The sequence below is a fragment of the Cyprinus carpio genome, chromosome B7 (assembly GCF_018340385.1).
Source record: "Cyprinus carpio isolate SPL01 chromosome B7, ASM1834038v1, whole genome shotgun sequence".
Classification (NCBI taxonomy): Eukaryota; Metazoa; Chordata; class Actinopteri; order Cypriniformes; family Cyprinidae; genus Cyprinus; species Cyprinus carpio.
This window is the reverse complement of record NC_056603.1, coordinates 20,348,147-20,420,235: the sequence shown is the minus strand read 5'-3', so window position 1 is coordinate 20,420,235 and position 72,089 is coordinate 20,348,147. Positions and strand designations below refer to the sequence as shown.

The following is a 72,089-nucleotide window of genomic DNA, read 5'->3' as shown; positions in this document are numbered from 1 at the left end:
GTATCCAGCCCAGATAGTGGATCAGCACCTAGAAAGGACCTCTACAACCCTGAAAGACAGTGGAGACCAGGACAACTAGAGCCCCAGAGACAGATCCCCTGTAAAGACATTGTCTCAGATGACCACCGGGACAAGACCACAGGAAACAGATGATTCTTCTGCACAATCTGACTTTGCTGCAGCCTGGAATTGATCTGCTGGTTTCGACTGGTCAGAGGAGAACTGGTCCCCCGACTGAGCCTGGTTTCTCCCAAGGTTTTTTCTCCATTCTGTCATCGATGGAGTTTTGGTTCCTTGCTGCTGTCGCCTCTGGCTTGCTTAGTTGGGGACATTTCATTTACAGCGATATCGTTGACTTGCACAGATACTATTTAAACTGAACTGAGCTGCCTGATGACATCACTGAATTCAATGATGAATTGCCTTTAACTGTCATTTTGCATTATTGACACACTGTTTTCCTAATTAATGTTGTTCAGTTGCTTTGACGCAATCTTTTTTGTTTAAAGCGTTATAAAAAGGTAACTTGACTTGACTTGACTTGACTTGACAGTGTAGCGCTACTCTACACTGCTTAAAACTCACGTTTGAATCGAAAAATTCTTTAAATAAGTAAAAGTAATTACAGGTTGCAAGTTAGAAGCGCCAGACTGTCCTTGCAAAGTTGGAATTGCCCCACTTTATAGAAACAGACACTGGCATTGTAGGCTATTCTTCCAGGAAACAGTCCTCTGCCCACATCTGAATATTTGGGTTGAACTGTTCTGGAACGGTGGAACAACATAGATGTGGGGGCGTGTTAAAATGAGTCATTTTAGGAGGGCGTGGTTGACTTTTAACTTTTATAAAGAATAATGAATTTGAGACTTGAGTCTTTGCAACTTTACAGATCTTCATTATGCACCAAGAGCTTGTAACACTCCAAAGAGAAAGGAATAATTTAAATTGCATCATATGACCCCTTTAAGCAATTGATAGCAAAATTTTGAAAGAAATAGTACAGCACCTTAAATCAACATCAACCTGCTATCTTGACACACTTCCCACATCTTTTTTCAAAAGTGTGCTTAACTGTTTAGAAGCAGATCTCTTATAAGTGGTGAATGCCTCACTTCTTTCTGGGACTTTTCCAAACTCCCTGAAAACTGCAGTTGTTCAGCGCCTTCTGAAAAGAGAAATCTTGATAACACCATATTGAGCAACTATAGACCAATATCAAATCTTCCTTTTATAGGCAAGATTATTGAAAATGTAGTTTTTAATCAGCTGAACAACTACTTAAACTCAAATGGATACCTGGACAATTTTCAATTTGGTTTCCAACTGCATCACACCACAGAGACAGCGCTTATTAAGATAATAAATGATATTAGCTTTAAATCTGATTCTGATTCAAAATATCAGTGCTGGTATTAGATCTTAATGCTACGTTTGACACTGTCGATCACAACATACTTCTAGAGAGACTGGAAAACTGGGTCTGGCTTTCTGGGATGGTACTCTGTTGGTTCAGGTCATACTTAGAAGGGGGAGGTTATTAAGTGAGTATACGAGAGCATAAGTCTAAGTGGACGTCCATGACATGCGGAGTTCCACAAGTTTAGACTGTATATGCTCCCACTAAGTCAAATAATGAGAAAGAACCAAATTGTCTATCACAGCTATGCTGATGATACCCAGATTTACCTAGCTTTATCGCCAAATGACAACAGCCCTATAGACTGAATTTAACAGTTGATTTCTGAAATTAACAGTTGGATGTGCCAAAACTTTCTTCAGTTAAACAAGGAGAAAACTGAAGTCATTGCATTTGGAAACAAAGATGAAGTTCTCAAGGGGAATGCATACCTTGACTCGGTCAAACAACTAAAAATCAAGTCAAGAATCTTGTGATTCTGGAGACAGACCTTAGTTTCAGTAGTCATGACAAAGCAGTAACTAAATCAGCATACTATCATCTCAAAAACATAGCAAGAATTAGATGTTTTGTTTCCAGTCAAGACTTGGAGAAACTTGTTCATGCCTTTATCACCAGCAGGGTGGACTATTGTAGTGGTCTCCTCACCGGCCTTCCCGAGAAGACCATTAGACAGCTGCAGCTCATCCAGAACGCTGCTGACAGGATTCTGACTAGAACCAGAACATCTAAGCATATCACACTAGTCCTCAGGCCCTTACACTGGCTTCCAGTTATATTAAGGATTGATTTTAAAGTACTTCTACTCCTTTATAAATCACTAAATGGCCTAGGACCGAAATACATTGCAGATATGCTCACTGAATATAAACCTAACAGTCCACTCAAATCATTAGGGTTGAGTCAGTTAGAAATACCAAGGGTTCACACAAAACAAGGGGAGTCCACTTTTAGCTATTATGCTGTCCACAGAACCAGCTTCCATAAGAGATCAGATGTGCTAAAACATTAGCCACATTTAAAGGTGCTGTATGTAAGATTTTGACTCAACTAAAGCATAAAAATACCATAATATCTTTGCAGATGTTTAAGAAAAATGCCAAGTTTACATACTTGTTTATCTGAAAAACAATGGTAGTCAGTTATTATCCTTTGAAAATGTGCATTCTGGGCCGGAATGTCCAGCTTTGTTTTGGTTTGTGAAACCCGCCCACTGCTAGTTTACCCAATTGCACCCCGGGTTGCCAGTTGATGGAAAACACAGCATATTTAATTTCATTCACTGTCAAGTGCGCTCGTTCCTGTTTGTGTCTCGATCTGGCAACCTACATGTGTATCAAGTCTGAGGAGGAACCCTCTCCAATATTTTTAATTTGGACTGCAATACCTAGTTCAACCACTCGGTGTCAATCCTACATACAGCACCTTTAAATCTAGACGCATAACTCATCTGTTTAGCTGTACATTTATTGAATGAGTACTGTGCTACGTCCGAACTGATTGCACTGTATTTTATATTATATAAATTTTAAATTCATTATAAATCAATTTTTTAATAATTTAAAAAGTTTTTAAAGTTCTTGTTTTAATGATTATTTTACTTAATATAAGGTAATTATTTTACAACTTCTGTTATGGGAAAAATACCAAGGTCCGGACCTCGGGGACCTCAATGGTGGGTACAGCCCTGGCAATGAGAAGAATAACCTCATTGTCCCATAATTTAAACTCATACTCCCATAATTCAGGCAAAGCATCATGGGGCATAGGCAAAAGGTGTATAGTTGAGTGAACGAGCAAACAAATTTGGACACTATAGAGAGCTGCGGACGCCATCTTCCGGTGGGACCCGTGAATTTATTTGCCACAACACCTAGGCTGTGTTCCACTCCACTTTTAGACAAGCACTTGAAAACTTCCCAAAGCACTTCCCCTCGAGGGGAATCCCCACTGCCATTTTGAAGTGCGTTCCACTTCGCAAATTGAATGAGGGAAGTTTATGTGGACAGACCCTCTGCCCCTCAATTTTGACAGAGGAAGCAAATCTGTTTCATATGCACACTTCAAACCACTCCATATACCACAATGCAATACGATTATGACATCATCGCAGATCGCATTTAATTAATCCACACTCCAAACAACTCTATAATATATAAATGATTTTTTTTAACGTATATAACAGCCCAAACATACCTATACACATACAGAATATAGATGGTTTCATCGGGCGCACACACCTGGCCCGAAGTTAATTTCTGGTCTGTGTTTGTTTATTGGTCTGGCTAGTGGCGCCAGCTACAAACGCAGTTAAAGTGATGAGTAATGAAGTTGGGCTCAGGTTGTTGTGCTGTGGGATGTGTTTCCAATACATTTATTTATTTGTGGCCACGCGCCACAATATCAAAATTGACCAATTTTCCAAAAGGCTTAATTGAATAAACATGAGCACGTACGGCATGTTTAAAAATCAAAATGAGGCACGGGTGTTTTTATATCACTGTATTTCTGAAGGAAGACAGAACATTTTCATTTTAATTTCATCTTGCATGTTATATGCCTGGGCTTGTAAGCTCATCCAGACAGCAACATAGTGTTGGCCCAGTTCTGGGCCATATCTGGCCCCTGTGAAATCCATGCAGTCTAGATGTGGGCCGGATCTGGGCCGACACTTGTTGATGTCTGAGCAAGCACTGCTTTGTGTACAGCCGTTACCGGGGAAACCTCTGTTTCTCCCTCTTTAAAGCACCTCCTGCTGACAGAGAATGAATTTGCATTATTAATAAGTCTGTCTACACAGCAAACATATTTTGCTTGTTATCAAAAATAATCTACTCTAGAGGGACTTAGCTGTTGTTATTGGTTAGAAGTTGAAGTTGGGGCCACGAAAGCACACATGTGCAGTAACATTTGTTTATGTTGTTGCCGTTAAAACCGTCTATATACAGAATACTGCACCAAACAAGGGGAAAATTGTAAACAATAAACCAACTTTTGTGATCAGAAGCTTAGGATTTTCCAGTTCAGCCCATTGCAAGGGTTCTGCCAAAAGTGGGCACTCATGCAACATAATTAATGACGTACATCCGAGTAAACAAAACAGAGGGAAGTTTGCGAGTGAAGGGCATAAAAAAATGCCTGGAACGCAGCCTTACAGTGCTTGGACATTGCACATCGGTTGTATGGTTAATGGAATTGAATGAGTGCACTCGATAATGCCCACTATGGTTTTGGAGACCACTGCAGATGGATGCCCTCTCAGATAGTGCACTTAAGCATGCACAAAACTAGATTGAACCTATTCAGTATGACATCATGTATAGCTCATCACAGGTACTGCTTTAAAATAATTGACAAAATTCTGCTGGCAATATCATGTTGTTTGTGCTTAGATTAAAATCAAGGATGCCTGTGTAAAATGGGTGCTGTTTCGTTGATATTTTTTCATGCATTCTTTAACAACCATGCTGCCCACATGTGATTGGATCAACCGAGACCGATCTTAATAAACATGTGTAAACATGACCTTTGTGTCAGTAGCCTACTTTTCTCTCTTTTCCCGGAAGTATTATTTAAAAAGTAATATTAGAAGTAATAATTTGTAATGTTAACACACAGACCCTCTACACACATACACACACGACGTATGTTAATAATACAGCCTCTGAGAGACCCTAGTCCTCTTCAGTCCTTTATTTTAAGTACATTTTATTCCTGGACGGTTATTAAAGACACTCTTAAGACTCTTATTAGACAATGCTGGTCTGTAAGTCAGCTTGAAGGGGAACTCTAGCTAACAGATTTATTTAAGTTTTATTTGGCTTTCAGTAAAAAAAAAAAAAAAACACTTTGTCAGTGAAAGTGACAGCTTAGGAGGGAATCAATAGGGCTGAAAATTCCTGAAGGGACTTTTCCTGAAGGTGCAATTAAAAAGTCATTTTTTAACTTTGACTTATTTCAGAAATGTTTAAAACCTGTGGAACTTGGGGAAGAGAGGTTGAAACTTAATTTGAAGACTGCAAGTCACTCAGGTGACTGGGTGATAAAGGAATTGGATAAATAGGAAATGTTTTCCTCACTTTTGTAGGAGCACAGAACTACAGACCTCACACTTGCTTGGCCGAGCATGTATTTTTTGCCAGACATTTCTTCACTGTCAGATGAACAGGCAGTAACACAGACTACAGTCTGGAGCCCTCTGTACTTCCTGGGAGTCTGCACTTTATAAAATCAGCCTCAAAAATCTATTGAATTAGGTCCAGTAGGATATAGAATTTAAGATGTTTCTATAAAAAAATTATAAGAGATATGATTGTATCTATCATTATGTATTTAGGAGTGTGTCACACTTGATGTGCTTCAATGTTTACTGTACAGTAAGCAAGTACCGAGTAATCATCGCCTTCTTGTGGTTGCTAGAGGAAGTAGGCAATGTTTAACTGCTGACTTTATTAGAAGAACATTAGCGACATCTACAGTGCAATAGTTTAAATTGAACTTTGATCTATCTTTGAGAATAGATTTTAATATATATAATACATTATTAATATACAAGTATTATTAGCAATTATTTCTCTTCCCACTCAAAAACAATATTTCACTCTGTATACTAGTGTGATATTGTTGTGTTACTGAAGACTGTGAGAATGACAGTAACACATTTCGTAAGTTTGAAGGTGCACAAGTTTTAGCAGTTGTATGCTTAGACAGGAGCCCTGAAGCAACATACCACATTCAGCAGCTCTGTTTTTAAAGGGTGCAGTAACTAGGCTAACTGTAGCAATGTTGTGGAAAAATTCTTCAGAATTTATGAAGTCATTATGCATATAGACAGGACCCAATCTGAGATACCTGCTCTACTGGGACCTTATGGCTTGATTGAGTGCAACTGAAAATACTACAAAAAACGTTATATTGTAAATATAAAAACAACAAAATAATTAAATAAATAATTAAAAACCTGCTTAATAAATGTCAGTGTTAAAGGTGTTGGCTGATTTCATTTTGTACTGAAAGTCAACCTAACTCTGATTCTTCTCATGAAATTACATGCTAATGCAAGATATTAAAATGTACAAACCCCGACAAGATATTGTAAAGTGTCTAAACATGGTCCAGTAGCTTCTGTACAAAAAAAGGTAAATGTATACATCGAAACATAGACAAGAAGGGTTTGTTTTTTAACTAGTTGCTTCATATTATAATTGCATTTTATTTATTAATTTTGTCTTGTATATATACAAGAGACCATGTGTTAGCTGTATGGCTTGAGGCTAATGAGAGCTGCATTAAAACCTCTGGCATAAGAGGGCACCAGAGACACAACACATAGTTGTGAAGATATTAGCTGTCAGGTGAATGGGTAAAAAAAATAAGCTCTATTAAAAATACATTTACATTATACTTAAAAGCATTTATGACATTTGTGTTATAAGCCTATCTATGTACAAACCTGATTAAAAAAAAGTTGGGACACTGTACAAATTGTGAGTAAAAAAGTAATGAAATAATTTACAAATCTCATAAACTTAGATTTTATTCACAATAGAATATAGATAACATATACAATGTTGAAAGTGAGACATTTTGAAATGTCATGCCAAATATTGGCTCATTTTGGATTTCATGAGAGCTACACATTCCAAAAAAGTTGGGAAAGGTAGCAATAAGAGGCCAGAAAAGTTAAATGTACATATAAGGAACAGCTGGAGGACCATTTTGCAACTTATTAGGTCAATTGGCAACATGATTGGGTATAAAAAGAGCCTCTCAGAGTGCCCCAAGACAGCAATAAGTGTCGGCCCAGATCCGGCCCACATCTAGCCTGCATGGATTTCACATGGGCCAGATATGGCCCAGAACTGGGCCAACACTATGTTGCTGTCTGGGGCAGTGTCTCTCAAAAGTCAAGATGGCCAAAGGATCACCAATTCCCCCAATGCTGCAGCGAAAAATAGTGAAGCAATTTCAGAAAGGAGTTTCTCAGAGAAAAATTGCGAAGAGTTTGAAGTTATCATTATCTACAGTGCATAATATCATCCAAAGATTCAGAGAATCTGCAACAATCTCTGTGCGTAAAGGTCAAGGCCGGAAAACCATACTGGATGCATCACATACAGGAATGCTACTGTAATGGAAATCACAATATGGGCTCAGGAATACTTCCAGAAAACATTGTCGGGCAGCTTACACATCTGGAAAGGCACCATCAATGCTGAAAGGTATATCCAATTTCTAGAAACAACAAATGCTCCCATCCAGACGTCATCTCTTTCAGGGAAGACCTTGCATTTTCCAACATGACAATGCCAGACCACATACTGCATCAATTACAACATCATGGCTGCGTAGAAGAAGGATCCGGGTACTGAAATGGCCAGCCTGCAGTTCAGATCTTTCACCCATAGAAAACATTTGGCGCATCATAAAGAGGAAGATGCGACAAAGAAGACCTAAGACAGTTGAGCAACTATAAGCCTGTATTAGACAAGAATGGGACAACATTCCTATTCCTAAATTTGAGCAACTAGTCTCCTCAGTCCCCAGACGTTAAACATTTGATATGTCATCTATGTTGTATTCAAAATAAAATATTGAAATTTGAAACTTCCACATCATTGCGTTCTGTTTTTATTCACAATTTGTACAGTGTCCCAACCTTTTTGGAATCGGGTTTGTGGATAACACTAAGAACATCAGTATTTTAATTCTTATAAATGAATAAGCAGTCTGATTCTGTCTTGTCTCCTCAATTGTATTGGGTATCCATTATTCATGACCATGAGCTTTTGTTCAATGAATGTAACACTGGATGTCTGGCCCTGTTTTCTCTTTCAAACTGAGGTGGGTGGGATTGAACACACAGGTGGTCAACAGCTTTCAGAACTGTGTGTAACATACACAACACCCATGTGAGACCATTTGTGAAGTGTGTGAAGATTATGAAAACTTAAATACAAGGAGCTCTAAAACTGCAGTGATTTTAATGTAGTTGTTTTCAAAAAAGTGTACCATTTCAAACAGGCACATTTACTGTATAGTAAATGTAATACTTTACAATTTTATATGATGATATGAGCATAGCCGGTGCTCCACACAGAGATCTGATCTCATCATCATTCAGACTGTCTGAGATTACATGAAGAAACAGAACAAACTAACACAGACTAAATCCAGAAGAACTGTGGCAAAGTCTCCAAGATGCTACAAGAAACCTTCCTGTAAAGCTACCTGAAAAACTATGCTCAAGTGCACCTAGGACAAAAGCTGTTTTAAACACAAAGGATGGTCACACCAAACGTTGACTTAATTTATTTAAGTTATATTATATTTTCCTGACACATTACAGCAAAAGATTGACTTAAAACCATTAGCTGGTTAAAATGCTAGTGTTCTAATAATTTTGGCCACTCCTCTCCTTTCCTTTTTTTTTTTTTTTTTTTTTTGCATATGTCAAACTTGAATGATTCAGATCAAACAAATCTTAATATTACACAAAGATAACTCGAGTAAATACAAATTGCAGTTTTGAAATAATGATTTAATTTATTAAAGGGGTCCTATTATGCTCTTTTACAAACTCTTAATTTTGTTTTGGGGGTGTATTAGAACAGGCTCTCAGACTAGATTGTTCGAAAAACAAAGTATTTTTCTCATATTTTACATTATTACAATGCTTCTCTCCCAGTCTGGCATGAATGGCTCGAATACTTCTTGTATCAAATGAAGGCCCGCCTTCTGAAATAGTGGTGCAGCTCATCCAGGTCTCATCCCATTCGTCGATCTTTGTGATATCACAAATCCTCTGAAATTATGCATTGTAGTTCAAATGAGTCGTTCGTTGTAGTTTTTGAAAAGTGATTTTTGTTAAATAAAATATCTCCTTTTGAAGTGGACTATGAGCTTTGTAACTTTGCAGATCTTTTTTTATGCGCAAACAGCAACATTACAGACTAACTAAAGTTGAAAAAGAGTAAAAGCATAATAGGACCCAAGCTGTCCAAACCTGCCTGGCACTACATGGAAAAAGCAATTGCCCCCTAAAATCTAATAACTGGTTGTACCATCCTCTGCAGCAACAACTGCAATCAAGCATTTGCGATAACTGGCATTGAGTCTTTCACATCTCTGTGGAGAAATTTTGGACCATTCTTTGCAGAATTGTTTTAATTCACCTACATTGGAGGGTTTTCAAGCATGAATGGACTGTTTAAGGTCATGCCACAGCATCTCAATCAGATTTAAGCCCGGACTTTGACTTTAACTTCACAAAACTAAATTTTTTTTTTTTTTTTTTTTTTTTTTTGAGCCATTCAGAGGTGGACTTGCTGGTGTGTTTGGGATCATTGACCTGCTGCAGAACCCAAGTGCGCTTAAGCTTGAGGTCTTAAACTGACGGCCAGACATTCTCCTTCAGGATTTTTTGATAGAGTGCAGAATTCATGGTTCCAACAATTATAGCAAGTCGTCCAGGTCCCGAAGCTTTAAAACAGCCCCAGACCATCACACTACCACCACCACCATGTTTGACTGTTGGTATGATGTTCTTTTTATGAAATACTGTGTTGGTTTTATGCCAAATTTAACGGGACACACACCTTCCAAAAAGTTCAACTTTTGTTGCATCAGTCCACAGAATTTGCCCAAAAGTCTTGGGGATAATCAAGATATATTTTGGCAAATGTGAGACGAGCCTTAGTGTTCTTTTTGGTCAGCAGTGGCTTTTGCCTTGGAACTCTCCCATTGATGCTGTTTTTGCCCAGTCTCTTTCTTATTGTTGAATCATGAACGCTGACCTTAATTGAGGCAAGTGAGGCCTGCAGTTCTTTAGATGTTGTTCTGGATTCTTTTATGACCTCTTTCATGATTTAACGGGGGGGCAATTACTTTTTCACGTAGCGCCAGGTAGGTTTGGAAAGGTTTTTTCCCTTAATAAATGAAATCATCATTTAAAAGCTGCATTTTGTATTTACTTGCATTATCTTTGTGTAATATTAAAATTTGTTTGATGATCTGTGTGTGACAAATATCCAAAAAAAAAAGCCTTTTCATGGCTATTTTTATTTGTGTGTGTGTGTGTGTGTGTGTGTGTGTGTGTGTGTGTGTGTGTGTGTGTGTGTGTGTGTGTGTGAATATTTAATCAAATTAATGCAGCCTTGGCAAATATAAGAGATCAATATCTGGAAGCCCTAACCAGTAAAGATATGTTTATGTTTTTTTTTATACATTTTTGAGCAAAAGTTTGGAAACATTACTATTTTTAATGTTTTTGAAAGAAGTTTCTTCTGCTCATCAAGCCTGCATTTATTTGATCAAAAATACAGGGAAAAAAATGTAATATTGTGATATATTATTACAATTTAAAATAATTGTTTTTAAATTTATTATACTTTAAATTATCATTTATTTCTGTGATGCAAAGCTGAATTTTTAGGATCATTATCACATGATCCTTTAGAAATCATTCTAATATGATGATTCATTATCAAAGTTGGAAACAGTTCTGCTGCTTAATATTTTTTCAGAACATGTGATTCTTTTTTAGGATACTTTGATGAATAAAAAGTAAAAATAAATAAATAAAAAAATAAGCTATGTTTTTAAAATATAAATATTTTGTAATAACAATATACACTACTGGTCAGTAATTTGGGGTCAGTAATTTTTTTTTCTTTCTTTTTTTTAAATAAAATCAATACTTTTATTCAGCAAGGATGTGTTAAATTGATAAAAAGTGATAGTAAAGAAAATATATTATTAGAATATATATTATTAGAATTTTTTTTTTTTTTTTTTTTTTTTTTTATAAATGCAGTTCTTTTTAACCTTTTATTCATCAAACATATTAGACAGCAGAACTGTTTCCAGCACTCATAATAAATCAGAATATTAGAATGATTTCTAAATGATCATGTGATAGACTGGATGTTACATGTGACACTGAAGGCTGGAGTAATGATGCTGAAAATTCAGCTTTGCATCACAGGAATAAATTATTTTTTTAAAGTATATTCAAATAGAAAACTATTATTTTAAGTTGTAATAATATTTCACAATATTACTGTTTTTTCTGTATTTTTGATCAAATAAATGCAGGCTTGATGAGCAGAAGAGACTTCTTTCAAAAACATTTAAAAATAGTAATGTTTCCAAACTTTTGACCTGTACTGTATATATATATATATATATATATATATATATATATATATATATATATACTGCCATTATTAAGAAGCACAACTGCAATAAACCTTGATAATAATAAGTGTTTCTTGAGAACCAAATCAGTATAACTTTGAATGATTAAAGACTGTAATGTCTGCTGAATTTTCAGCAGTCATCACAGGAATAAACTACATTTTAAAACAGTAAACAATAGTTTTACTTTATTATTTATTTATTTATTTTTAATTAATTATTGTACAAACACAAAATGCAAAGAGGTCCACAGCAATTTTTTTTTATTTCAGTATTTCAAAATCTATCTTTTACTGATTTTTATCAAATAAATGCAGCCTTGGTGAGAATAAGAGACTCCTTCCAAAATCATTTAAAAATTATCGATCCCAAGCTTTGTAAGGTAGTGCATAATTTAAATGTAAAATACACCTAATAAGAGTTTGAAGACTTTAAACACAAAAAAAAATCTTGCAAATACATTTTATAGTATCTTAAAAATGCAAATGTATGTATTGCTTTGGGCAGGAAGATAGAAGGACCTGGTCTTAGGCAAGCAAAAATGGAAACCTTAATTACAGACTACTACAACCATCCCACATCTTTTGTGGTCTTGTTGCATGCAGTTCCTTGAAAGGAAATGTTTAAACTAACAGACACCAACACCCTTGTGTATCACTTAAAGACAAGAATCTTGCAAGAAAAGACAATCACAAAGTTACATACCCTAATAATCAGCAGATATGCTGCTAATGCTTAAAATAGGATGTCTACATTTGGTCTAGGTTAAAACTATTACTATTACGTGAATGTGTATGACTGAGCTGTTACCTATTAACTTGGAATAGACTGCTGTGTGTACACTCATGCCTTGCCAATGTATTTACCATTTCCTTTTGACATGCAGACAAAATCCAATGAAGTTTTTCCCTGAGAGATTTTAGCTTATAAATGGTATAATATTACACTAAGCAATCTTCATTCAAAGAATGTAATGGATCTGGGTTTTCACAGCTGAAATATGAAACAACCCATCACACATACTGGTTCTTTTCCTCATCAAGATTGTGATTCACATTTTAAGCCGGGAAACATGAGTGAGAGCGAGACTCACGGCTGAGAGAGCAGGGGGAAACTGTGAGACAGGCCAAAGTGTCAGAGCCTTTCTATTTGTCCGAACAGGAGGAGGGACCAGGGGAAGAAGGTGGGGACTATGCTAATGGGTTGAGAGGAAGTGAGGGAAGACTAGAGGAATGTGTTGGAGATTTCAGGGAGAGTTCAGCTGGGAACGTGCTATCTGCCAAAAGAAGATAAAGAGAGAGACAGATACTCACGCTAAACGGATAAAAGTATGCCCCATTTCACCGTGGTACCAGTGCAGGATAACTCTCCATCCAACTATGACAGTCTGGAGGGAATAAACTGGGTGGATTACAGAGACACAGGACAGGGAGGATACCCTGGACATGGAGACACTGTTAGCTCTGATGGTAAGTTTTTTTCTTTCATTCGTCACTTTGTGAAAAACAGACCCCGGGGTGTAAACTTGGGTTTAACTAACTCAGGAGCTGAGTTTGAAAGTTTGATTTAATCCTAAAAGTCTTGACAAACATCCTCAAACTATCAGCAATACGGTAACCATGCCAATCGTTCAGTCAGTAATGTCACAGGACCCACTGACTATTCACATCCCAGTTTTTGGGAAGTTCTGAGGGAGCTTTATCATGTTGGCAAAGTTGCATCTCTATAAAATGACGTATATTTGATATAAGGGGAGGGATTTTAGAGCAACTCAAGCCAGAACTCTTGGCACACTGCTGACATGCCAGACACCACTGTGGTGACAAAGGAAAACAATCAAGAGCCAAAGCAGAGGCGGGACCGAAGGGTCTGCAATAATGGGACAGGCCTCAAGGATTCATGGACACAAAAGATGGAGCACTCTCTTTGTGCCAAGACAGCAGCTGAGGGTTTAACTGGCATTTCTTTCCTCCATCTTGTTCCTTTCTCTAGCGCATTCTAAAAGAGAGAAAGGAATTATAAGATAGAGACATGTCCCTAAGGCATGATTAAGAGACATCAGCATATGTTTACTGCAGCTGTAACTGGCATATGGAGAGACCACCAGGTCTGTGGAGACACAGCTGTCTTTTTTCCCCTTTGGGTGTTGGGGTAAAAAGGTGTAAATTTGTAAGTGAGGCTTTTGTAAATGGGATATGCACACCATATCACATATAAATACTGTATATAGCCAATTTACTGTATACTAATGGCTTATTGTTAGTAAGGTCAAAAGAGTGTTGCTGGATCCAGTCTGGTCATGTTTATGCCTATAGGCTTAGTAAAAAATGAATAATATCTTGCAGAAAAGATGCTGAACTTGAACAAAGTGAATCATTGAATGAATCACTGCAGGAATTAAACAAAAATAAAGAAGAAAAGAAAAAGTGTGCATGCAGATTCTTGCAATACAATGTTCCATATGTAATAATTATACAAACCAATCATTGCAAGAACAACAAAGAACCCTACAATCTCAAACAGCCAACTTTAGAGGTAAATGGTGAGTGCAACATAACCCAAATGAAAGAGGCCCAAAAAGGACATTTTATTACAGAAAAGTAGAAAAAGGAAAATGTACTATAGTTTATAATTTCCTAGCAGATGATGTGTTTGTCCATGACTTGAATAAATCCTGTGCTGGCCCTTAATGTGTCTGCATTTGTGAATTAAAATTAAGCAGTCGCCTCATACCACTAACCTCATAGAGGGTCTTCTGAACATTTAAGCAAAGCTTGAAATCAGAAAAGGTGTTCGCAGAAATTGTGGTGGTCTTTGAGGTTGTAGATCTCTTTACACCAAATAAGTTTGCATGATTTTCTCTGTGTAAGCAAGGCTGTAGATGGATGAGGAAGAGTAATCTTATGTGGCAGTCGCACTGGTGGATTGTTTTAACTTTAGGAGGGGCAGAGCAGAAGGAGGGTGTTCACACTGCTAACTTTGTTTTTTAGTTTGTTAGCTCAGCGACGTTTAGAGCAGGAAGGCACACTGCGGTCATTGTGCTGAAACAGGCCTGTAATGGAAAAGCATTAGCTCTCAGTCAAACCCATGAACCACGTCACGCTTTACTTCCACGTTACTTACAGGAAAACAGATGAAGAGAGGGGTGAAGATAGATAAAGAGAGTATTTTTCCTGCATATATTAAAGTAATAAATTCCTGTTCAGTGCAGTCCTAAAAACAAGCTGTCGGAAATCATTAGCATCAGCAGCTAAGAAGAGACAACTTTTTTGTAACTATCCCAGCTTGTTTTCTTTGAAAAAAAATTCTAACACAATTGGAACAGGTTTTTTATAGATTTATGAGTGGGTTTAACACAAACCCAGTTGGTGTGTTCCTCAACCGATGACCAGGGAGGCAGTCATCTATTTTATAACCTGAAGGAGTAGTTATTTGACATGGAAAAAGCAACATCATGCTACTTTCGAGTGGGAGATGGTTGGCAGTCATTAACACCAAGAATTTCTCTGGCTTCTTAAGGTAACAATAGATCCTCTTCCACTAGGAGGGCCTGTATTAGTTTTTGTTGAAAGACAGTTGTACTTGACAGGCACAGAATATCTTAAACTGACCTATCTCTTACTAATCTCATATATGACATTGTTTTGTGGATATATCAAGATCAGAAACAGGTACAGTATAAAGGCAGTCATTGATCTGCTTTGGAGGGGTCATCTAAACCTCATCAAGCTCTCAAGAAGATTCAAAAGTTTGGGATCAGTATGAGTTTTTAAAAGAAATTAATACATTTATACAGCAAGAATGGCTTAAACTGATCAAAAGTGACAAAAACATTTATAATGTTAAAACATATTTATATTTCAAATAAATTATGTTTTTTGAACTTTCTATCCATCTAAGAATCCTGATCAAAATGTTTCTTTCATGTCTGAAAGAAACATGAATGAAGCATGGAGAAAATAGAAAGGAAAAAGAAGTGATAACAAAATAAGAAGAGAGAACATAAATATGAAAACAAACCAGCAGGGCAAGGTATAATGTAATAGTGACTTTGCACAGTTACAAGGTTAAATTTAAAATACTGTTCTATTATAATATCTATTATGTTATTACTAATTATACTGTTCTATTATATTTTTTATTTTTTTTTTATTATTTATCCTAATTTTGTACTTAATATACTAAAAAATATTCTTTAGTTCTTATTCTTTAGATAAACTTAAAAACATGAACTAAAATGTGCTATTAACATCGCTGTATTTGAAGTATATATATATATATATATATATATATATATATATATATATATATATATATATATATATATATATATATATAGTTACCACTACTTGAGTGTATTAGTGTATGAAAGATGGGTAAGAAAAAAGCACTTTGCACTTTGCACTTTGAAAAGCACAGTTGAGTGCACTTTGATGATCTTAAGTTTATCTTATATTAATAATTTATAGTATATAAAGTAAAAAAGAAAAAAATTAGTGTGTGAAAATAGATCAATTTAAGTACATTATGGAAGTGCACTTTTTTCACCTGGGATGTCTTTCCAAAACAGGTGAATAACTGGACATGCCCACAATATATGGTGATATGATACTTCAGAATTACAGTATCTCCAACACACAGATCCTATTTACAGTAACTATGGCACTTTTGTGGGGGATATAAAAAATCTAATTAAATTTTTCTAGGCAAATAACCTATTGTGAATGGGATACTGTGATTTCCCATTGGGATTATTTACTGTATTTTTAATACTTTTTCTTTCTTTTTTTTTTAATGGTGAGCAAATTTTGATGATAGTGAGCATAGAATATTTTTTTGAAAAACATTTTTAAAAATCTTACCAGTGTACAAGGCAGTGTACCTGTTTAGATAAAGTAATGATGTTGTAAGCTGCATGAATTTACAAAAGAGTTACATAAAAATTATACCTTTATTTACGTGGTTTTAAATTGTGCGCTATTACCTGCTTTATCTCATGTTTACAAAGACAAATGTACAATTTTGGAGAGTGAATGTTGACTGAAAATGTTGACCACGTCACATAAACACTAATAACATTAACACTCACAAACCTCAAAAAAAACTGTCAAGCGTCATAAAACACTCACCACCATACATACCTCAACAGTTGCTACATAACAAGGGTAACAATCAACTATAATAATTTTACATAACAAATTTGTCCTGACATCACATGATAACAGGTTACTAAACAAGATAAATTGCAACGATGCAAATAAAACCAGCAAAAGGAAAAACAATGCAATAGCCTACTATTAACTATTAATCCCACATGCACAATTTAGACTTTTTCAGAGTAGGCCTTGTGTTGATTTGACCTATCTTAAAGTATATTGTATTTAAAAAAAAAATCATTACGTAACAGTTAAGTATTTGAAGTGCACTATTGGCATTATTTACTTTTTTCACAGCATTGTTTTCATATAGTGCTTTTGAGTATATATTTTTTATCTATCTTTTGCTAATGATTCTAATTGTTGGAACTTCATCAGTACAGTACAGCTTCTTCTCTCTTGTTAATGCACATCAAAGCCTTTGTACATTCTGTTCTCCCAGCAGGGTCCAATTCCACAGACTTATTCAACTGTACCACTCATCTAATTTAGAAAGTCTATTACCAGTGATGGGCTATTGTGCAACAAATTCTCATGAAAAAGGTGTAAAACAGGCAGTCCACCCCTTTTGTTAAAGGTTGAAACACTCTGGTAAAAGCTTTCTTTCTTATCTTTAAATTTTTTAAAAGCTATTGAAACGGCTAAAATGAAACATGTATAACTGGTAAGCATAAAGTGCCCCTATTACGGCTTGTGAAAGGTTCATATTTTGGTTTTGGGAGTCCCCAACAACAAGTTGACATGCATGCAATGTCAAAAAAACTTTCATTGTCTTATAATATGCATTTATTTTTTTCCTTTTTTGCTCAATGTCTCCCAAATGGTTCCCTCAACGATTCTTTTTTCCAAACCCCTCCTTTGCGTGACGCTAAACTGCGGTGATTGTTCTGATGACCCAGTCTGTTGTGATTGGTCTACTGTGTGCAGTGCATGTCAATAACGGAACACCCATCACCATTAGCCTACAGCTCGGTGGTAAAACCCAAACAGCCATGGTATATGTGTTAGCCTAATGCAGAAACATATTGATAAAGCACTGAAAGTGAAAGTAGTGACATTTACCAAGTATGGTAACCCATACTCGGAGTTGGTGCTCTGCATTTAACCCAACCAAGTGCAGACACACAGCAGTGAGAAGTGAACACACCGTGAACACACAGCCTAAGCAGTGGGCAGCTATACCCAGTGCCCAGGGAGCAACTGGGGGTTTAGTGCCTTGCTCAAATGCACTTCAGCCTTGGGTATTGAGGGTGAAAGAGAGCGCTGTTCATTAACTCCCCCCACCTACAACTCCTGCCAGCACTGAGACTCAAACCTGTGACCTTCGTGTTACAAGTCCAACTCTCTAACCATTAGGCCACAGCTGCCTGATATTGCTGTTTTATTAACTTCTACACCTACCCCAACCCTAAACCTACTCCTTACAATAATGCAAAAATAGCAATTATTGTTGCACAGTCTGAGAAAAATTATGCTATATTGATGTGCGCATGCCCAGTAGTTTTTGCTGTATGCCATCTTACCCTCACAGTGCAGAGCACAGCGTCTTCTTCACATGAATCCGCTATGGTGTTTGAGGGAGGGGAGGTTCAAGTTTTCCCGGGTCTGCACATGCAACAGTGGGCGGGCAAAAATATGCTAATGTTTCATGTTGATGTCAACTTGAAACAGCTTAAGATTCATTTTAAAAACGACTCGTTTTCATGACTCGGAGTCGACTTAACTTTATACACAGTACACTTTTAGATTTAAAACTTTGCAGGATGTTTTCATTCAATTAGAACTGTGTTACACACTGCATGAAAGGTAATTTTCCATAATAGATAATGGATAAAAATCCATAATGGGGCACTTTAATACAATGTAAAAGTCAGTAATTTTCCAAGTCCATTGCACTAAATTACTACTGTTGCAGGCATTTAATTTGACTGTTCTGAAGAGACTCGCTGGAGCTGTTTCTTGTAATGAAGGCTTGAGACAGTGATGTGTCTTTGCATGACAGACAGTGATTATTGTTTATGAGGATAAGGTTATAGTGTCAAACAACTTATACAAAACATCACAGACAAAGGCACACATAAGTGCCCATAGGAAAAATGTATTGCTCAGTGGTTGCTTTTCCTAATCTCGGGAGACTTAGATGAGATTCTCATATATGTCTCATTTTAGTATCAACAGCATTTCAGATGTTTCTCCTAAAATTCCTTAGGAGAAATGGAAGTAGACACAAATGAGACTTGAGAAATATTTGAGAAAAAAAAGAGTCAAAACAGAGAATGTGGTGGAAGAAACATAGAATATCTCTTTATTGTCTTGCTGCCATCTCTATCAAGACAACATTATAGGAATATTTTATTGCTCAGTGGTTGCTCTTTCTAACCTCAGGAGACTTGTTGTGTTTCTCATGTATTCTCATGTATGTCTTAACAGTGTCTCAGATGTTTCTCCTAAAAATCCTTAGAGTTCTGAAGTTCTGAAAGAAAGGAATCTAAAATGACAATGGGAGAGAAATGTGAGAAACATGTGAGATCTCTTTATTGTCTTGCTGTAATCTCTTGCAAGACTATGTTATAAGAATGTTTTACTGCTCAGAGGTTGCTGTTGCTTTTTTAATGCAATGGGGTTTTTCACCTTTAGTGATCAGGATAGTAGGAGTAGAGACAGGAAACAACTGGACAGGTGAGAACTGAATAGAAGCAGGACCCTTTAGCTGGTATTTGAAACAAGAACTCAACAGCGTCACACTGTGCTCAGATATTTCTCCTAATCTAAAGACTCTGGATCTCTCACATTTGTCTCTTTTAAAGCCTTAGAAGAGATCTCAACAACTTTACACACTGCTCAGTTTTCTCTCTCTCTCTTTCTCTCTCTCTCTCTCTCTCTCTCTCTCTCGAGATCTCTTCTAAAGCATTACACGAGACAAATATGAGACTCCTAGATTATTTAGATAAAAAGAGAAAAATCTGAGCACAGTGTATTATGTTGTTGAGATCTCTTCTAAAGCTTTAAAGGAGACAAATGTGAGACCACCAGAGACTTTAGCTAAGGAGAAACATCTAAGCACAGTGTGTGATATTGTTGAGATCTCCTCTAAAGCTTTAAAGGAGACAAACATGAGACCACCAGAGTCTTTAGACTAGGAAAAATATCTGAGCACAGTGTGACGCAGTTGAGATCTTGTTTGAAACTTTGGATGAGTAAAATGTGAGACCACCAGAGTCTCTAGCTAAGGAGAAATATCTGAGCACAATGTGTGATGTTGTTGAGATCTCTTTTAAAGCTTTAAAGGAGACCATTGTGAGTTTTTGTCTCAGGAGACAAGTTTGAGAAGCAGGAGACTCAAGCAAACATCTCCATTTGAACTTAAAGTAACCTAATTTCTGTCAAGGAGAAATATTTGAGATGTTAAAGAGATCTCACTTTTGATTTTTCTTTCCTATGGGTGAACACATGCTATTAACAATGCACTTACACACTGGATATTATTACAATCACGTCAAGCAACCAAGTATGCCATCATAAGACATTACATTGCCAAAAATGGCTAAATCGGCCTAAACAGCATGACTTTGACTCATAATGAAGAATAAAAGATTGAATATTTGGCCAATTTCACACAACCTCCTTACCAGCAAGATAATTTTCTTCCTGAGGTTCATCAGCTGTTGCATGAACACAAAATGGTTTTGTCTCTTCAAAATATTCCACTTTGGAGGTAAATCGCTATTTTCAGTAAAGCTGGTCTACCTTTGGGCTATTGTCTGAGCAACAATTTACAGATGTTTGAACAGAGCTGTTTTCTACAGCTGGTTACCAAATGTGCCCGAGTTTTCTCTTGTACTGTGCAATAACAACTTATGTGTGTGATGTTTTCAGATTGTTGAAAACAAGTAAAAAAGTAACATTCTTGTCCACTGGATAAATGTTGCTATAAGCATGTGAAGTCCCTCAGTTCACTCTAAACACCACACCTGTGAGGTTAGTAGTTTTGGCTTTGATCTGCAGCTTTTGGCACAGTTCTGTTAACGTGTCCAGGCCTGCCTCCATAAAGCCTGCTTCACCCTCCTGCAGTTACACAGCAAGACACATTCTCTGTGGGGGCTGTCAAACCATTTCTGTCAGGCTTTGTGTAAAAGCAATCCGTTAAACATATCTGGTAAACATATCAGTTCCTCTCAAACATTTCTTGCTCAGGAAACAAAGTGTTAACATCTTTGTAGTGTTTAAATCAACATTTTATCTCACAGATTGAGGGAAGAAAACTTGTTCAAGACTAACGCTAGATGGCAGCATTTAACAATTTTGTTCTTGTTTGTTTATACAGTTAGGGTATTGATTGGAGACCACCGGTGAACATACTATATTTATTTAAATTTTAGTTATATTTACTACAGTAAATACATTTTAATAAGTTTTAGGATGTCATGTCTTTATTATTTAGCATGTCTTTTGTCCAAAATATTGAGACCTAAAAGCAATGAACATGTTCGGTGTCACAGATGTACTTATTTGATTAGTGACCAAATAAATAGTTTATTAAAATATTCATTTTAGATCCCAGATTCATTTGGATCCCAGATTTTCTCAGATAGTAAAGAACATATTCAAATATAATATTCCATCACTGGAGAATGGCTATTTTGTTTTCTGCCTCTCAGGCATTTGATTAATTAAACAAGTGTTTAAAATGTGTTAACATTCTGGATTAAAAGTTTTATGGAAGGCCCTGCTCACATTGAATCTCTTGTGTAAGTATGTAGCAGTGTTTCTGATTTATCAGTAAATGCTTTCTGAACCTGAGGGTCTGTGTGTGTGTGTGTGTGTGTGTGTGTGTGTGTGTGTGTGTGTGTGTGTGTGTGTGTGTGTGTGTTTTAGCAAATGTACCATTGGCAAGGATGTGTATGTTTGGGTGTAAATTCTGATCCCCCCTGATAATGTCTGACTGTTACCCTCTGTAGAGAAAATACAAATAAATAAATAAAAAATACATAAATAATCTGCAAAGTATTCAATGTGGGTGAAAGTGAAAAAAAAAGTGACATGACATACAGCCAAGTATGGTGACCCATACTCAGAATTCATGCTCTGAATTTAACCCATCCAAAGTGCACACACACACACCCTTAGCAGTGGGCAGCCATTTATGCTGCAGCACCCGGGGAGCAGTTGGGGGTTCTGTTACTTGCTCAGGGGCACCTAAGTCGTGGTATTGCCGGCCCGAGACTCGAACCAAACAACCTTATGGTTAGGAGTCAAACTCTCTAACCATTAGGCCGGGACTTGACTGTGTCAAAAAAAGCCTAAGCAGGATACAGATATACAGACAAAACTGCAAAATTATGACAAACTTGACAAATTATCACAGCATGTGTTATTAAGATTGGCACTATATTTGGGTGCCTTGCTTTAGCAGTGTTTGTATTGACATTTGTTTTGAGAGCAGAGAGTGTGAGGACACAAAACAATCAAACCGATTAAGTGTTCAGACTCAGTCACCTGATTAAAGGGAGAAGTAGAAAAACAGGAAAGCATTAATACAAAATGGGTTTTAATGCTTGGTGCCAATGTTAGAAAAGGGTTCAAGTGTACTGCAGCTGCAAGGCTTTATTTGTTTATTTGGAACTTCTTATTGAATAAAATAGTAAATAATAAAAATAAAAAGTAAAATGATCTCATTTGATTTAGTTGTTACACAATGACACAATGTAAGAGTGTAAAGAATAGGACATTAGTCACATTTAATTAGTGGGCGTAGGACAGGAAATTACATAATTAAATGTGGGCAAAAGCTTACAATTATTCTGAGGGGGAAAAGTACACTAAAAATGGTGGCATTTCTTTCTTTTTCTCTCTTTCTCTCTCTGGTGAAGAAAAAAACCCTTTATCATTTGAATGGGCAGTTAATATTAAACCAAAGATAAAATAACTTTCGTGTGATGATACAAAAAGACAATTAAAGCAAGTTAAGAATTATAAGATATTGGATTATAATAAATAAATAAACAAATAAAATAAAAAGCTAATGGACACCATATGCACCCACTAGAATGATGTGTATGCCTGTTTAATCCAGTAAATGCGGTTTAAATGTCATCCCCCTTCAGGTCATGGCAATCATAAAGAAGACAGTCCTTTCCTCAGCAGTCCAGACTCGGCGTCTAAGAGGAATGACTACTATGACAAAAACTTGGCCCTCTTTGAGGTTCATTTTTAATTTTTATTTCCTTACTCCTTTGTAATTCTCTTTGCTTTTTTGTTGGTTTTGATTGCTTCTGTTGCCCTCGTTTGTAAGTTGCTTTGGATAAAAGCGTCTGTTGAATGCCTAAATTTAAATGTAATATTTCCCACTAAATGTATAATCTGAAGTCTCAATAACGTTCCCAAATTCAACATAAAAAAAAAAAAATTTGAATAGTTTTAGTATGTTTGGTGCTGAGGTGTATCTTTCCATAGGAAGAGCTGGATATCCGACCGAAGGTCTCATCTCTTCTCAGTCGGCTGGTCAGTTACACAAATGTTACTCAGGGAGCCAAAGAACATGAAGAGGCAGAAAGTGCTGATGCATCCAGAAGACAAATGCCCAAGGTCATAAAGTGTTATTTTCACAACATTATATTTTCACTGTAACCAAAACATCTGCAACAATGTTGTACTGAAATACTTTTCTCTCTTCTACTGATATGTTCTCTGTAGTCTCCGAATATGGGCACACTGATGGGAGTGTATCTGCCATGTCTGCAGAACATCTTTGGTGTGATTCTCTTTCTGCGTCTCACCTGGATAGTAGGAACAGCAGGTGTCGTCCAGTCCTTCCTGATCGTTCTCATGTGCTGCTCCTGTGTGAGTTACTGCAGACACACCCTCACAACACAGTCATGTTCAATCCTGCTTTTGTTTTTCCTTGTCTGTCCTGTAAACAAGCAGCCTAACATTTTTTAAGCAGTTTGACATGTCCAAAACAAGATACAGACAGTATAATAATATGAAGCAATAGAAATAATAAACCGGTTTATAAAAGTTAACACTGACAATTTAACAGTAGTTGGCAGAGTGCAAAAAACCTCAGGTTCAATAGCCTGATAAAATAAAAATTCTGTGTTCTTAATTCTGGTTGTGTCAATGATTGAATTCTCTGGTAACTTCTGTCCAACAGCAGTGTCACATATGTTGTGTGAAATCCTTTATTTGTGCGCTTTTCTCATACAGCGTGTCTGATAAGTAGCTTTGCTTACATGCTACATTATGAGCTATTATGTATTAGCCTGGAAAAAATGCATTAAATTAATTTGAAATTACATGAATCAAACGGATTACATAAATCTGTTTAATTTATTAGATTTTAGTTGCTATTTTACTTTTACTGGCTAACCCTCAGGTGTAGCTGTTATTGATTAGTAAGGCCGGCAGGGTGTGAACTCTGTAAATCTGCCATAAGTGCACAAAGTGAGTTTGATATGTGGAAATAACATAAAATATAGTTAAAATGTTTAAATGTAAGATATTTATTTGTTTGTTTTTTTAACAGACAATGTTAACAGCAATCTCGATGAGTGCCATTGCCACCAATGGTGTAGTTCCAGGTAATTTTAAATGTTTATAATCCTTTCTACATTGTACAAGAAATATCAGTATTGAATATTTTAGTTTAGGTTTTTAATTTTTGAACTAATTATGATTATTTTCTTTTTTTTTATCGGCAGCTGGTGGGGCCTATTTCATGATATCTCGGTCTCTGGGCCCTGAGTTTGGTGGTGCAGTTGGTCTCTGTTTTTATTTGGGCACAACCTTCGCTGCTGCGATGTACATACTGGGAGCAATTGAAATATTTCTGGTCAGTCTCCTTTTATTATGACGACACACATACACACAATGATCCAAACCCCAAAATGATCCAGCTCTGAAAATAATCATTCATCAACTCTTATTTTTTACAGAAATACCTGATTCCTCAGGCTGCCATATTCCATCCTGCAGATATTCATGCAGGGAGTGGTGCGATGCTGAATAATATGCGGGTGTACGGCACAATATGTTTGACCCTTATGGCTGTTGTTGTCTTTGTGGGAGTCAAATATGTCAACAAATTTGCCTCCCTTTTCCTGGCCTGTGTCATAATCTCCATTGTTTCCATCTATGCTGGAGCTATCAAATCTATCTTCCACCCTCCTGAGTTTCCGTAAGTCTTTCAGTAACATGTTTAGTCAATACATAAAATGTAATATTTGGATTCTTACTGGAATGTGTCAAAAGACTGTGCCAATTTATTTGATTTATATATTATACACAACAGGCCTATATTGAAAGTATAAGGTCTGTTTATAGCTTAATTTTTCTTAATAGTTCAAAAAATGAACTGCGATGAGATGGGTTTTTTTTCAGTAGTTTACACAGTTTTCTTGTGCAGAATAAAATATAATTAGATACAAATAAGTGTATCTGTTTTGTATGTGTGTGTGTGTGTGTCTGTGTTTACTCTTTTTCTTTTTAATTGTGCAGGATCTGCATGTTAGGAAACCGCACACTGGTTCGTGATTTGTTTGATGTCTGTGGGAAGACAGTAGTTGTCGGTAATGACACGGTTCCTAGCCAGCTCTGGAAGAACTTCTGCAGCTCTGAGAATTCCAGCAGTGCTCATTGTGACGAGTACTTCCTCCAGAACAATGTTACAGAGATCCAAAGCATTCCTGGGCTGGCCAGTGGCATCATTAAAGGTAAGGACACATATGGTCTACATCTAGGTCCTAAAAGACTTACAGATAAGAAAATTACAACATGCATTTAAAGATGGGGAAAAAGTCTTTCCTTCTGTAGGCATTTGTTATTTAACATGTATAATATGTATATTTTTGTTGTTTGCTTTGTACATTTTATGTATTCTTGTGTATGTGTATGTGTGTAGAAAACATGTGGGGGGATTACATGGATAAAGGACAGATTCTCGAAAAGGCAAGTCTGTCTTCTGTTGATGTCCATGGCTCAATGGAGACCTTTGGCTTCTATGTGTCTGCTGACATCGCCACGTCCTTCACCCTCTTAGTGGGAATCTTCTTTCCTTCTGCCACAGGTAAAACTCATCTGTCCTCTTTGGTTAAAAATATATATTTACACAGCTCCTTGTAATTTGTAATGCTTTATTCTAATAGGACAATCACGGAATCCAGCGGTGTAATATTAGGAGTGTTCGACTTAATGCTACATGTAAAATTCAAACTTTTTTTTTTTTTGTCTGAAAGAAAGACAAAAAAAAAAGAAAGAAAAGAAAGAAAGTATACACAAACAGTATAACTGTCACTATGAGAAGCAGAAAGAATCTTTTACACATCTTCTTAAAGGAAAATGTCTTGAAATTCAGTATTTTTGTCTTTCTATGTCTCTGAGACAGGCATCATGGCAGGGTCAAACAGATCTGGTGATCTAAGAGATGCACAGAAGTCTATACCAATAGGGACGATCCTGGCTATTACAACTACCTCTCTTGTCTGTATCCTTTTTGCTGTTGGTATTGATATTATGTTTAAAGCAAGAGTTTAACTATTACTCTTATTGACAGATTTGTTATTTTAGGATTCAAATTTATTTTAGTGTTATAAAAACTTTTTTTTTTCAAGAGCAGTTTTATTTAGCATTTAAATTTCCATAAAAGTCCCTGACTCCTTTCACAGACTTCAGCTCAGTGGTTCTATTTGGGGCCTGTATTGAGGGTGTGGTGCTGAGAGATAAGTAAGTAATCTAGACATTACAAATACAGCATTTTCAGATGGAAACAAGCATGTTGTGTCTCATGTGTTCTTGCGCATCCTTTTTAGGTTTGGAGATGCCGTCAGTAAAAACTTGGTTGTTGGCACACTGTCCTGGCCCTCTCCCTGGGTCATTGTGATTGGCTCCTTCTTCTCAACAGTGGGTGCAGGACTTCAGTCCCTCACAGGAGCTCCTCGCCTCCTGCAAGCCATTGCTAAAGATAACATCATTCCTTTCCTTAGAGTAAGAGATCTCCAGATATATGAAAAAAAAAATTCAAATAAACACTCCACATCTTTTTTCATCATGGTGATTTTCTTAATTGCAATCTCAATTGGAGTACACAGTATAAAATAGCAGGAAGTTAAGCTTTTATCTGTGGTTCGTAATGTATTGTAGAACTACTGTGTTTTGAAACCTAAAGCGTGACTGATGAAGTTGAGAAGAATTTCAGTAAATGGAGCTCCTGGATTATATTTACTTCCTTTTCTGGAATGCCAAACCACAAAAGCCAAAAAAGAAAGCATTTCCATGTCATATGTAAAATGTTTTTCCTAAAATGTAAATATGTTATGCTAACAGCTGACTGCTGCTTTCTGTCCCTGTGTGTCCATGTGTTTGCATACGCACAGGTTTTTGGACACGGTAAAGCTAATGGAGAGCCCACGTGGGCCCTGCTGCTGACAGGACTCATAGCAGAGCTCGGCATCCTCATTGCATCACTGGATATGGTTGCTCCTATTCTCTCCATGTGAGGACAAAGCACAAATATACACACAAATACATCACTGTGGCACAAAATAAATGATCAGTATTTCATAATAAGATGTCATCTTTATATTGAATGTTGCATGTTATTGCAATTATTTTTATTTAATCATTTTCTGATGCATTTGAAGTAAACAAATTATATTGGAAGAAGATCCTAATGTTAAAATGTAGAATATACATCAATTTACAGTTGTTTCTTATGAAACTTACAGACTTAGAACAAACAGCACATATGTTCTTGTCACTGCCAGCAGTCCTAAAATATTAGGCCAGAAATGAATAACACTAATTTTAATATGTATATATGTTTGTTCACTTTACAGGTTTTTCCTGATGTGTTATCTTTTTGTAAACTTGGCATGTGCAGTACAAACACTTTTAAGAACGCCAAACTGGAGACCTCGGTTCAGATACTACCACTGGTAAGTGTGTTTGTGTGTTGTGTTTGCATACATTCATATACAGTATATATCTTATTTGTGCAAATCCTGAGAACTTCTCTTGTAGTCACATTTGAATTCTGTCAAACATGATCTCAAAACTCACTCTAATTCAGCCCTTGATATTCACTATCTATACTATAAACTTCTTGCAGATATTTAAAAAAATACCTCTAATAAAAGAGTTGGCTATCGTAACAATGGGTCTTTTTATGATATGTTCTCTGTTCTCTCCTTCTCAGGGCTCTGTCATTTCTGGGCATGAGTATGTGTTTAGCCCTTATGTTTATCTCCTCTTGGTACTATGCCATTGTAGCGATGGGCATTGCTGGTATGATCTACAAGTACATTGAGTATCAGGGGTAAGTGATTTCCATTTACATCCATTGAACTAACATACAGTATATCACTGGGAAGCACCTGAAGAGTCACTTGAATTCTCCATCTTTAGTTTACAAATCTATGACTTGTATATTTTTTCTCTCTTGTAGAGCGGAGAAGGAATGGGGGGACGGGATCCGCGGGTTGTCTCTTAGTGCAGCCCGTTACTCTCTTCTTCGCCTGGAGGCTGGACCACCCCACACCAAAAACTGGAGGTTAGTTTGTCACAGACAATGTGTTTTCCACAATGATCGACTGCTGTACATAGAAAACCTTATATAAACCAAAACTATTAAAGAAAAGATATATAAACAAATTAGATAAAAAGTGTAGATAAATGTTAACTTAAAACTTTATCAGCTGATATTTTTTTTAGTATGACCTGGAAATACTTTTTACTTACAGTAGTTTAGTTCAATAATGTTCATAAAAGCCAGAATATATTGTTTGAATAACACACTCCTGAAGGCATACTTCAAATAGTGTTTGTACTAACAGTAGCATATTGGTATTGTACTACCGTTCAAATGTTAATACTCATCTAATACTCATCAAGGCTGATCATAACATTTATTGATCATATAAATACAGTAAAAAACAGTAATACTGTGAAATATTGTTACCAAAATAACTGTTTTCTATTTTATTCATTTATTTTTCTGTCATGGCAAAGCTGAATTTTCAGCAGCTGTTATTCCAGTCTTCAGTGTCATATGATCAAATGAAATCATTCTAATATTCTGGTTTGCTACTCAAGAAACATTTTTCTTTCTTCATTATTAATATGAATGTTGAAAAGATTTGTGCTTCTTAATATTTTAGTGAAAAACAATGAATTTTTCCAGGATTCTTTGATTAATAGAAATTTCAAAAAGGTCAGCCTCTTTTAACCTTTAATCCATTTCTTTTTTAAAAAAATCTTCCTGATCCCAAACTGTGTAGTGTATTTGAGCATATAATGTTGAAACGCTATTATATTAGATACTATACACCCATACTTTATTTTTATTTTATTGTATTTTTTATAAATAATTACACTAAAATCACATTAAAATAAAACTGTTAATTAGGCCACAGCTGCTGGTTTTGCTGAAGTTGGATGAAGACCTGCATGTGAAGTATCCCAGAATGCTTACCTTTGCCTCACAGCTAAAGGCGGGAAAAGGTCTAACCATTGTAGGATCAGTGATACAGGGAAACTTCCTGGAATGCTATGGGGAAACACAAGCTTCAGAACAGGTGAGGAAGTTTCCTGATTTACACGCACTTTTAGCATCACCATGACTGTAACTGTGATCCTAAATTACAGATGCAAATACAGTGACTGTTATGTATGAAATTAGGTCTACTGTCTTTGCAGCTCTATATCAGCCTCTCTGGAGTGTGCAAAGAAGAGATAGCAAAAGGCAACATTTCATTCATTTAGGTTTCTATACCCTCCACCAGGCTATAAAGAACATGATGGAGATTGAGCGGGTGAAGGGCTTCTGTCAGGTGGTGGTCGCCTCCAAAGTGAGAGAGGGGATCGCGCAGCTCATCCAGTCCTGTGGTCTGGGAGGCATGAAACATAACACAGTCGTAATGGGTTGGCCATATGGCTGGAGACAGAGTGAAGATCCACGGGCTTGGAAAAGCTTCATTAGTAAGAACAAGAGTTTGGGCAAGGTTTATTTGAGTTATGTGTAATTGTCTACACTGAGACACAGTCCTTTGAAAGGCTAATGTTTATCCACCTGCTCTTTCATATTCTCTCACTTGTAGATACAGTCCGCTGTACTACAGCTGCGCACCTGGCTCTGATGGTTCCAAAAAATGTGTCATTCTATCCCAGCAATCATGAGCGCTTTTCTGATGGATATATTGATGTGTGGTGGATTGTCCATGATGGTGGAATGCTCATGCTCCTGCCTTTCCTTCTCAAACAACATAAGGTGAACAATTAATCATTGCTAATTTTAAAATACAAATTATGGAATTTAAATGTTGGAAAAAGACTTAATGAGAATGAATTAGAATGATCTAAAATATAAATATATTGGCAATATTTGTTCTGACAATCAACACAATATTATTTGGATTCTTGTACTTCAGGTCTGGCGTAAATGTAAGATGCGCATCTTCACTGTGGCTCAAATGGACGATAACAGCATTCAGATGAAGAAGGACCTGGCAACCTTCCTGTACCAGCTTAGATTAGAAGCAGAGGTGGAAGTGGTTGAGATGGTATCCAGAACACTTTCGCTTTACTATTAACACTTCACATCCCACCCCAAGTTTGTATGCCATCATAATTTCGTGATGTAAAATGATGTTATTTGCAGCACGACAGTGATATCTCAGCATATACGTATGAGCGGACACTGATGATGGAGCAGAGGTCACAGATGCTAAAACAAATGAGGCTCTCTAGTGCAGAGAGAGACAGAGAGGTACAGCAATATTCACTTGTGAAATGTCTCTTCTGTACTTACACTGTAGCTGACCAACAGCAAAATAATACATTAGTCATTGAAATATGTTATGAAATGACAAACAATACACCCTGAAATGTGGTTACTTGAATGTTACACAAATTATTTTTTCTATTATTTATTTATTGAAGTATTTTAATATAATTTTGTCTACCGAAATGTTAAGTCATTACATTATTTGTGCAAAAAAAATTCCAAACTGCATACTAATATTGTGCATTAAAAAAAATTGTGCTGTGCTTTCCATTTCAGTTGAAATAATTCCCTTACTTTGTCAGCACTCAGTATGTTAAATGCATTTAACTAAATACTGTATGTCAAAGATAAAAAAACATAAAAGCAAAATAAAAACCAAAACATTTTAAATAATTTCTCTCTCTCTCTTTAAGGACATTGTGTGCAGGCTTTTATGCTTTTTTGACATCCAGTATTTTGTCATCCAGACAACTTGTTTTATGTACAAATACATACTACATTTATGAAATGCATTTCATTATGAAATCAACCAATGTTGTGGACAAAATATCAAATTTACAAATTATTTCATTCACAAAATGCATTTTGTGGTTTAGACTTTTCTACACAAAATGGGATGACTGTACATTATGATAAACAACATGCAATTGGTTTTTGTCTTTCTGTGTACAAAATGCATCAAAGTGTACAAGATTTCATTATGAAATACAGTATTTCATGTTACAAAATTAGGGAAGTCACACCTGATGCTTCATGCTAGCATCACATTTAATGTCTCGTTGACTATAAAAGTTATATACATGCATTAGCAGTTCTCTTAAGTGTGGTCTCATTACTCTTGACTGTAGGCCCAGCTAGTGAAGGACAGACACTCGCTGATAAGAATGGGCAGTCTATACTCAGACGAAGAAGAGGAAACCATTGAAGTATTACCAGAGAAAACCCAGATGACCTGGACTAATGAAAAAATAGAAGCGGAAAGACGAAACCGAAGCAACGCACCAGAAAACTTCAGAGAGCTAATCAGCATTAAACCGTGAGTAGGCAAGCAGGAACAAGAACTGGAATGCCACCACTGCACACTACCAACACAGTATTTGGTACAAAGTAGTAGGTTTTACTTTTTATCTTTGTATAATAGACCTATTTGTTTTTTATGTTTAGCATAAAGAGGAGAGGATCATTGGCGTCTGTCCCTTGTTGTTTTTGCCTTTTTTACACTAGTTAACTATGTGGGTGTGCATGCCTGTGTAATTTCAGTGTGGTATTACCTACAGTTCTCAAAGGTCCTAGTATATCTTATTTATTTATAAAATTCCACACATTTGAAAAATGTATCATTCCACCTTAGTTTAAATCAAAACTCTCTTTGTGTGTGTGTTACAGTGACCAGTCTAATGTTCGGCGGATGCACACAGCCGTGAAGCTGAATGAGGTTATTGTAAATAAATCCCATGATGCCAGACTCGTGCTGCTGAACATGCCAGGACCTCCACGCAACCCAGAGGGAGATGAAAACTGTATCCTTCCCAAAGAATGATATACTTTAAGTACAGTATTAAAGCATTCTTTTACTAGTGTGATTAGTGTCTAGTGAGATATAGATAAATCCAACATGAAAATATGCTCTGTTTGGTATGGTATAAATGTATTGCCATTTCTCTTGCTGTTTCTTTAACTCTGGTGTCAGATATGGAATTCCTTGAGGTGTTAACTGAAGGGCTAGAGAGAGTGCTGCTTGTGAGAGGTGGAGGTCGTGAGGTTATCACCATCTATTCCTGAATGGCCAAAGATCAATACATAGACCACTGTTACTGTTTGTTACTTTATCTAATGCAATTCAAAAAAGTGGCATATAAAGAATAGCCATTCTGAACATCTTAGCACATCCTAAACATATCATAGTTCATGAAAGAGTTTTACACTAAAGTGTAATTCATTCATTTCACAATTCATTTCACTTTAGTGGCATGTTTGGGCTGTTTAAGTTGTGTACCTTTTCAACTGAACCCATTCCACATTCACACCATATCATTCAGAATCACTTTGGAATTTAGGGCATGTTTGCTGCACAAAATAACAGATGATTCCAGCAACAACATTGCTTACGTATGACATTAAGTAGACAATGCCACTTTAAAACATTTGAGGTTTTGCTAACAGTGATGAGTTTAAATCGCTGCTGCTGCAGCAACATACACTTTCAAAGCATGCTAACAGTTCATTAGAAAATATTGTGGCTTGGGTCTGAACCAAGAAAAATATTTCACAACAGTAGCTCATTTAGAAGAGAAATATTCCGTATCCTTTTAATATAAAAAAAAAAAAAATACATGCAAAACATTATTGTGTACAGGGAGACTATACAATAAACAAGCACATGTGATATCTTGACTTTCACTGCTCAAGTAACAGATCTAGTGCTTCCTGATACAAGACTGTCATTCTAAATTTAAATTGCTGTTTGAGTGCTTGTTTTTTTTTTTTTTTTTTTTTTTTTTTTTGTCTTCATTATTTATTTGTAAAACTCCCCACTGCATTAGAAAATTACCAAAGGAGTTGAAATGGGATGGGTAGATTTTGTAATTTATAACTGCATTGTATAACTTTTTTTGAGATTGATTCTTTATAAATGAACCATTCATTTTCAACATACTGTATTTTAGTACACAACTCACATTGAGAATGAGACATTTTGGATACCGATAGTCTTTATTCTTTTTTTTTTTAGGGCATGATTAGTGTACAGACATTTGTTACATACATTTGTTATACAAATAGAAGAAAATATGGAAAACTATATTGACTGAAAACAATTATATCTGATATATAAAGGTGATGATCTGTTACTGGTTGTAAAGTGTTACATCTGTACAGTGTTTCATGTCAAAGAGAGATTAAACACTTAATGAAATATGCAGTTTACTTTTATGTATAGTATTAATAAAAATTTATTTTAAAACTAAGATTATGAAAAAAGTTCAAATAAAGTGCTCTATGAACTCCAGAACACGCTACATGTATTATATGATCTTATTTTTGTCTCAGAGAAGACAACCTCTAACTGCACACCTCATGGATTAACAAAAAAGAAGCTAGAAAAAAACAGGTGGTATTGCATTGTTAAGTTGATGCGTATTTTTTCCTTCTATAATAAATTAATACAGTATTATCAAAAGACTGTGTCATCTGCAGATAAATGTAAGTATACACTGTGACTCTCTGGTGCTACCAAAAGCTTAATCTTTACATTTGAGCAGTTCAACAGAGCTTGAGGTAGGACTGCTTGTTAGTCCAAACGGTGAGCCGCAGGGCATGGTGGAAGAGGTGACAGGAGTATTTGAGAAATGTGTTTGGAAAGAAATAATTTAATAATACATTCATTCATTTCAACATACATTTAATGAATGAACAATATTTTTGTATTCAACATTATATATATATCTACTTCTGCAAAAGGGAAACACCAGACAGACTGAAAGAAACAAGATGCTTCTTACTGATATGTTAAGAAAGTACAAGATAACGCAACAGTGCTGTGTTACCTCATTTTGTTATCTCATGTGATATCTACACTAGCCATACATATTAAGAAACAGTTGTAAAGTATGGTCTTCATGAACCGTTACCAAACATAACAGTTTCCAAAATTGTCAAAGACCTAAATGTGTCAGTTTCAGTCGGCGAATGTAATCCAAATGTGCTCCTGGTCTTGTTGTGATTTTAAATCAAGTGTTGGCTAAGCAGTCTGTGGTAAACATTTCATTTGTATATTTTATCTGGACGATTCACTGTTAGATTACTGTAACTGTATCAGAAGTAATATGAAGCAGATTAAAGCTTTCACAGGCATCAATGGAGCATTCCCATTTTGATGGCTCCTTTCAGGCCTGCCTGGATGGACAAGCATTGTACGACAGCTCTTGTTTACTTCCGAAAGTGAGATTTCAGCTTCACTGGGTAAAATGTGCAGCATATCATCACGTACCTTAACATACGGAGAGAGAGAAATATTTAACATATATCCAAATGTGCTCTGACCACACTGATGGATACTTCTAATATATACAAATTATAAGAATATGTAATTCTTGACTTATACTTACAAAAAGTCTAAGTATACTTGAACTATACTTAAGTATACTTAATAAAATAAACTTTAAGTATACTACTTTTTGGTAAGGGACACCATCTTAGAACTAAACCAAAATAGGCCACCAGAAGACAGGGTTTTCCATAGTATGTGGAAGTGATACATAAGGCTGACAGAGACAACAAGGTTTAAAAATATTTCTTGCATTGGTTGTGGTCCAAACTGAGCAGAGTTACAGTTTGATAAAATCTCATCAGATTAAATGTGCTGAACCAGTGCGATGGCATTTAGATAATGAGGAATTTTATCATACATTATCAAGAACAGGATGGTAAGGTGTGATATATATGTATACTATATGTATATCAGGGTCACCAACTCATTTCAGCTTGGAGTATGAAATCCTATGGGGGGATTCTTAAAAAAAATACAAAACCTGTCAGCAGAGTTTTGTCTGACAGTGGTGCTACTTTGTCTGAGGATTGGTACTGTTCGTATCATAAAATGACAAAATAACTGCTGTAATGGTGCATAAAAATAAACTTTGCTAATGCTAGCTTATTTCTAGGTAGGATACAGAATATATTAGTTCCCTGTCAGTCGGTCACGTCTGAAATCTACTTCGAGTGTAAACTAATTGAGCCAATGCACATTGGCATGCAATTATTGCATCCAGCTGCCGCTGATCACAGCGTGAGTATAAGAAGGCAGCAGGTGCAATGCATACCAGCTTTTCGCTTTGGAGCCGAGCGACAGTAATGTTCTGCTCACCTCAGCTGTGTCTGCTGTGAACTACGGGTTCAGCACCCTCTGGGAAGCTTCCTGTGTTGGCGAGATGGCTCTTTAGCGGTGATCATTCTAGTGTTGAGTGGTTTGCGCACTTCAGGCGGCACTACCCCCTGTCGTGTTGCAAGCGGCCATCCCCCTGTGCGCCTCAGCACTAAAAGAGCATTTCCTAAAGAGCGAATTTTCTCTAAAAGAGCTCCACGGGTGCGTCTTTATAAAGACTACAGCTCGTCCTTATAAGGATGCCATTTCACCCGTGCGTTTCTGGGTGGGGTCATACTTGGCACCGGGTGATGGTCACGATCGCTGCCTCACGTGTCTGGGCATCAAGCACGCTGAGGTGGCCTTCGTGGATGCGTTATGTTCCCACTGCGGGAAGATGACCATCTCGGAGCTGCGAACCAGGCTCCGCTACCTTCAGGGGGGCGAAGTCCCGCTGCCTCTGCCGCAATTTGGGGCTTGATCTGGCGGACAGATGAGAACCACATCCGGCAGTAGCACGGGCGGTTTGAGGGTCACAGTGGTGGCAAACCCCACAGGGAACCAACACTCTGGGGACCACCACTCCTCTTGCACCTCCAATCCAGTGGAGCAGCCCACGGTACGCACTGGGCCCTCTTCAAAGAGTGTACCGGTGGCATCCAGTGGGCCTCCCCCTGACTGGATATCAATCTCGGCATTGGAAGGAGAGCTGTTGGATGAAGATTCGGCCACACTGCCGCCCTCCGGGATGGTGGCAAAGCCTGAATTGGGTCTGGAAATGGCATCTATGCTTTCCTGGGCCGCCGAGAGGGTAGGGCTAGAGTGGAATCCTCCACCGCGTCCCAAGCCCTTGAGGCTGGATGATTGGTTTCTCGGGGTGGTGCACGCTGGTTCTCAGCACCCCGCCCCAGTGCCTTTCTTCCTGAAAGTGCATGATGAGCTCACCAAGTCGTGGACGGCACCTTTTACTGCCAGAAACCGGCCGGTGGGCTCCTCCTCCCTCACCACCCTTGATGGTGGTGCAGCGAAGGGGTATTCGGGAATCCCACCAGTGCAGCAGGTGGTAGCAATGCAATTGTGTGATAAGTCCACCTCCTCCTGGCATGGAGACCTGGTGCTTCCTTCCCGGGCCTGTAAGCATTCGTCTGGTCTAAACGGCAGTTCCTATGTGGCTTGCGGGGAAGCTGCCTCCACCTTACACGCCATGGCGTTACTGTGGGTGCACCAGGCTAAGGCACTGAAGGACCTGCACGAGGGTGGTCACAATGCGGAAGTTCTGAAAGAGCTCCGAATCACCACTGACCTCGCGCTTCGAGCGACAAAGGTCACCGCGAGTTCTCTGGGTCATGCGATGTCCACACTTGTGGTCCAGGAGCACCATCTCTGGCTGTGTCTGGCTGACTTGAGGGACACCGACAAGGTTCGGTTCCTCAATGCCCCTGTGTCCCAGACCGGCCTCTTCGGCTCTCAACGTGGTTGAGAGCTTTGCCCAGCAGTTCTTGGCCGCCCGGGAAGCAGACTGAGGCGATCCAACACATCCCGGAGGGCAGCTGCTGCCTCCACCCATCCGCCATCCGAGGGCCCTCTGTCCGCCCCTGCTCCCGAGCCGCAGCCGTAGTAGCCTCCAGCAAAGCAGCATCGTGGAGCCGGGCGTGGGCGGGCTGCCCTGCCTGTCCAGGCCCCCGCCAAACATGGCGGCAAACGTAAGAGCAAGCGGCCCTGAGACAGGCGACCCAGAGATGGAGGGATCTGCTCTTCGGGAGATGGTGAACTCACCACTCCCTCCCCCAGAGGAGGGCCAGGTGGAGAAACTTTTGTTTCGTTTTTTTTTCCCGCAGATGGCCTCATGGCCGACGGCACCCAAATACTCGACAAAAGAGCAATTTCCCTTATCTCTGGGTCCCAGGAGGGCACACGGGGATGCCGGATTTTTAAAAACAAATATGCCTACCGGAATAGAAAAATTCAAAATCTGACATTTTCTAGGACAGAATCCAGCAGGATCAAATTCATGTGAGCAACAGTGTTTTGGTGCAGCAGCGCCGATGTAAGCAGTTCTCTTAATGTGCAGCGCAGTCACACGCGAGCCACAGTTACATTTGGGATCATTTTATTTTAAAAGCCATAATGTCAGTTGAAAACATTGCAATTGTGTTTTAAAATACAACAACGAGCACCACAAAACCATTTAAAGAGGAGCGTTCAGCAGTCTCCGTGCCGGGATAGGAAACAGTCAACAAAGTAAACATGCCGCTCTCTCTTCATTTTATGAAATGATCATAATCACATCTTTTCATTTTAGAATCCTGCTACTAGCATTTTATTCAGACTAAAACTCCTTTAATTCTAGTGAGAAAGCATTTAGTGTGTGTGTGTGTGTGTGTGTGTGTGTGTGTGTGTGTGTGTGTGTGTGTGTGTGTGTGTGTGTGTGTGTGTGTGTGTGTGTGTGTGTGTGTGTGTGTGTGTGCATTTTGCAGCAGTATGTTTAATGATTAATCGATTAATTGATCGTTAATTTAAATGACGATCGATCACGGAAATAATCGAAATTTGACATTCCTATGACCAACTGAAAGGGAAAGTCTCGGTTACGTATGGTAACCCTCGTTCCCTGAAGGAGGGAACGGAGACATCACGTCCTGTTGCCACGGTTGCTGTACCGCCGCTGAGCGGCAAAAACCTGGTATGCACTCACGCTGTGATCAGCGGCAGCTGGATGCAATAATTACATGCCAATGTTCACTGGCTCATTTAGTTTACACTCTAAGTAGATTGGTCTATCGAAGCGATATCCCAGTTCGTCGGTCACCGACATGACGTCTCCGTTCCCTCCTTCAGGGAACGAGGGTTACCATATGTAACCGAGGCATGACTAACCTAAACTCAGTTAAGACACAGAGCGTAACCGTAACTCACTGACCTGCTTGCGTTCACACAGTGCAAGATGAGAGGGAGGCTCAATATCCAGCATGCATGGAGATAAATTACAATTAAGTTTACAATTAATTCCCGATTGGTCTAAATAACTCCCTGTCTCAAGGTGCTGCCTACTCTGTCTCACCAGTCAGCACACTGTCAGTGTTCTCTTTGCTCCCAATGTTTTTGAAAGTGTGGCTTGAGAACAGTGTCAAATGCGTAAGAGTTGGCAGCCCTGATGTAACAGATACACTTTCTCTGGTCTGTCTGGAGATTTGAGACGTAAGGTAGAGGTGATTTTTGAAGTGGATGTTGCAATAACAACTGTAATTTAAAAGAAGGTTAGCTGACGGTGGAAGATAGTGACTGTAATGTGATCAGATAAATTAATGGGGATCACTGAGAGCAAAGAGCAAAAGTCTTTTTCAAGGAAAATGAAAGGAACTGGAAGGAATTCTTCCAGGAATTCCATCTGGCTGTAAAGATAACCATTGTCGTACAAGGAATAAGCTGAGGAACAAGATACTGTAAGAATGTGTGTGAGAAAGTTCAGACAATATTTTAACTGGGATGTCTTATGGAACTATCCACTGCTAAAAACATAGAACAGTTACAGGTGCTGACTGTGACCAAAGTGGCCAGTGGTCATTGGTTGAGAAAACCTGTCCTATCACAAAATCCTATGTACGTTAAGTATATGTTTGCTATGTTATGTTTACTAATGTCAATTGCAAGGGTGGGTGTATATTTATACTGCCCTTAAAGAGGCCAAGATTTATACATATCTTAACTGACCTCATTGTTCTGGGAACTGGACACAAGAATTAATTTCCTGACCTTCTCAACCTTTCGGAAAACTCTGAGGAAGTTCAGTCTTAGCACTCCCGCCAGCTCTTCCTCAGTCCAGTTCCTTGATATCAGCTCCTCAATTAGTGCTGGATATTTGGAGACGTCCTCCAGGCCTTTAGGGAATCTGTAATAATACAGGCACGCATAAACACACAGACATACAGATAAGCGCCACAGGCATAATCTGCATGCTTTTCTTTGTGGTTCTTGGGGATATGACTTCTTCTGGATGGATTTAAATAATGTAAAATGTGTTAACTGGTGCTGAGAGCACTACAATGTTATTAATAGCTAAAAAATGTAAAATTTTCACATCTACAAAGTTTTCTGCAGAATTTTGCAAGCATGGATTCCGTGGAATTACATTAGGCAAATAAACAGAGCAAAGAAGTGTGTGTAAACAAAAATTCTGCAAAGTCAATACAGATGAGATGTAGATGAGATGTTAACTTACCCTATTGCCCCATCAAAGTCTGCTCCTATCCCGATGCTTTCAGCTCCAATCACCCGCTTTAGATGATCAAAATGATCTAAAAAACACATTTAAAACTAAAACCAAAAGAAATAAAAAAAACAAAACAAAGAAATCTAGTGTCTTACCAGCCACAACAGACATGTTTGTGTTATTTGAACATGCTACAAAACTGCTGTAGAAGTTCACCATGATGAGCCCGCCATTTTCTTTCTACAAAGAAAGCAAAGTTTGTTCTTTCCAAAATATTTGAAGTTTTTTATTCTCAAAACACGGGTGAAAAGTGACATTTCTATTACTTATATTCCATTACATTACTGTCTTTCTTTCAGTAAAACTGGCTTTTTTTGTGTGTCTGGGGGGGGGACTAAGTCTAATGCAGCAAAACAAACGGAGGTCTCACCAGCAGAAGCAGCTGGTCGTCAGGTACATTGCGAATATTGTTACAGATAGCATAGGCTGCAGAGTGGGTGAAAATAACCGGAGCAGTAGAATGTTTCAGCACAGCTCTGGCTGTCTCCCATGAGCTATGGGACAGATCAACCAGCATTCCCAACCTGTTCATCTCATTCACCACTGCCTGGGGAGAGATGATTAGAGAATGATTAAATTCATTAATTACCAGTTTAAAGCAGTTAGTTCTGATCCACTTAGCTCAATTCAACATATCAAGGTAGGTAAGGTAATTTTGTACTTTGAACTTTACCCATTTGTCATGTTATACTTCAAAAACAAAGTAAATGCATCATAATCATTTATGAAGAGTGTGCAGAAGTTTTTCCCATAAACTTAATTCATTTAACATATTGGCTCACTGTCAATATTGTAATGTATATATGTTGGATAAATGTCTTTTATATGTTATGGGTACAAATTTGTCAGCAATTTTAACACATATGCTCCAGATTTTTTTCTCAAAGGTAATGATGATCTACTGTGCAAACATGATATTCAAATTACCATCTTAAATATTTTACTAACTCCAGGATCTAAGCCATTTTTAAGCAAAAAATAAAAATAAAAAAAACTGTCTTTGACCTTTCAGTATTTTTTGTCTCTAGACTTTGGGTTCAAAAAGGGGACACAAGACAGGGATTTCCAAATATAGAAGAGAACGAAAGAGGCCTTTAATACCGGGTCAAATTCTGAACTAAATACAAGTGTAATTTTGGTTCAACTATCTTGAATTGAACTTTTATCTTCTTACATAATCTTAATCCACATCTGTTTTACATTTTTTATTGACCACTGATTTATCAAGAAAAACTTACCTTGCCAAATTCTGTCAGGCTGTTATTCTTCTGCTGGTAGTAAGTGTAATAACTAGATGAGCTCTCAGCCCTACACATGACATTATTGGAGAAAGTTGAATAAATTAACTACAGTATATGAAATGGACCAATACAAATTCAGGGACAGTATGTCTTGAAGTATGCAGTATAAATTGTATTAGTGCCCCTCTCTCAATTCAGTATTAAAACTTGTTTGTTTAAATGCACAGATCATTATTTTTAGCTTATGCTGTACATGTACAGTATAGTGAGTATTTACCATGGGGTGTTGCAGTTGTGTGTGAGGGCCATGGATCTTACTCCAAGCTGGTAGAACATGCGTAGTGCTGCTAAACTGCTGTCGATAGAGTGGCCTCCCTCTATACTGATTAGACATGCGATTTTTGTACTATTCTTCATTCCTAAACACACACAAATGTTTGTTTATTAATAGTTTAAAGTCACAAATATATAAAACGATGTGTTATCCTTTTTTGCCCTCTTCTCTCCACAACATTAGTAATCTGAGCACAATAGACATTAGTGCCTTTATATCTCCCTGTAACATGAAGTGAACAGTCAGTGTGCAATGATATGGCTGAGTACAACTGTAGCTGTTTCTAAGCCAGGCACTTGTCATTTGGCTGGAACTACTTGACATTGTTTAATCTCAAAAAAAAAAAAAAGTCAAATATCATGTTTTCATAGTCTTAGGTCTTCTACATTATGTTACACAACATCAATACCAGGTACTACCATTTTTTCACGAAGAACTCTTGCAGATACTTCTACAAACTACACTGTAAAACCGAACAGTGAAATTTATTACATGAAATTAGTTAATTTCACCCAACTAATAATGAAAGTTCATTGGACTTAACTGAAATAAGTCAAAATGCTGTTGTAGTAAGGGGAACTTAAAATGATTATGTTTTCTAGTTCCCAGCATGCTTTGCATCAGCAAACAAGGAAAATAAATGTAGAAATTAAGTGTTATTTTGTGTGTTTTTACACAAGATTAACACAGAGAGACAAAGGTTAGTACTTAAATGTGTTATGTTAGGATTTAGAAACCGACTCCAAAAAAGTTGGGACACTGTACAAATTGTGAATAAGAACAGAATGCAATAATGTGGAAGTTTCAAATTTCAATATTTTATTCAGAATACAACATAGATGACATATCAAATGTTTAAACTGAGAAAATGTATAATTTTAAGGGAAAAATAAGTTGAATTTAAATTTCATGGCATCAACACATCTCAAAAAAGTTGGGACAAGGCCATGTTTACCACTGTGTGGCATCCCCTCTTCTTTTTATAACAGTTTGCAAACGTCTGGGGACTGAGGAGACGAGTTGCTCAAGTTTAGGAATAGGAATGTTGTCCCATTCTTGTCTAATACAGGTTTCTAGTTGCTCAACTGTCTTAGGTCTTCTTTGTTGCATCTTCCTCTTTATGATGCGCCAAATGTTTTCTATGGGTGAAAGATCGGGACTGCAGGCTGGCCATTTCAGTACCCGGATCCTTCTACGCAGCCATGATGTTGTAATTGATGCAGTATGTGGTCTGGCATTGTCATGTTGGAAAATGCAAGGTCTTCCCTGAAAGAGGCAATGTCTGGAAGGGAGCATATGTTGTTTCTAGAACTTGGATATAACTTTCAGCATTGATGGTGCCTTTCCAGATGTGTAAGCTGCCCATGCCACACACACTCATGCAACCCCATACCATCAGAGATGCAGGCTTATGAACTGAGCGCTGATAACATCTTGGGTTGTCCTTGTCCTCTTTAGTCGGGATGACATTGTGTGCCAGTTTTCCAAAAAGAACTTCCAAAAATTTGATTAGTCTGACCACAGAACAGTTTTCCATTTTGCCTCAGTCCATTTTAAATGAGCCTTGGCCCAGAGAAAAGATATGGCTTCTTTTCTGACCTATAGAGTTTTAGCCGGCAACGGCGAATGGCACGGTGGATTGTGTTCTTCGACAATGTTTTCTGGAAGTATTCCTGAGCCCATGTTGTGATTTCCATTACAGTAGCATTCCTGTATGTGATGCAGTGCCGTCTAAGGGCCCGAAGATCACGGGCATCCAGTATGGTTTTCCGGCCTTGACCCTTACGCACAGAGATTGTTCCAGATTCTCTGAATCTTTGGATGATATTATGCACTGTTGAAGATAACTTCAAACTCTTTGCAATTTTTCTCTGAGAAACTCCTTTCTGATATTGCTCCACTATTTTTCGCTGCAGCATTGGGGGAATTGGTGATCCTCTGCCCATCTTGACTTCTGAGAGATACTGCCACTCTGAGAGGCTCTTTTTATACCCAATCATGTTGCCAATTGACCTTATAAGTTGCAAATTGGTTCTCCAGCTGTTCCTTATATGCACATTTAACTTTTCCAGCCTCTTATTGCTACCTGTCCCAACTTTTTTTGGAATGTGTAGCTCTCATGAAATCCAAAATGAGCCAATATTTGGCATGACATTTGAAAAAGTCTCACTTTCAACATTTGATATGTAACCTACATTCTATTGTGAATAAAATATAAGTTTATGAGATTTGTAAATTATTCCATTTCTTTTTTACTCACAATTTGTACAGTGTCCCAACTTTTTTGGAATCAGGTTTGTACATATGTTTCTGTTATGTTGGTTTTGTAGTGTTACCGTCATGGTGAAGAGTAGAGCCTGTGGTTAGGCTGAGGATGGCCAGCAAAACTTAAAAGCTATATATACTGCATGTCGTTTGACTATTTACATGGAAGTATTATGAGTCTTTTTGTTAACTACATTAGTACATACCAGTGTGCTGTTGCTAACTAGCATTTAACTATAAAGATATAAATTAATGTGCTGTTAATAAAAGCAAGTTGTATATAGCTATCATTGTGATGAGTGGGGTGGGATCATGGAAGCGAGGCTTGGCTTGGCTCCCATGTCTCACAGCCTCGCCCCACTTGTCATAAAAATTTTAAGCTCTATTAACTTAAAAAAAAAAATGAGTTTGTTTTGTTTAATATTTTGTTTTGATGAGTTTAGTTTAATGTTTTGAGTTTTTTTGAGTTTTCAGGTTTTACAGTGTACTGTTCAAATGGTTGGGGTCAGTAAGGTTTTTCTTTTTTTTTTTTAATTCAGCTAGCATCCAGTGACATTCATCATGCACTAAACTGATCATAAGTATAGTTTCTATTAAACATCTATTAATTTAAAACAATTTACAATATACACTATTCTTTTGAACTTTCTATTCATCAAAGAATCCTGAAAACAATGAATATTGGTTTTCACAGAAATATTAAGCAGCACAACTGTTTTCGGCATTGATAATAACAAGAAATGCTACATTTTGTTACATTTTATGCAACAAGACACAATAAAATATATAAAGTAGAAAACAGTTGTTTAAGTTGCAATAATATACTACTGTTTTACTTATTTTGATCAAATAAATGCAGCCTTGGCGAGCATAAAGAGACTTTCTTTCCAAAAAATATCAACCCCAAACTTTTGGACGGTAGTGTAGTGTATATGATATAATTGAAATGCAGTCTAGATGTTTGACAGTGTTATGTATGGAAAGCACTGGTCCAATCATGTTGCGTGAGGATATCCTCAGGCAAGTAGCTGTGAGATTGCATAGTCTCTTCTTCTTTCACTTACACAACAAGTGTAGGCAAGAATCTTGTTCATTTGGAATTTACTGAAGATAATTTACAACATCCTCTCCGGATATGGACTTCCGTGGGAACTTTCATGCCATTAAGATTTTTATTTTCAACTTTCACTGAAGAGACTAAAAGTTTTATCATCAATTACTCACTAGGGCTATCTGAATAATTTTGATGACGATATACAATTTGAAAATATCAGGAATATCGAATATTTCTAATTCAAGCATACTTTCCCAAAAGAACACGCTGAAAAAGGAGCTTTCATGAGAGTGGTTACCCGAACCAGAGCTTCGCTGTTACATGGATAAATTTTCTGCCCGGATGTTTGTTTATTTTAAGCAATCTGGCAACCATGCACACGTGCTGATTCATTGCGGAAGCGCCGACGACGATCTGAAAACGCTAAACAAGTAAAGCTGGAGTTTAGCGATCTAATGAAAGCGTCATTCAGCACTAAAAAAAAGCTGACATAATGTAATTTCTGTAGTTGTTTTGCACTACTTTAGGTACATATATGTATTCATTTAATAAAAAGCAATAAGTGATCACTTGGTCTAGATTTTTTTTAACTGCTTAAATTAGCTGTTCAATCAAAATGTTTTTTTTTTTTTGTTGTTTTTTTTTTTTTTTTTTAATGGGCAAAAGAAAATCATGTTTTTTTATTATTTAAATGCAAATGCAAACATATCGAGTTACATATCGAATATCGTAAAAATTGATATTTATTTATAATTGATATATATTTTTTTATATATCGCCCAGCCCTATTACTCACCCTCACGAGATTCTAAACCTGCATGACTCTTCAGTGGAACATGAAAATAGATATTCTGAAGAATGTTGGCAACCAAACAGTTTTGGGGACCATTGACTTGCAATGTATGGTACTGTATGGTATGCTTGTTATGAAAAAGAATTTGAGATGACAAACCTATAAACGTTAATATTACAGCAAAAAGATATAACATTAATTCCTTAAATGGTTCAGTATAAAGTTGAAAACTTCAAAACAGGCCCAGATCTAAAATCCGATCACTGAGGGTGCTTCTTAAATTAGTGACGGTGCTTTAACCTTAATTTATAGACTAGGCTATATAAAGGTTTTAGTGCCGTCCATTGCTATTATGCAAAGAATGCTCCTATTACAGTATAATCACTAAAACCTGTCATGCAACTTAGTTCACTGAGTTCTCACATAGTTATTTTATAATCAATGAAGGTCTCTATGTTGCACAATGAATCTCTTATTTACACTGTGCCTAAACTTTGTTATAATGAGAAGATTCATACTGAACACAATACCTGCAAAAACTCCAGCAATTTGAGCAGTGAGTGGATTCTTAAATGCCTCTGATTGACTGTTGCGTACAAGAAATAAACAGATATGTCTGTGACTGGCTATTACTCAACACTACAAAACACGTTGAAATAGAAACCGATCTCATGCAAACCATAATGCACTGGATAGTTTGCCAAATCTGCAATGAAATGCCATTATAACAGCTTTAACTGAGGGTGCAATTGATTTCATTTGAGGGTGCTTAGCACCCTCTAGCCCCCGCGTAGAACCAGGCCTGCTTCAAAATGTTCAGTCACAGCAAAGTGAAATGACTTGGTCAGGTGGAGGTTGGGGTCCAATAGTACCTTCAGCTGTGGTGACCAGTTCCATCTCTGGGTTTTCAGTACACATACGACGAATTACATCAATCTGTTCCAAGGTCAGTCTGACAGCGTCTTTGTCCTGAGCCGTGCACAGCACGTATGCCGCAAAAACCTAACAAATATCAAAGTCTTATTTATCTCTAATCATGCACAAAATAACCAAAACAGTGAACTGGCCAATCACTTATGGGTCCAAAATGTCTAAGAAATATGACCATTTTTAGGCAGTTTAGGCAAATTAGCAGTTTCAGTGAAATTCTGTGACTTATTAAAGAACTTATAAGAAGAGAAATGTGGACTTTAAGATAATGGTAAATATAGATATATATAGATAATCAAATATTGCTCATGGAACCGCACGATATTAGCTGTGTGTGAATTTAAGGGAAAAACAAGCTTGTTCATCAGGCCCAGCACTGGATCTACACAATATACAGCATACCCAAATATAGGTTTGTGACTTCAAATTTACAAATGGTTAAATATTCAGATTATACTCAAGATCAGCCAAGAGAAATTACCTGTCCTCCAACATGGCCAGCAATGAGGCGACTAATATCTGTAGCAACCTTAGGATTGTTGTACATATTGAAAGTGCTCAGTTTGTTATTATGGTGCATTCTCAGACGTAATGCCAGGTCATTGTGTCTGAGTAAAGAGAAAGAGAAGCGGTGTGAAATCAAAAGACATCACAACACCATTTGTATTGCAGTTGGTGCAACTACAACCTTTTCTGAAGCCATTTACTGTCAGTATCCTCAGCTATATATTATAAACCAGTTATGTTTAAAGCACAGATTAAAAATCAAAATGAATGATGTGTAAATGAATGTAAGTGAAAAGTAAGACATACCCATCAATCAGTGGATATTTTGTCATAATATCCAATGCTCTACTGGTTTCAGATATTACTCCATGAAGAAGTGAGAGAAGGGTGCATATGAACCACCGTATCCAAGCACCTCTGATGCCTGCTTTTTTATATATTAACATCCTATAACGCTGATAAAAGAAAGTCAAAGAATTTGCTCTAATAAAAAATAATCAGAAATTGGAAGCAACTGGTATGTACAGTAACGAGTGGCCAAACTGTACTCTCTCTCTCTCTCTCTCTCTCTCTCTCTCTCTCTCTCTCTCTCTATATATATATATATATATATATATATATATATATATATATATTTAGTGCTGGGCAATGATTAATCATGATAAATCACATCCAAAATAAAAAAATTTGTGTGTGTACTGTGTATATTTATTATGTATACATAAAGACACACACACACATACAGTATTTATTTAGAAAATATTTACATGTATATATTTGTATTCATATAATTTAATTTATATATGAATATATTTAATATATAAACATATTTGTCTTAAAAATATACATGCATGTTTGTATTTATATATACATAATAAATATACACAGTACACACACAAATATTATGTACACATTTTTTTATTTTATTTGGATGTGATTAATCGCGATTAATCGTTGCCCAGCACTAATACATATATATACAGTGGTGTGAAAAATTGTTGGCCCCCTTCCTGATTTCTTATGTTTTTGCATGTTTGTCACACTGTAATGTTTCAGATCATCAAGCAAATTTAAATATTAGTAAAAGATAACACAAGTGAACAAAACATGCAGTTTTTAAGTGAAGGTTTTTATTATTAAGGGAAAACAAAATCCAAAACTACATGGCCCTGTGTGAAAAAGTATTTGCCCCCTAAACCTAATAACTGGTTGGGCCACCCTTAGCAGCAACAACTGCAATCAAGCATTTGTGATTACTTGCAATGAATCTGTTACAGTGTTGTGGAGGAATTTTGGTCCACTCATCTATGCAGAATTGTTGGAATTCAGCCACATTGGAGGGTTTTCGAGCATGAACCGCCTTTTTAAGGTCATGCCACAGCATCTCAATAGGATTCAGCTCAGGACTTTGACTAGGCCACTCCAAAGTCTTCATTTTGTATTTTCTTTAGCCATTCAGAGGTGGACTTGCTGGTGTGTTTTGGATTGTTGTGGGGTCTTTTGTGACCCCTTGGATGAGTCGCCGCTGTGATGAGTCAGCCACTTCTGGGAAGGTTCTCCACTGTTCCATGTTTTTGCCATTTGTGAATAATGGCTCTCACTGTGGTTCGCTGGAGTCCCAAAGCTTTAGAAATGGCTTTACAACCTTTTCCAGACTGATAGATCTCAATTACTTTATTTCTCATTTGTTTCTGAATTTCTTTGGATCTTGGCATGATGTCTAGCTTTTGAGGATCTTTTGGTCTACTTCACTTTAGCCCCTTTTACACTGCGATTCTGGAAAATACATGGGTAATGTGTTCCGGCAAATGTTCCCAAGTCACTAGATTTTGCCCCTTTCCTCACTGCCAGTGATTACCCGGAATATGTGCATGCGTTCACACACAACCCGTAAAGGTCCCGTGAAGACACGTGATATCAGGGTGTGACTTATAATGTACGAGTCGAAAACGCTAGGCACATTAACTTTCACTTAAGCTGGTGAATGATCTCAGCTTCAGAGCGGAAAGTGAGGAACTAACTGATCTCTGCTTCGTTACAGTTTGCACATATTTGTTTTCGTCGCGAACGTTGATCTGCCTTCAAAACACGTTAAAAGAGTCGCGCGATAACGTGCATCATCACTACGACACGGCATTAGTTCTGGCTTTTGTTCACACAGCGCTCGTTCCGGGACTGAACCCGGCAATGTTACTAGGTCCCCAACCCGGGATCAATCCTGGAATCAATCCCGGGATGTGTTTGCGTTCACACAGAAGGTGACCCGGCAATGTTCTGGCAATTTTCCGGGTCCAACGTGCAGTGTGAAAGGGGCTTTTGTCAGGTAGGTCCTATATAAGAGATTTCTTGATTGTGAACAGGTGTGGCAGTAATCAGGCCTGGGTGTGGCTAGAGAAATTGAACTCAGGTGTGAAAACCACAGTTTTACCCAGGGGGGTAAACACTTTTTCAAACAGGGCCATGTAGTTTTGATTTTTTTTTTCCCCTTAATAATAAAAACATTCATTTAAAAACTGCATGTTGTGTTTACTTGTGTTATCTCTGACTAATATTTAAATTTGTTTGATGATCTGAAACATTAAAGTGTGGCAAACATGCAAAAAAATAAGAAATCAGGAAGGGGACCAACACTTTTTTCACACCACTGTGTGTGTATGTATATGTATGTATATATATATATATATATATATATATACAGTACAGACCAAAAGTTTGGAAACATTAGTATTTTTAATGTTTTTGAAAGAAGTTTCTTCTGCTCATCAAGCCTGCATTTATTTGATCAAAAATACAGAAAAAAATTTAATATTGTGATATATTATTACAATTTAAAATAATTGTTTTTAAATGTATTATACTTTAAATTATCATTTATTTCTGTGATGCAAAGCTAAATTTTTAGGATCATTATCACATGATCCTTTAGAAATCATTCTAATATGATGATTCATTTTCAAAGTTGGAAACAGTTCTGGTGCTTAATATTTTTTCAGAACATGTGATACTTTTTTAGGATACTTTGATGAATAAAAAAAAAAAAAAAAATGTTTTTAAAATATAAATATTTTGTAATAACAATATACACTACTGGTCAGTAATTTGGGATCAGTAATTTTTTTTTTCATTTTCTTTTTAAATAAAATCAATACTTTTATTCAGCAAGGATGTGTTAAATTGATAAAAAGTGATAGTAAAGAAAATATATTATTAGAATATATATTATTAGAATTTTTTTTTATATTTTGAATAAATGCAGTTCTTTTTAACCTTTTATTCATCAAATATATTAGACAGCAGAACTGTTTCCAACACTCATAATAAATCAGAATATTAGAATGATTTCTAAATGATCATGTGATAGACTGGATGTTACATGTGACACTGAAGGCTGGAGTAATGATGCTGAAAATTCAGCTTTGCATCACAGGAATAAATTATTTTTTTAAAGTATATTCCAATAGAAAACTATTTTTTAAGTTGTAATAATATTTCACAATATTACTGTTTTTTCTGTATTTTGATCAAATAAATGCAGGCTTGATGAGCAGAAGAAACTTCTTTCAAAAACATAAAAAATAGTAATGTTTCCAAACTTTTGGTCTGTACTGTATGTATATATATATATATATATATATATATATATATATATATATATATATATATATATATATATATATATATACAGTATATACACACTACATCATATTAAGAGATATTTCATATAAATCATTATGGCAAGACTAGATCAAGAACTAGTTCAGTTACCGATAAGCTGATTTTACATTCAAGAAAGAAATGAAATGGATGAAGGGGAGATCCAGGCTTTTCGCCTCACAGAGAGGTTGTCACAATATTTTAGAGCCTATTTAATATACTTTTTTTTTTTAATTAAAAGCTAGTTTTTGCTAGCATTAATTATATATGGTCGTTTCAAAAGTGTCCTTTATTTGTTTCCATTATTTTAAATACAGGATATATAATGTACCCCGGCAACAGGATATAGTCAGCAAACCCACAGCCCACGTTTTATTATTATTATTAACTTTATACATTTCACTGATGTAAGTGTATCTGTATCTGTTGCCAAAAAAACGTCGACATGTGGTATCTTTTTAATGGTTTACTAACATGCAAAATGTTATTGAGCATTTAGCTTAAACACATACTATTTCATCTTTCAAGCAAATGAAGTGTGAACACGCCTCGTTATGAGAGCATTCAGTTAACTATATTTTATGTCTTGGACTAAAGATGTGCAACATTTATGTCATATATAGCCTACGTGTACGTATCCTTACAGTCAACCTAACTGTCCTTCCTAACTGTCTAAACACCGGGAGAAAAAAAGTAGTGAATAACAACAACAAAAAAAGTGTTAGAAATGCAGATCTCCCCTCCCTCCGTTCTGTCAAGCAAGCCTGAAATGTCCGTCTGTAAAATACACAGTATAGCCTATTATAAATACCATTATTACTCACCGTGTCAGGAGGCTTGCTTTAAAGTTGGCTACTCATGAACGTGAAGAGATGTTTATGCCATGTGGAGTAATCTGTTATTCTGTGCGGAATTTGCCCATGTGCTGATAGTGTAAGTCCCGGTAATAAACGCTTTGGTGCTGTGCCCTTTGAAGAACTGTCGCCCTCTTCCGCGTGGTCCTCGTAGGCACATAAACACTGACATGAACTGTACTTAATTGGAAGCACATGTGAAAAACATAGGCCTTCGGAAAAACAAATGTTCTGACAAACGCTTTAACATGTTAGATAAATGAATTAGTTTCCTATACATAGCCTATAGTATAAGAAAAATGACAAAGATTAAAAAGTTGTCATGTTCTCAGAAAACACAATGTATGATGAGTTAAAAGAATGATGATTATACAATAAATAAAAAAATTACAAAATGAGCTTTAGAGTAAAAAAGTAAACAGATAATGTGAAACCACGATGTAACATGGTGTCTATCTTTTAAAAAGGGGTCTACAACAGAACTTGAGCTTAAATTTGTGACAAATGTCAACTTACAAATCCATCACACTTAAGCCATCCTAGCTCAATATAGCCTACACACAAATTAGGCTATATGAATTTTCCACAAAATAAAAAATAAAAAATAAAAACATTACAAAAATACACTTCTGCTTGGCTGTAACAGGTAGCTGTTTTTATGCGGAAAATCATTTCTTCAGTTATTCTGCTATAGCTTAGTTAGCCTATATAAAGAAATTATTTTCAGATATTATCAGCACTTTAAGACCTGGTTTTACAGACAGGGTTTAGGTTAAGCCAGGATAGTTCAATTAGGACATTTAAGTATCATTTATAAACGTGCCTTAGAAAATAATATTACTCGTGTGCATCTCGAGACAAAAGAAGGGCACTGACATATTTTTCAATCAATCAATGCAAGTTTTTTTCAGTTAAAACAGCCCAGACATGCATTTTAGTCTGAGACCAGGCTTAGGCCTTGTATGTGAAACCAGAGGTATAACTGGTAACCTTGCACTTGCACAGTGCCATCAAGAAATTCAAAGGAAAAGGCAGACTATGCTTTTTAGTGTTAATAAACACTTTTCCACAGTCTTCCTTCAAATTGGACTGACAGTTTTCTTCTTTTTTGTCTCAGTAAATAAAATAAATATTTTTAACTATATCAACTATTTTTATGGTAAATAAGTAATGACATAATATGGTAACTATTTCAATAGAAAACAATCTATATGGACAATGTAGATTCTCACGTTAATACCTGTGAGTCGTCTGCCTGCAGTAGAATAATAATATTAGAGGAGTGCAAATTAAATTGAAAAGCCAGGTAGGCAGTTAGCAATCTGGGAACCTGTATATAAAAAAAATAAAATAAAAAAAAAGGTGATTCCAAATAGAAGCCCCAAACAAAATAACCCTGAAGTATGAATAAAAACTAACTTCAGAGTTAATGTCTAACATTCTTATTTAAAGCAGCAATCAAACATAATAGAATGTAGATGTGCCCATACAGACATTTTGCAGGATTCACTTTTGAGTCTTTAGAAGTAACCACAGCACCATTAGGGCAATATGAAGAATTACTATAAAAAGTGGATAACTTTCAGTGTACCATGAAAATGGAAGAGGTGACTGTGATAATTGAGTGGAGCTCTGTTTGTATTTGACACAGCAGCTGGGCCCGAACTGAGTGACAGTAATGCCCCCTCCTGCTCATTTCTGGTATGACTGCCACTTATATTTACAGACATCCTACACGTGGGACATCACATATCCTGCTCTAGCTAGGAACGCAAGCATGAGCTGAAAACACACACAGGTACCAACATCTTGGAGACCATTTAAAGATATTTCCTAGGAAAATGTCTGATATTTTTCCACAGCAAAGCATAATACTTTATAATAGTCACCCATTCAGCTCAGTGCTGCATGACAGATTATATTCACATATTGTAGAGGACTTAGCCATCATCTACGGTGGATAAGTAATTTCTTGTAACTAATAAATCCTTCTCTATCTGTAATGTGGTCATTTTCATACTTGTGGAAAAGGTGCCCACAGGGCAGTTTGTATGCTGTGTACATATTTTCCCAGCAGATAGCACATCTGTCATCAAGAGGTGCCAGCTCTTCCATTGTAGCCATAGAAAAACTGCCAAGAGACATTATGATTTAGGAGGCCCATCTTTTCTCACTTAATTTCTGCAAATTGGCAAAACAGAGGGCACATTAAACAGCTGTTTCCTTACTCATGTACAAAAATAAACCGGCATACAGCATAATAATACACTACATGGAAAAACAGAGTTTGAGAAACTTAAATGAATAATTCAGGAAATTAAACATCATAAATATGCAGGTAGTTTTTGTGTTGACATATCCTGCATTGCATTTCCTGAGAAGAAACGTAACTGTCTCAGTATAATCAAATCAGCCACAGATAACCAATTATTTCCATAGACGTGGACAAAAGACCAAAAAAAAACTGCCAAGAAATTAATAGATTTAATAGTAATAAAACTAAATGTCCCTCTGTCAATGGTTCATAATTAATATAATTAATAAAATATTTTTTAAATAAAAGTAAAAAAAAAAATCATGATTTGTCTCACTAGTATGTGGATATGATGCATCATATTTAGGAAAATAACGCCTATCACCATGACAAAGTCTGTGTAATAAATACAGGCCTCTTTATCTTCCCAGGAACCTTCACAGATCAGGTCATACAGGTGAATTATGATCACTCAGCTTAAAGCACATATAACTATAAATGCATAGATCAATGGTATTCCAGTCACTTCTTATGGATCTTTATTTCAATCTGTACTTTACTTGAGTTCTGTTAAAACCAAATACTTACTTATGAATAGAATAATATTTATGAATCTAAACAATTCTATTTATGAATAACAACAAGCCAATCAACCATTCAAATTCAACTTCCCTTACTTACCGAAGAATTGCATGGCTCATATATACATTTACCATAAGGCAATGACTTTTTTAAGTGTTTGTACACTTAAAAACAAATGTGTACAGTACTTGTTTTCACTTGCATACAGACTTCAGATACACACATAAAAACAGGTTCACATGCACACACATTCAAACTAACTTTAGCTGCCATAAAGGAGAGAGTGTGCATACCATTGGAAAAACCCTGCAGGCCACATTATACAGTGAAACCCCCAGAGGACACAAACAAACACATCAGCAGGAACAGCACACGCATATGGCTGCCCAGAGTCGTGGTAGTGGACGACGAGATCTAGGCAACAAAACACACAATATCATAGATTACACTGAATGCATAATGTAGCACTAAAGAGGAAATGGCAAAGATGCACAACAAAATGCAGTTTTATGACCTCTTTAACCTCACCATTGCTGTCTAGGTTAAAGCACTTAAAGTACATGTGGAATGATACTGATTTGAAATCATAATGTTGTCTATTGCTTAAACTGAAAATTATTTTAGTAAACACATGGGGATTCACAGACTCTCATGCTATTTATGAGGTTAACCCTGAAATTGATATGGACTTGAGTGGTCACATGGTAGGTCATCTGTGTTTTCCACATTTTCCAGGCACTGGATTTCTCCCTCTGAGTATTGGGTATCTGGATATTAACTGAAAATATTTTTACTTACATACTCAAAACGATCTTTGCAGAGCTGGGTCAACAGCTGGAGAAAGAGAAGTGTAGAGAACCAAAGACATGTCCAGCTCCCCCTCTGACTGCACATTCAGCACACCAAAGAGAAAGATGAGCTTGTAGAATAGAAAGTTCCAGATTTTGTCCTAGGTGTTCTTATAGCAGGAATGTCAAGAACATAAATCAACATACAGAAGGCTTCGTTAGTCATACATTGCTATGTCTGGATATGGAAAAACACACTGAAACATAATTAATTCCTTATGTTAAAGTTGACCTGTTTTTCCTTTATTCTAAGATCACAAAACACAACAAACTGGACACATTTTGCCATCACCATGGAGAAAACTGCACAGTGCGTTCACAAGGACCTGAGGAGATGAACGATGTACAGTAGCTGCACTAATGTACATTTGCTTTAATGATACTAAATCTCTGAAACCTAATATACAGTATACAGTATGAAAACACCAAGTTTGAAGAATAGGCAGGACCATGTTATTTGTTTGAATTCGCCATTAATAACATCCAAAATAAAAGTTTTTATTTGCATTATATATATATGTGTGTACTGTGTATATTTATTATCTATAAATACACACACATGCAGTATATATTTTGAAAATATTAACATGTATGTACGTCTATGTTTATATTAATATAATTAAAATATTATATAAATATATTTAATATATAAAGGTAAAATTTTTTTAAATATATACATGCATGGGTGTGTGTTTATATATACATAATAAATATACACAGTACACATACATATAATATGTAAACAAAAACTTTTATTTTGGATGCGATTAATCTCGATTAATCGTTTGACAGCACTAGTTTGAATAAAAACTGACAAGTTTCCATACAATGACATGCATCAATGATGAATATGAAATAATTTATAGTAAACGTGGCAAGTTTTTAGAAATAACTTCATATTCATCTTGGTTTCATACCTTAAAAAAAAACTATTTTGAAACATTTAGCAACCGAGTTAATCATGCTAAATTCAGTGCGGTCAAAAGTTTTTGCATGTTTTTATTATTATTATTATTATTATTATTATTATTATTATTATTATTATTACATCACATTTTAATTTTTAAATTAATAATAAATATTATGCTAAACGACTCCAAGAGCGTTACACCTTAACATTTTACTTTAAGCCCAAGGAGAAAAAATAAATAAATAAATAAATACTATTACTTTCATTCAGAAATTGATAACATTTATCCTAGTGTATTCAAGTCATTTTCACACTAATTACGTTTTTTAAATATATATTATGCATCCGAAAAACACAGTGGCACTTAAGTCACACACTGACCCATATAATTCTGAGTTGTGTAAGGGTTTGACCACTTACCCATCTACAGAAGCTTTCCGTTTCGTGATACCACAAAACAGTTGCATAAAATTCTTCATTGTATTGTCATCGCCTGTCCTGCCTGTGGGTAAATCCTAAGAGCGTTTGTTCGTGAGAACAGTCTGTTTGAACAGATCTTTCGTCTCTTCATACACAATTGTAGATGCATCCTGACAGTAAACATACACTGAATGCTGCGTATTTGAACCCATAGTCAGGACAAGACATCTACAACCGTCAGTGCAATATATATTGATTGACGCGTATTTTGACTCATTGCCATGATTATTTATCTACAAATAGTTAATAGGATACTTTAAGCCGTCTTAAGCAGAGTTGTGTAAAACCTGTGCTATAAGGCAAGTCTTCAGCGTTGTCACTTTACTTCAGGCTGCACGGGAGAGGGCGCAAGACTTCTGTGAAGTCCATGAAGCTTAAATAGTCAGTTCAGAACACGCGCATAGATTATCAATTATATAATAATTTGCTGTCTGGTAAAATTGGTTGGTATTCCAGGCTACATGCACACATATTTGTGCAGTTAAATTCAAGCCTTTTCTGCTTTTTTTCCACGCATATGCAGTGTCTGAGAATTATATACTCTACCATTCAAAAGTTTGTGGTCAGTAAAGGTTTTTTGTGTATGTAAGAATGTTTTTGACAGATATGGCCCTTAAATTTTGAACAGCAGTGAAGCTGGTCTCTTCAGAAAAAAATGGAACCAACCATTAAATGAATTAAGTTAAATGAATTGATGAATAAATAAATTAGAGAAATGTTCTACAAAGCGCCACAAGGTGGTACCAACGAGTCAACAATTAGTCTCATCAAGGGATTTCTCATGTAGGCTACAGTGGATTCATTGAAAGTTGTCTTATTGCATAACCTCTGCTTGGATCCTGTTTGTCTTTATTTTTCACATTTTACTACAGTAGCAAGCCTAATGACATTTGATAATCATTTCAACATATTGTTAGCCTACTTGCCAATTGTTATATAACCTTTAAATAATATGTGAAACGACACAAGAGCTTCAGAAGGCTATCAGATTATACGATTATGATTTCAGCAACTTGTAAATTACCAATTGCCACATAGTCATATTATTTAGAGCTCATGTAACAAAAGTGAGGTCAGACATGACGCTGACTCATATCAGGCTCCATGCGTTCAACAGAATTAGCGCAGCACGGTAATTAGAATACATTAACAAATAAAAATATATTGGCTAATCTGACAAATATGGCATATATGAGTATGCGAAATACTGAACATGTGGGTTGGTTAACTTTAAGTTTAACTTTAAAGTCAACATAAAAAAAATAGCCTAGCCTACTTCACACAGTGCACTCATGAAATTATATATTTTGTCGTTCCACTTGGTTCTTTTGTTGATGTCCGGAGGAAATCTAATTAGTTCTCAAGCGTTTCAGAGCAAGAACCAAATCAGACATAGCCGACGTAATAACGTGATCAGACGCACAAAGCTGTATTCAAACTGCACACATACATAACCAGCCATAACAATGACTTCTCATGTACTGTACATTTAACATTACATAATCGTGTCTCGTACCTCCCCCTTGAGGCACTCGGCAGTCCAGCCATCCGCCTGCATGTGCGGCACACTGCACCAACAGCGCTCTTGTTAACACAGGCAATTAATCAGCCGCTTGATTACAGCGCGCTGCGAGCTCTGAGCTTGACGGAGGGCGAGTGCGACGCTGCTGTGCGATGCCATTCATCAACATGTGACAGGAGCAACAAAGACTCGAGCTGGAATGGAGCGAGATGTTTTTGATTAAACGCTTCCAAGGAGATGAACCAAACAAACGTTGCCATGAACGAGTGTGTTTGGTTACAAACACTCAGAGGGCAGGGGAAGGCTGCCGAAGCCAGGTGCCGCTGTTTTGTTTGTGTGTGTGGTGCGGTTGCCTTGGCAACAGAGGGACCAGCGTCTGTCCCTCAGGCTAGACTTCGGACAAATGGACCGGTGTTCCGTGCACACGCTGTGTGTAATGCTGGATATGACAGTTAGCAGCGTTTTTGACTTTGTTATTAGGTATCTGGTGTTATTTAACCACAGTTTTACTACTGTATTTTTGGAGGTTACTGTGGTTACAGTAGCACAGGTTTATGAGAGGCAGCACAGGCAGGTGCAAAGAACTTAATTTTAAGCGCCGAGTGCTGAATAAAGCAAAAAGGGTTTCGACCTTTAAAAAGCCAGAGACGCCAGCATAATTTTTTAACAATGTAAAATAATTTTGCTTGGCATATCATTTCATTAACAGCCTTTAGTGATCCTTGATTCATGTACACTTGGCTGAAAGCCCTTTGTTTTACAGAATATTAGGTGTGTTAAAGCATGCTGTAGAATGTGAAGCCATACTCTATTTCATCTTTATTTTGAAACTAGTAGTTATAGTACTGATGCATAGTTATTACACAGACACAATATTTTTTGTTGTCTGTTTTAGTCTTGTACCTCGCCAGAGAGTTTTTTGCTGTTGCTGCAGGAAAAATAATAATAGTTGTGTATGTATTTTATTTGTTATTTAAAATAAACCAAAATACAAAAACAAAACTTAAAATAAAACACACCAAAAGTAATTTAGTATAAGTTTATACAAAGGCAGTTTCCAGTTTCAGTAACACAGTAAGCTAACTTAAAGATATGACAATGAATTTTTTGGAAGTAATAATAGAAAAGTATAGCTAATACACACATAAAGCTGGTTTACCATTATCCTTTGGAGATTGACATTTAAGTTTTAGCAGTGAATATTGTTAGATTTTATTGACAGCAATTCCATTAGTGGATTTATACACATGTTGGAGGAAATAAATCTCTTAAAGGGCTTCCTGTGTTCCCCTTGTCCCTCTCTGGAACACTGTGATGTTTAGATGCTCCTAGCTATTAAACAGCAACATAAAAACTGAAACAAATACACTACTCATCTGTTCTCCACCCAAAGAGCTGTCTTTATGCTTCTTCTTTGAGATTTTCACCTGACATCGTACATACAACAGGGGCTGGTATCTGCATGAAAGGACTGAGACCAGTCCTCTCTTACCCTTCTGTCAACTTTCTAATGAAACCCGACTGTAATACTATGTTTTTTTTATCCTTAAAGACAAACATTTACAACACATCCTGTGTTACACTGCATAGTGGCTGTGTGGTTTTACAGGTTAAAGTTCAAGTTTGGCTTTGGTCCAGACCTAAGTGCTGATGAAGATGAAGCTCATAGCTTGCTGACGTGGAGACAGTGGGGCCTTACTTGTCCTTCGTCTTCTCGTCGTAAGTCCCAGCGTTCTTGTAGGCACCTACGTAACCTGTGTGCTCCACAATCTCCTCCCGCCCACCTTTTCCTTTGCCTTTCCCACTGTCATCAAAGCGCTCCTTGTGTGAGCCCGTATATTTAGATGTGTCGGTTAACCGATCCACGGCACCAGTTTTTGCCACTTTCTAAAATGGTTAAACAAATATAACATACAAATGAGTGAAATATATAATATAATATATGATGATCTGCAGTTTTAAAGTTTAGAACAAGGCTGTTTCTGCCTGCCTCAGCAGAGCCTTTTTTTGCATTGAATGAATTCCACATAGACATCACATATTCTTGCAACTCCTTTTGAACTTTTAACTAGTTGCCAGGTTTGATTTATTGTTGTTTGATTTGTTACTGCCCTCTAGTGCTGAAGCGACTGAGGAATGATGTAGTACCTTGTTAGCGTTTCTCAATCTTGCTTCTGGAAGTCCACCAACACTATTAATTTTAGGTGTCTCTTTTATCTGACACATCGAAATGAGTTCATAAAAAAGCGCATGCAACTACAGATGAGTTGAATTATGTGGAGACATCCAAACTGTGCATTGTTAAAGGAGCTTTATGAGAAACATTTTAAATATTCAGGCAATGACCTCCCATATTTCCGTCACATCTAAGATATTAGTTGCCTAGATATTATATGAAAGAAGTTAATTCAACCTAGTAACTAAATGGATGATGTCATTAAAATGGCAAACAAATAACCTTTCTGTCTTCTTGCTTTTTTCTTTAGGATTATTCAATATTTTTAAAGAATTATCTTATGCTCACCAAAACTGCATTTATTTGATTTAAAAATCACTATTATTGTGAAATATTATTAAAAATAACATTTAAATATTTAAATAACTGTTTAAATAAGCTGAATTTTCAGCATCCAGTCTTCAGTGTCACATGATCCTTCAGAAATCATTCTAATAACTTTCTAATAAACTGCGATGTTGATTTTGCCATCTTGCACAGTATAGTCACATTTTATTTATATCAACATACATTGATGCAAAAATACCTCAAATTATTGTTTTCAAGTGCTGACTCACCGTTACACCAACGTTGGTGGGTTCCTTTCCCTCGATTAGCTTATATATAGACTGCAGTGCCTCTTCTTTGCTTTGATTTTTGAATCTCTTTGGGGCCAGTTCTTCTAGAGCTTTCTGGAACTCCTCATATGTTATGACCCGAGATGTCTTTGCTCTAAATAATATGATAAACATATCCTTTTCAATATCTCTGTTACATTGCCAGTACTGTACAGTTATGTTGTATACTTAATCTGTGAAAATATTGTTAATATTTACAACATCTACTTGGTCTACTGGTTTATTTTGCATGCAAAGTAAATATACTCACTTGACTTTTGTGAAGACAATATCTACATCAGTGCTGGTGACATTCTTGCTGTCAACAACTTTGCAATCTTTGCACAGTTTAGCCCAGTTTTTCCCATTCATCTCCTTTCCTGTGGCTTTGGTGTCACCATGAACAGCAAACTTCTTAAAGGCGCTCAGAAGCTCGTCCATTTCTGTACTTTCTGCCATATTGGGTATTCTGCCAAACAAATAATAAAAATATGACCTAATGGAACTATTTCTCAAGAAAAAGAGATGCATTAACTGACCAAATAAGACATCTGTAATAGTGGCATGATCTACTGGCATTACTGAAGCTTTAATGATGAAAGAGAAGACAGAATACTGTGGTTCACTCAGAAAAGAAAGATTACAGTGCATTATTATCTGATAGGAATCTCAGATGTGTATTATACAGTATACATAAATAATGTCTACAGCCTCAGGCTGTACAGATAAGGTTGCGCCCAGATAACAAAGCACCTTACGCTCTGATTTAGCAGTTCTGACTGAACTGCATTATCTAAATTGTCCTGTGATTTTGGTTCTGAAATATTTCACTAATGGTCTTCTTATTGTAGCGTTCTTGCTAATTTCTTCAGCAGGTCACCCTCTTTTCCATTACATTTTGAATGGCCTGAATGAATAAAATACCAATTAAAGAACCAGCCAAAAGTAACACATTTGGTGTGTGTGGAGCAACAGAGCCTGGTTTAAAATTTAAGGGCTGTAAGGACTGAGCTAATGAGGTAATTATCAGCACTCAGCAGACTGCTAATTATTCACTTCGGAGCACTGCTCAACAGGCAAAAACACATTTCCTAAACATTTTCAGACGGCCTCTTTCCCTCCTTAATAGTTCCAGTAGTTTTTTGTTTTTTTTCGGCCAGCCTAGCTTCCTAATGCTAAGATACAAAATCAAACATAATGTTGCAGTGCCCTGTCACTATGAAAATCTCTTATTAACTATAAATATAAAGTTAAAAAAAATAATCATTTGAGAATAGGGATGTTCACACTACAACTATAACAATAATGACAATACCACTTTCCAGCTTTTGTCCAGCTGATGAACGATAAAACAGCCACTACCATCAGAATCCATCAAACTTTAAAAAACTAAAGCGACAGAGGACAGAACTGACAAAACTCTAATATAGTTAGCATTATAGTTATTATATATACAGTAGACAGTGTTTTTGCTGTAAATGACCTTAAGTTGGGCAGTTGGACTTAATAGATTTCATAGAAAATCTTGTACTGTTTGATGCAGTGTTTTTTAGCACTATGATTGATTATGATTAGCACTATGATTCCATCCAGTTGGAGGATATAATACATATTTGATATTCTGAGCCAATTTTAGAACACATTGTTTTCTTTACATTGTTGTATTCTGAACAAGTAAAAGTCTGGTAGTATGTGATTCCCAGTCGTTTAGTAGGATGCCCAGTTTTTTCTCTGTAAACTTTTACAAAGTTGGCAAGTGTAGGGTGCCTATAACGTTTTAAATCTGTTCCAATTTTAAATGCTGAGTAGTGTATTCCAGCCTTTAGTATTCCAAGTCTTTATTATTCTTTCATATCAATACTATACTGAGAAAAATGACAGTAGCGACATTAATTTGAATCAAATATTTGCTAATACCCATTCCAGCCTCAATCATGCTAATATGCAGGCATAAAATAACAAATATAAATGGGAATGTTGATGTAAAGTACAAGAATGCATTGTCTCTGTACTTGCAACTGCATTAATTTAAAGCTCAATGGATCTGTGGATGTGTTTGGAGAACGTGGAATTTCAGAAGTGAGGCCGATTCTAGACTTTCTTGGTGTGTCTGCACAGTCCAGCCATTGTTGATGGAGGCGAGAGTAGGTGTGTGTATGGTCTGATGTGTCTTGGAGTTATTGTGGAATGTTTCAGATGGATGTCAGAAGTTTGGCAGCCGATGGCTCATGGAGAGGTGATGAGTATACAGCAGCAGTGGGTGGGCTTGCCCTGGCTTCAACTCCAACTCCTTCAGCCATCTGTAGTCTCCTCTGAGCTCACACACTGTTGCATCAAACAGTCTCTTACACTCACCACGGCTGCATTTATTTGATCACAAATACAGTAAAAACAGTAATATTGTGAAATATTTTTACAGTTTAAAATAACTCTTTTCTATATTCACATTTTTGAAAATGCAACTTATTCCTGTGATGGCAAAGCTCAATATTTAGCGACCATTACTCCAGACTTCAGTGTCACATGATCTTTCAGAAATCATTCTAATATGCTGATTTGCTGCTCAAGAAAAATGTCTTATAATCAATGTTGAAAACAGAGCTGCTTAGTGTTTTTGTGCAGCTAAATTTTTCAGGATTCTTTGATGAATGTGAAGTTCAAATGAACAGCTTTAATGTGTCCTTGCTGAATGCAAAAGAAAAAGATGAGGAGAATGAATCCAAACATTGTTGCACCATGTTGTAATAATCACTGGTTTGTCTAACAGTTCCTCAGTCACTGAACCATTGAAATCATCTCATTTTATAAGTCGTCATGCTTAACATGTTGCATGTGTGTGCTGTGTTTTTCCCTAATACAGTGTATGAACTGCTGCTGAGGTTATTACCACACAGGCGGCTGAATAAAGACATCATTGTGAGCATGAGCCTCACCCTTCTAACACACATGCAAAGGCAACCGTCCACATAAACACAAACTGCCCACCTCCCAAGAGATCCCCTCACTCAGGACAAGACTTTCTGGAGGTGTCCATGGAAACCATTGTATTAAAGATGGAAACAGAGACACAAGTACACACCCATCCAGACAAAACACACAAACAAACAGTAGACACATCATGTCCTGAAGACTTTATGAGCAGATCATAATCATATGTTTTAGCCCCAGAGTTTTATAGCTAAACCTTCTTTGTGGTCCTGCCCTCGGGATACCTGTATTCCCCACACAACATGTTTCTGTACACTTACTCTGTATTTTATACTGAAGTATATATAATAGATTTTAATATAATTATATATAAAAGTTATATTTTTTATAGACAACTAAATGGGTGTTTACTTTCTGATTAGACAGACAGCAGCTCTATAATTAATCTGTTGATGTCAGCAGTGTTTTGTTCAATATTTATAATATGAATAGCATCCTTATGTGCCAATGTGCCAGTGGGAAAACATCATGCAGTATATTTAGCTTATGTATAATTGCAATCTAAATCATTTTAGTCAGTGGCAGTTGTAATTATCCAAAGTGAACATGATTTCATCTTTTGGCACTTGATGGCCCTTGGTCAGACTGCAGATGTTGCAGTTAGAACATGTTACTACTGTCTGTTGAAAACAGTAGATTTAACATTATTTATTATTAATATATATATATATATATAATTTTTTTTTTTTTTTTTGCAATTTTGACTTTTGTGTTATATATTTATTACCAATAGAAGGAGAGAAAAAAATCAACAATAAAAACAAACAAAAAAAAATCATGTTGTATACTCCATTCAACACAGTGTCTCATAGCAATGAATCCTAATTTAAAATTTGTTTAGGTACAAATTCAGTAGCATATGTCATCTTGTCTTGAAATTATGCCACTTTGTTATGTCAGTTTATGCACTGAATTCACACTTTACTGTGTAGCAATATATATATAGCATGTTTCAATATGCAAACCACAGCTGCTGATGCATAGTGTATTATGGGTCTATGATGTTATGTGTGCATGCATGCATGTGCATTTGTATATGAAGACATTCTCTCACATTAATATCAGTGAAATCACTCTTACCTGTGCTACTGACTTTCAGCTGGTGGCAATCCACACACATGCACAAACGCTCCTGGGTCTGCACAACTTCTGTCCCGTTCTGCTCTCTCTCTCTTTCTCTGTCTCTCGTTACTCCCTTCTGAAATGGGCTTTAAAGGGTGAGGGCTTGTTATCATCTGTTTATTCCTGTATCCATGGAGACGTCCTGTTTAACATCAAGGGATGGCAATAAAAGAGAGAGAGAGGGAGAGAGAGAGTGTGTGTGAAAGAGAGAGAGAAAGAAAGAGAGCCTACTCGAGTTATAGTGACCAGGGTTATTTATCAGTCGGGTTGAACTGGAGGCTTGTGCATAGCCAGAAAAAGACTTCAACTCTATCCTGGGTGGGGCATTTGTGTTTTATTTGTGATTATCTTCTGTTTTGGCATTCTGTGTTTGAATGTAAATGCTACACATTCAACAATGTGAATGTGTAAGAAGAGAGCGAGTGTCTGTGTGTGTGTGTGTGTGTGTGTGTGTGTGTGTGTGTGTGTGTGTGTGTGTGTGTGTGTGTGTGTGTGTGTGTGTGTGTGTGTGTGTGTGTGTGTGTGTGTGTGTGTGTGTGTGTGTGTGTGTCTATACTTAGCTACACTAAGATTTGTCCTGAGAAGTTTGAATTTTCATTGCATGCCAGCTCTAACACTCTGGTATGCTTGATTCTAATTGGTCACTAGAAGCATTAAGCATTCAAATATTTTTGAATGATTACCATTGCTCATCTGGGAAACCGTCATGTTCTGTCTATAATAAAGCTAATGAAATTATTTAAACTCAAACCATTATTTTATCCCTTACAATTTATTTAGTTAGCAATGTAACAAGTACAGTCGGACGGCCATTATTTTAAAACAAACCCCAGAGTGATATGATCGGCCTTTTGGGGTTAATTTACAATAATTGACTCTTCATTATCCTTTCCATATAGTTTATCTAAGGTACAAATGAAACTCACAGAGGGCATTCTGAAGATGGCTAGACAGGTCTTTTTTGAAAAATCTTTCTCTTTCTCTGCTCTTTCTGTCTTTTTCTCATTTGGCACCTCTCCTTCATCCACTGAGTGAATATTTTCCATGGTTGCCCTCACTGTCTGTCTCTTTCCTCTTGTTGTCCAAAGAACAGGACATATAAAACCAGAATTACAATTCAGCAACAGCCTGGAGCCAAATGTGATCTGATTTCACTAGGAGATGGTTTTTTTTTTCTTTTCTCTTTCTTTCTTTCTTTCTTTCTTTTCTTTATATATATATATATATATATATTATATATATATATATATTGGTTTTTTTTTTTTTTTTTTTGTCATATGTGATTCCTTTTTATGATTGATACAACATGCAGGACCAATATATATATTGGTGCAATATGTTTGAACCATCAATCAACAAAAAATGCATGACAAATTTGTGGAGCATGTAAAATTTTATACCAATAACATATAACAACAGTTTAAAAGAACTGAACAATTCAGGCGCATATATACATTTGCCTTGCCAGTTCTATTATGGTACATCAGACTGATCAAATTGCCCTTCGTTTTCCAAATGCTGACTTTAACTCCTTACACATACAGAGCAATTTTGTTCATTTGCTAAATCATGGTACTAAACGATTTACTTTTGTGCTCTATGATTAGCTTTACATTTGAATTAGTTTGTTTGAACAGCTCTACATTCATTTTTCCAGCAGTGCCACTGTGTTTTTGAAGCCCTGGCATCTCATTGCTGCACACGGCTGTTATATTTTATAATTATAATACAATAATCTAAATAAATATTCTAGATTTATTTATAAATACAGTTATTAAAAATAATGTAAAATAAAACGATATTGTCACAGTTAGTTGGAACGAAGGACCACAGAGATGAAGGAGTTGCAATATTCACAGCCTTATAAATCCGAACTGGAGAAAACACAGGGGATTCAGGAGACACACACGCAGCGCTAGGAATAGGAGTTTAAGACAGCACCAAAAACAGTAAGCGCCGCCCCTTTCCCAGTGTTTGTTTTCCGTTTTTGAAAGTGTTTTCTTTTGTTTTCCCGTTTTTCCCCCGCGACCGCCAAATGCTTCGCCACACTGTTGCCAAGCCAGCTGACCCAAGCCCACCGGCCGCCCTATTCACCCATAATCAGAAGAGGAGGATGAGGAGAAATGGATGGCTCAGGGCCCTCTTGTTATACATCCAAGATGGCGGCGCGTCCACACGCAGCGGCTTCTCTCTGTCCCGACAGAACTGTGTTTTTTCGTGTTTTTTGTCTTGTGAGTTGCAGTGTTTTTGTACATCGTCATCACATCTACCTATCTTTAAGTGCGCATACAGTCGTGAGTTTCTGCTGGATGTCGGCAGAACATCCGCATTTTTAGAGTTAAACACCGTGCACGCGGAACAGCTGCGGGCCCTTGGTCTGCTCCGGAGGCCTACATCATCACCGACCCCCACTGCTGCATCTCGCCCACAGTGGAGGCGCTACAAGCAGCGTGAGAGGAAGCAGAAGAGGGGTAAGCGCGGAGGTATCCGGGCTAGGCTAACGGCTAACCCACACAAGCCATCTATCCCCACCATCGTACTGGCTAACGTACGCTCTTTGGACAATAAAGTGGACTTCATCCGATTACTACGTTCAACTCAGAGGACTGTAAGAGACTGTTGTGTTTTTGTGTTCACGGAAACATGGCTTAGCAACAGCATTCCAGACGGCGCTATTCAGCTTAATCAGCTGACATGCTATCGAGCAGACAGAATGGGCTTTGTGTTTACATCAGTGATGCGTGGTGCCGCGATGCTGTTGTGATCTGCAAACACTGCTCACCTCTGGTGGAGTTTATGATTATTAAGTGCCGGCCGTTCTATCTGCCGAGGGACTATTACTGCCATACTGCTCGTTTCGGTTTACATTCCCCCGAACAACAACAACTGCAACAGAAACAATGCACTAAATGAACTGCACCCGCACACCAGTGAGCAGCAGACAGCACACGCTGATGCTTTTCTCATCATAGCTCGGGATTTCAACCATGCTGGCTAAAAGAGTGTGTTTCCAAAAATACACCAACACATTAACTTTCCAACAAGAGGTAAAAACATTTTGGATTGTGTTTACACCACACAGAGAGGAGCTTACAAAGCCCTCCCCCTCCCCCACCTTGGTGCCTCAGACCATGTCACTGTCATGCTAATGCCTGCATACAGACCGCTCATTAAAGTCGCCAAACCAGTTCAAAAACAGATTCAAGTGTAACCGTAAGGTTCGTCAGAGGCTCTTCAAGACTGCTTTGACACAACTGACTGGAATATGTTTAAGCAGGTTACCACTTACAATAACACCACTGACCTCCAGGAGTACTCAGAGACTGTCACTGCCTACATCAACAAGTGTATTGAGGATGTAACAGTCACAAAAAGCATCACTGTCCGGGCTAACCAGAAGCCGTGGATGACAGGGGAGTTCTACAGATTCCTGGAGACGAGGAACTCTGCCTTCAGAGCTGAAGATGAGGTGGGCCTGAGAACAGCCAGGGCCAACCTATCCCGCGGCATCGGAGAGGCTAAGAGACAGTACTCCAGGAGGATAGCCCATCAATTCAGCGACAGAAGAGACACTCAGAGCCTGTGGCAGGGGATACAGACCATTACGGACTACAAGCCCCCACCACGGACCTGTGACAGCAACATCGCTCTGCTGAACGAGCTTAACACCTTCTTCGCTTGCTTTGAGAAACAAAACAGCACCACTGCACAGAAGAATCAGCATAGTCACTGTGAGCAGGTGATGACGCTGACCCCGGACAGCGTGAGGAGATCCTTCAGCAGGATCAATGCATGCAAAGCTCCGGGACCTGACAACATTCCTGGGCGTGTACTGAGAGACTGTGCAGCAGAACTCACTGATGTCTTCACAGACATTTTCAACATCTCACTTAGTCAGGCTGTTGTTCCCACATGTTTCAAAACTACCATCATTCCAGTCCCGAAGAAGCCATCTCCATCCTGCTTCAATGACTACAGTCCTGTTGCACTTACTCCCATCCTCATGAAGTGCTTTGAACGGGCTAGTCATGCACCACATCAAGTCTGCCCTCCCCCCCTCCCTGGACCCATTCCAGTTTGCATATCGGTCCAACCGGTCGACCGATGATGCAATCGCCACTGCCCTCCACTCAGCACTCACACATATAGACAAAAAGGACTCATACGTCAGAATCCTGTTCATAGACTTCAGTTCAGTATTCAACACAATCATCCCTCAACAGCTCATTCACAAACTGGTCGAGCTGGGGCTCAACACTTCGCTGTGCAACTGGCTGTTGGACTTTCTGACTGGAAGACCTCAGGCAGTACGGGTCGACAGCAACACATCCAGCACCATCACACTGAACACTGGGGCCCCCCAAGGATGTGTGCTGAGCCCCCTCCTCTTCACTCTGCTGACCCACGACTGCACATCCTCACACAACTCCAAACTCTTCATTAAGTTTGCGTATGACACGACTGTGGTGGGTCTCATTAGCAACAAAGATGAGACAAACTACCGGAGTGAGGTGAGCCGCCTGGCCGGGTGGTGCAGTGACAACAATCTCTCTCTGAACGTGGAAAAGACGAAGGAGATTGTTGTTGACTTCAGGAGAGCGCACACTCAGCATGTTCCTCTGACCATCAACGGTGCGACTGTGGAGAGAGTGAGCAGCACCAAGTTCCTGGGTGTGCACATCACAGAGGACCTCTCCTGGACCGACAACACCGCAGCACTGGCCAAGAAATCACAGCAGCGTCTCTACTTCCTCCGCAAAATGAGGAGAGCCAGAGCCCCACCCCCCATCATGTACACCTTCTACAGAGGCACTATCGAGAGCATTCTGACTAGCTGCATCACTGTGTGGTATGGCGCCTGCAACGCGTCCTGCCGGAAGACTCTGCAACACATAGTATGAGCAGCTGAGAAGATCATTGGTGTCTCTCTCCCCTCCCTCCAGGAAATTTACGGAACCCGTTTCACTCGCAAAGCCCTCTGCATCGCAGGTGACCCCACCCACCTGTCACACAGCTTCTTCAGTCTGCTGCCATCATGGAGAACACTGCGGAATCTCCAGGCCAGGACCAGCAGACTGAAGGACAGCTTCATCCATCAGGCAGTCAGGAAGCTGAACTTGCTCCCGAACTTGCGCCCCGTCCCTCTTCTGCCCCAGGCACCACTGAACTATGAACCCCCCCAGATCCCACATCCCCAGGTCCTTCCAGCCCCCCTTCCACTACCACATGATGACATGCACCAGTCACTTTGCGCAGCATTGGTCTGCTCACTACCTCATTCACCATGGAACTGACGTCATTCTACCACCTCATCAGTCAGTTTAAATAAAATAACTGCCCTTGAGCCCTTTTGTCACTTTAATCAGGCTGAATAAGCTTTTTTTGCACTAAAAATCTTTTTATCTGCACTGTTTGTTCACTGGTTTGCACTCTGTCTGCCATGTGCCTTGCTCTGCTTTATTTAACTCTATTTTTATTTTTTATTATATGTCTTTTTTACATTCCCTTATTGTATAGTTGTATCTTATATTTTATATTTGATCTAGATTTTTAGGCTCTACTGTTAGTGTTATCTGTATGCACCGGGAGTCTGAGAGTAACGCAATTTCGATTCTCTGTATGTACAGTACAGGTCAAAAGTTTGGAAACATTTTTAATGTTTTTGAAAGAAGTCTCTTCTGCTCATCAAGACTGCTTTTTTTTTAATCAAAAATACAGAAAAAACAGTAATATTGTAAAATATTATTACAACTAAAAATAATAGTTTTCTATTTGAATATACTTTAAAAAATAATAATTTATTCCTGTGATGCAAAGCTGAATTTTCAGCATCATTACTCCAGCCTTCAGTGTCACATGTAACATCCAGTCTTTCACATGATCATTTAGAAATCATTCTAATATTCTGATTTATTATGAGTGTTGGAAACAGTTCTGCTGTCTAATATATTTGATGAATAAAAGGTTAAAAAGAACTGCATTTATTCAAAATGAAAAAAAAAATCTAATAATATATATTCTAATAATATATTTTCTTTACTATCACTTTTTATCAATTAACACATCCTTGCTGAATAAAAGTATTGATTTTATTTAAAAAAAAGAAAGAAAAAAAAATTTACTGACCCCAAATTACTGACCAGTAGTGTTATATTGTTATTACAAAATATTTATATTTTAAAAACATAGCTTCTTTTTTTTTTTTTTTTTTTTTACTTTTTATTCATCAAAGTATCCTAAAAAAGTATCACATGTTCTGAAAAAATATTAAGCAGCAGAACTGTTTCCAACTTTGATAATGAAACATCATATTAGAATGATTTCTAAAGGATCATGTGATAATGATCCTAAAAATTCAGCTTTGCATCACAGAAATAAATGATAATTTAAAGTATAATTTTAAATTGTAATAATATATCACAATATTAATTTTTTTTTCTGTATTTTTGATCAAATAAATGCAGGTTTGATGAGCAGAAGAGACTTCTTTCAAAAACATTAAAAATAGTAATGTTTCCAAACTTTTGACCTGTACTGTATGTACTGTACATGTGGAAGAATTGACAATAAAGCAGACTTGACTTGACTTGACTCTTCCTCTGGGTGTCATCTCCTGATTCTCCTTCATCTCCGCTGGTCCCGTCCAGCCATCCTATGTCTCCTGAGCCCACAGAGCTAACCAGCACCATTCCACCAGAGCGTCCTCCAGAGCCCACTCCTCTAAGCATCCTCCAGATACTGCTCCTCGAAAGCACCCTCCAGAGCCCGCTCCCCGAAAGTGCCCTCCGGTGCCCGTGCCTCCAGAGCTCCCTCATGACCCTGTCCCAGCCAAGATGCCCGTAGAGGCTAGGTGCAGTGGCGGGGGCAGGGGCGGGGGCAGGTTGGCGGGTGCTGGGGCCGTGGCCTCGGAGGCACCCAGTGGATGTTGTGTGGTGCAAGGAGGAGGGGGAGTAATGTCAGACTCTGCTCCGTGTTGTATGTGTGTTTTCCTCCCCCCACGTGCTCCATGTTATGTTTATGCCCTTATTTGGTCCTTCCCGTTCCTGTCATGATTATTTTCATTTGTTCACCGTTTAGTTCCTTTGATCCCAGGTGTGTCATTAGTTTCCATGTGTATTAAGCCCTGTGTTTCCGTGTGAGTTCCTGCCTGTATGTTTGATGTTTATAATGATGTAATAAATAGCGTTTAATGTTAATGCCCTTCGCCTCCACGCTCCTTCGTCTCCTTGTCTCCGGCACAG

General features: G+C 37.2%; 3 protein-coding genes across 3 annotated transcripts; 1 reads left to right on the top strand and 2 right to left on the bottom strand.

The window, feature by feature from the left end:
- The first annotated feature begins 12,823 nt into the window (after positions 1-12,823).
- Positions 12,824-33,557, top strand: LOC109046324 (solute carrier family 12 member 4-like). The gene is made up of 24 exons (XM_042727858.1): positions 12,824-13,083; positions 22,875-22,972; positions 23,224-23,355; positions 23,464-23,610; positions 24,296-24,350; positions 24,471-24,601; positions 24,705-24,946; positions 25,267-25,481; positions 25,670-25,834; positions 26,153-26,251; positions 26,433-26,490; positions 26,577-26,751; positions 27,141-27,259; positions 27,603-27,701; positions 27,962-28,081; positions 28,211-28,315; positions 29,171-29,339; positions 29,547-29,742; positions 29,862-30,031; positions 30,192-30,323; positions 30,422-30,529; positions 31,396-31,583; positions 31,934-32,067; positions 32,238-33,557. Exons 1-24 carry the CDS (start codon positions 12,945-12,947, stop codon positions 32,327-32,329), a joined length of 3,288 nt encoding a protein of 1,095 aa, XP_042583792.1. The 5' UTR covers positions 12,824-12,944; the 3' UTR covers positions 32,330-33,557.
- LOC109046325 (dipeptidase 2-like) lies at positions 33,245-52,453 on the bottom strand. Its single transcript, XM_042727859.1, has 11 exons — positions 51,281-52,453; positions 47,109-47,257; positions 46,777-46,903; positions 46,238-46,367; positions 41,197-41,338; positions 40,917-40,986; positions 40,049-40,225; positions 39,774-39,858; positions 39,628-39,703; positions 39,162-39,297; positions 33,245-34,535 (listed from the first exon to the last, which is right to left on the bottom strand). Exons 2-11 carry the CDS (start codon positions 47,246-47,248, stop codon positions 34,347-34,349), a joined length of 1,272 nt encoding a protein of 423 aa, XP_042583793.1. The 5' UTR covers positions 47,249-47,257; positions 51,281-52,453; the 3' UTR covers positions 33,245-34,346.
- Positions 52,454-58,931: 6,478 nt separating this feature from the next.
- On the bottom strand, positions 58,932-65,033 carry LOC109066845 (tubulin polymerization-promoting protein family member 3-like). The gene is made up of 4 exons (XM_019083858.2): positions 64,807-65,033; positions 61,010-61,207; positions 60,700-60,853; positions 58,932-59,793 (listed from the first exon to the last, which is right to left on the bottom strand). Exons 2-4 carry the CDS (start codon positions 61,195-61,197, stop codon positions 59,602-59,604), a joined length of 534 nt encoding a protein of 177 aa, XP_018939403.1. The 5' UTR covers positions 61,198-61,207; positions 64,807-65,033; the 3' UTR covers positions 58,932-59,601.
- Positions 65,034-72,089: the final 7,056 nt, after the last annotated feature.

Coding starts and splice junctions, on each gene's coding strand:
- LOC109066845 (XM_019083858.2), bottom strand. CDS start 61,197: ATGGCAGAAAGTACAGAAATGGACGAGCTTCTGAGCGCCTTTAAGAAG. Junction 60,854..61,009: donor ATTGTCTTCACAAAAGTCAA/GTGAGTATATTT, acceptor CATATTATTTAG/AGCAAAGACATCTCGGGTCA. Junction 59,794..60,699: donor CCACCAACGTTGGTGTAACG/GTGAGTCAGCAC, acceptor TAACCATTTTAG/AAAGTGGCAAAAACTGGTGC.
- LOC109046325 (XM_042727859.1), bottom strand. CDS start 47,248: ATGTTAATATATAAAAAAGCAGGCATCAGAGGTGCTTGGATACGGTGG. Junction 46,904..47,108: donor AAATATCCACTGATTGATGG/GTATGTCTTACT, acceptor CTCTTTACTCAG/ACACAATGACCTGGCATTAC. Junction 39,859..40,048: donor ACGACCAGCTGCTTCTGCTG/GTGAGACCTCCG, acceptor CTTTCTTTGTAG/AAAGAAAATGGCGGGCTCAT.
- LOC109046324 (XM_042727858.1), top strand. CDS start 12,945: ATGCCCCATTTCACCGTGGTACCAGTGCAGGATAACTCTCCATCCAAC. Junction 24,602..24,704: donor GAGCAATTGAAATATTTCTG/GTCAGTCTCCTT, acceptor TATTTTTTACAG/AAATACCTGATTCCTCAGGC. Junction 28,316..29,170: donor CCCCACACCAAAAACTGGAG/GTTAGTTTGTCA, acceptor ACTGTTAATTAG/GCCACAGCTGCTGGTTTTGC.